The following is a 72,089-nucleotide window of genomic DNA, read 5'->3' on the forward strand; positions in this document are numbered from 1 at the left end:
GAATTTCTATGCTGCAGGTTATGGGTCAGACACATTTGTTTGACTGTCAGCGCATATAGCCCATCAGCATTCTTGTAGCAACTTCCTCCTTTTGAATGAGACCAAAGTCCATTTCATTCTTCCTTAGTGGTGTGGTAACATCCAGTGTCCCTGAAGACCAAAATAACAACAGAAGTTTTTTTCTACCAAATGAATGGGATTTTTAAGAATTTTGCTGACATATAAAATGATACCAGTACCAGGAATAATTTCTTTTTGTCTTTGTCACTGTCTATTTATGTTGAAAGTAAATGCGTTTTGGAAAATTTAAAATTTTGGAAAAAATATTCCAAACATCAAAAGTTTTTCCCGCATAACAGTCACCTTTATTTCTGTATGCATCTTTATTTCACTGTTTCCAACAAGAGTTCAGACCAAGAGTTTTCAATATTTAGAGAGGTATCTATTCTACTACATGGGCATGGCTTTTTCTTTGTCTCCTGTAAACATACTGGGATGCACCTTGTAAGCTACCTTCATGTTAATTTATAAGAATTTCTCTGATTTCAGTGTTTTCCCCAAAATTATTACTCATTTTATTAATTTGGCAGGATTATTCACATAATTAAAATTACATGTGCACTTATTCAGGTTATGAATCCAGATACAGTTATTTGGTCTAATTTCCATACAGTTAATAGAAATTTTCTAGTTGTTTTAACTGAGAGTTGATTTCATCTTCCTGAAGAGCATTGATTGTCTTCCTCATTGTTATGTGAAATTTGTTGTCTTTGTTCTACTTACAGTTAGCCTGAAGTTCCTGACCTGTTAGTGTCAAAAAGCACAGGTGCATCTATGTCATTATAGCCATTGACCCATGTTGAATAGCTTCTTATTGGTAAAAAGCAGTTTTTAGGCTTGCCAGTAGTATAACATTTTCAACTGCGTTTATAAAGTAAACATTCTGGGGATAATCATGGTTCCTCAATATGTGGCCATCTGGCTGTAAAATTAGAGAAAGAAAGCTTCAGTATTGCTTAGTATAATCCATTTTCCAAAACTGCTAACATTTATATTGACATTTAGAGCTAAGGATAGTAAAGATTTTGAGGAGGCTAAATGATTTACACAATTATTCTAGTGTAAATTTTAAATAACCAGGAAGAAATATTGTTATTGTATAAATATAAATATCTTCTTTAAATAAGGGTTCATTTCTGCATACTACATGCAACCTGAAAACCAGTCAATTAAAATATTTCTGTATTTATGTACCCAGCAGTTTTTGATATGTGTTATCACTATACAAGTGATTAAATAGTTCATTAAGTCATTAAACAGGTTATTTTATTGGCAAGACCAATTCATACTTCATGTTTTATTGAAGATCTGAATGCAGGGTTTAATTTCTTTGCCTACTTTCTCCTGTATATTGTTTAATTCTTGATTTAGAGACTAATGCTTTGTATTAAAAATAAATGTGTATATACACACGTATGTGTGAGTGTGTGTGTAATTCCTTTGAGGTAAATATGCATCAAGTACAAAATCTCTATGAAGCCTTACTGACTGTCAGTTTGAAGGCAATTTCTTAGGAACCACAGTTCAGAAACTTTGCTTTCAAAAACTTTTGCAACAAATTTCCTTAGTGTTAAGGTTATTGAGTAATAGTAGAAAATAATTTACTGCAAAGCAACCTTCTTCCTAAATAATGGTGATTTTGCAAAATTAGAATGGTCTGCAGCAGTCCATTTAGTTTTGACAAAAGGTGTAATTCCTTGCCAAGACAGAAAGGACATTTAAGTTACTCTAACTTGTGACATTTTCTTTTGTCCAGCTATTACAAGCGAGTTCAATATACCTAGATCTACATTTTCCATTAAATCACTTCTCTCTTCTCAGGTGGCAGAGAACTTTTGTGACCTCAAAGGAGTTAAATTACAGCATATACATCAGAGGATTAGTATTTCCTCCACGAGGTATAGGATCCAGGAGTCAAAACAATTTCTCTGTGATTTCAGTCAAGAAAATCAACATCTCGCAAAAATGCAGTTCTTGGAATCAGTTATGTTAATCAGTTCAAACTAAATTTTAGCTTAGAAACAAAGGTCTGAATCAAAATATTGTTGAAAGTTTTGTTCTCAGAAAAAAGTTTTCAACTTTCTATATTAACTAAGGATAAGAGAACAATGTGGAAGTATTTTCATTTCCCTAAGGAATAGAAATTTTCATTTTATTTCAGCTCAAACAGATGGCTGAAAATCTTCAGGAAGAATAATAGTAGTTATAGCTTCATGGTCCCACAGTGATCTAGGTGCTTTGGAAAAGGAAATACATATTTTGTGTACAAAATGTGTTGTATAGGGCATAAGCAAGGAATAAACAGTATTGAAAGTCTTCTATTGTGCATTCCGGAATCCAATAACATAGTCTCCATTCTGTTTTATACATGTAATTTCCTTCAGTCTAAGGTTTACCTGCACACAAACACGAGGATATATCATTTATTTCTCCATGCACAGGAAAATAATACACAGAGAAACTGCAGCTGAGCAGCATATATGGCAGAAAACAAGACCCAGTTCCACAGAGGTGCAGAGAAGCCACATACCCACACACACAAAATATCTCAGGAGTCCCAAAGAGCAGAAACAGCTCCTTGAAAAATGTGGTTCAGATGACTAAAACCTCTCCCTTAAAAAGCTACTGTAACCACCAGAGCTCTAAGGCTCCCCGTTAATGTTCAGTCTATGTCTTTTAACATTATTTCACAACCTGTGAAGTAGGTTTTTAGCGCAAAAGTATAGCATTCTGCCCAGTGGCTTTTAACCTTTGTCTTTTCCATCTATGCATTTGTGCCCCAGAATTCACCATATTATCTGAATATCATCTACCTCTATATAAAGATTCTGAAAATAAGCCTTTCAACTTTATCCCTTGAAAAATGGCAAATTATTTGAAAAAAAAATTTTAAAGCATCTCTGAACTTCCTAACCCTCAACAAAAAGGGAAGGACAGCTTTTATTCCTTAATATTTTTTCCAAATTTTTCAGTTTTAACACAGAATAATCATGATAACTGTTGCCTTGTGAAGACCTTGGGACGAAGACAAGAGAAATTGTGCACTACATAACATCATTTCACATTAATATTTTGAGCCTGGTGGGAGCTCTGCATTCCCTCACTTTAAAAAGGCAAAAACATCAGATTCATACAGCTTCTAAGAGTCCTAGAATCTTAAAAAGACAAATAATCAACTCTGTATAATCAGAAATCAGGCAAGACAAGTGTTGAGGAAATGTTAGCAGGCGTTGGTTTGTTGCTGTCTTTGGCAGGCCCAGGCTTTTCCTTTATCCACGTCATAAAATACAACACAGACCTAGACAGCACAGCATAGACCACTATGTTGGTTGTCAGCATATAAGCTATTATTTCATGTCTATCCTACAGCTTTGGCAGGGACATCTGAGCAAAGTAGCTCAGTAAAAAACAAAAATAAAATACAAGCTGCTCCTGAGAGAATACCACTGGCCACAGGTGATAGTTGGTCTGGAGCACAGGTTACCAATAACCATCTCCACCTCCCAACTCAACAGTTCCCATACAAGACTGCAGTTCAGACTGTCACAGGAAAATTAATTCATACCAAAATCAGTTACAAAGGCAAAGATATAAAAAAAAAACCCAGGTGTTGGACTTTAACTAGCACTACTTAACTTCGAATAAGTAATTGCCTTTTATTTAACTATGAGCAACAGGGACTTAAATTTCAGCTAGTACCTTGACTTTTCATGTTGATCTTTGTTCGAAACTATGACTCTAAAAACTCACTGGCAGTGTCAGTTACAAATATATGCAATACAGAGAGGAACCTGGGAATACTCTGTAGGTACAGTTTATGGTATACTTAGTGGATTGGTTCACACTTCGCAATATACATACCCTCAAGAACTCAATAAACAGGTGTACTAAATCTAAATTTAAGGTTTGGAAACAGCTCTTTTGGAAATGTTTGTAATGACAGTATGCTTTATATTTCTTAAAAAAAATTGCCTGTTCACAGACCCTCCATACATGATTCATGTTCATATTCTCAGGCAGGTTTAGAAAAAGGACACACCCTTTTTATTGACAACCTTGTCTGGAAGATTCAAGAAAAAGCCTTTTAGTCAATAAATTAAGAAATAAGGGCACTCATTAACCCTTTAAGAACTTCCTTCAAAAAGGGAAACTTTTCCAGTGCTTGTAATTCCCCACTCAAATTAAAGAAAAGGTGACTGTCGTGTCCCAGATTAAAATAGTAACAACTGCTTCCTTTACTAGGAAGTAAACTACTGTCTAACTCTAGGTTTTGGAATTTGATACCAATATGAGGCAATGCTTAAGAGCTCTTAAAGAGGTGGTGTATTATCCCCTTTGGACTGTGTTGGTAGTGTTTCTATAGTTACTAATACAAAATAGAGAACATATTTCACCGCTTGTGCAGCAGCGAGAACTTCTAAAGTCTCTGCATGAAGCACAAGAGCATAAGAAAACATTTCAAGCTCTTAGACAGCAACTGGGGCTTTAGATTATAATGTTTGTGGGAGCGGTTGTTTTATAACAATCCTGCATCTCCTTCTCTTCTCATCGTATTCCCACTTTGGATATGGTATTTCTTTCAACTTCATTTTATGCTTCTTAGTCTTCATAGATAGCCTGCATTCTTGTGTTTGCATCTTCTTTTCCACCACACAGAATGTAAGTTGTCAAGGTGAACAGGCCAGCATATAATACTGCATTGCTTTTTTGATCTATGTTGATTTTTTTTAACAATGTGTACTCTCAGCTGTCTTGTGTATCCTATTTTGTATGCAACTGAACAATGACCCTCTGAGAACTCATCATTATCCAGCCTGGTCATCAAAGGTTTTGCGGGTGCAGCAATTTGTGGTTTTTTCTTTGTAATTCACATGATGCATAGGAGGTCAATGTAAATTACCAATGGCCTGTAATTTAAACATTTGCTGGCTTTCTGCTTCACAAGTTTGATGGACATCTTAATGATATGACTAAGATTATTGAGGAACATAAAGATCACCCTTTATAAAGAGCTCACAGCTGCAAATACTCTCACAATAAGCTTCAAACTACATTTGTATTTTCTGTCAGATATACTTAATACCTGCAGAATGCTTCTGCCACATGTGCCATTAACTTCACTTGAAACGTAACGATCCATCCCTTGTAAAATTAAGTGGAATGGGCTGACACTTTTCTGCAATGATTTCCAGATATTGCAATGGTTGTCCTTTATTAAAGCTTTTCTTTAGGATTTCTACAAACAAAACTGAGAGAAACTATTGATCTTTTAATATGAAATGAATTGCACAAACAATGACAAATTTTTGATTAAACAATCTGGCAACCAAATTTATCAAATTGAGAGGCTATTAAGTTATATGGAATTACCTTGCTCTAGCACTCAGGCTGCAATCTACATTTAATAGTTGCTAAGCATTCTACTAATGTCTAAACTATTTCTAGACAGAAACAAAATGGATTTTGTAATAAAAGTAGAATTAAAGAAAATAAACTAATAGGAATCTATTAATTTTTATTCACTTTATTTTTTACCATCTGTATGCTACAGGGTTTGCAAATAGTATAGTAAACAAGTACACATATGGACAGGAATATGTGCCAAAATATCTCCAACAAACTGAGCAGTTAAAGTAAAATGATAGGTAGGTATCTTGCTGCTGTGAGCATGTGGCAGGGATTCCATTACTGCTGCATTTACTATTTTTTTTAGGGTTGGGGGCAGGGTGGTGGTGGTGGTGTTTTTAAATTAATACCATCCTTTATTTCATCCGCTTAGTAAGACTTCAGTTCTGTCCCAAGATTGCAAAGAGAGCAGGAAAGAGTATCAAAAAACTGCCACCTCAGGAAAGGACTCTTCCTTTCAAGATTGTTAGCTGCATTATTAATTCTATTGTACCATGCTTTGCAAAGTTGTGAATTACATTGATAGGCACTCTATCTATACTCTGCTAGCACTGCTTTCTGTGGTGTCTAAATGATCCTAGCTTTATTTGGCACACATATGACAGGAGGCTTTTACTTAATCTTATCATACTGTATGGTGCAGCCAGGTTTACATAACACAGTAGCCTTTTTTACCCCTCAGGTAAGAACTAGAGACACCAAGGCATTAGCAATTTCAAGGAGCTGTTGGGCTAACATCAATAAGTCATGCCCAAAGGAGGAGATAAAGTTACCTTTCCTTCCAGCATTACCTTATGCTGAAGTTTCTCTCAAGGGATGAAGTCCCTCAAGGAAAAGTGCTGAACCATGAGGGAGATCAGAGTGTCTGGTGATAAATGGTGGCAAAAGTACAAAAACCCTCCTGTCACTGCTGCTTGAAAGTCAAAATGCGCATGCCCTAATGGCTTACTAGCATTACGATCTTCTATCAGTACTATCAAACATTCCAATGCAAGTATCTGCTTGTGAGGGGCATGTCAGTTTGACCTCTGATGTCTGGGTTGGGAAATGTTAAGTCTTACTTGCAGGCAATATTCAAGCTAAACCTACTGGAAGCCACTTTAGCTTGGGCAAAGGCATTGTATAGGCCCTCTGTCTACCTCAGAGCATAGGAGATCCAAGGTAATACAAAGCTTTCCCTCCTTGATTTTGCTGAGAGCCCTGTGGAGTCTGTTCAGCCGTCCCTGAAAGTTTCTTCCAGTCCCACCACTAGAAATACTCCTCTGCCTGCATGTGAACCTTAGATGGGGGGTGCATGCTGGTAACAATAGAAATAAAAAGTTAAATTAAAATTTACTGCAGTTTTTTTCACTGTTCGATATGACTATCCAGTAAAATGTGGAGTGGAAAATCTGGACTGTACAGGTGAAAGCCCTGCCCCTGATCTTTCCTCTGCCAATACTGCTTGTGCCAGAGCATGAGTGCAAGCTGCAGGATGATCATTTATAGCCCTGAAAGACACTTCTATTAGAAGTCAAAACACTCTCGGTAATTCCTGTGGAGCTATAAATAAGTTCAAGGGGCATCTACAGAGTGATAACAATACATTTAGGCTCAAGGAAATATTGATAGCTGCAGACTATTTCTGAGTCCCGCGAGGCAGTACTCAGGCCCTCAATCCACTCCACAAAGCTATCACAGTAACATTAAGCACTGTTGCTGTGATGGCAGTGAGCCATAAAATCAATGCTCTCTACTACCAGAAACAATCCTCCCCACCTTTCGCTTGTGCAGCTGCTCCTTCCCCTCCGGATTTTGCAAGCAGGGAACGGGCGTGTTGAAGCAAGTACTAGCAAACCTTGACCCAGACTACAGCTTGTTAGACAGAGGCACTAAGGCAGAACTAGGGAGCTATTTTGCAGCTAGTAAAAGAACAGGCATATGCATTTTCTCTTCCTCTCTTACACGTGTCAGAAAAAAATGGCAAACCAACAAGCTTGATGCATCTCTGCTGTAATTTAGTAATTCCCCAGGTTGCTCCTGAGGAAGTACAGCGACGTACTGCTTTTTCTTCAGGGGAAAGGGAAACTCATAGCATAGCCCTTGCTTAAATGGCATTTCACAAACACTTTTTCTGTTGGTGTAGCTCCTAGCAGAAAATACCGTCTTCTTATTTCAAGAGAAAGAACCCTAATGAATTCAGTCCAAGAAACACATGTTAAACAGTGTAAGCTAAGCCCAAGCAAAATAAAAAGGAAAAAAAACACATAGCATGGTTAGTAAGTTAAATTTGTATCCTAGTATAACCACAAACTACAACCTTCTTCCAGTGCTGCTGGTAGCATTAGCTCAGATAGGCACTAGACAGGTTGATGAATCTCTGCTACTGAAACTATATCATGCCTGTTTGTGTATATGTTACTCAAGAATTTATTGTCTTTAGGACAGTACAGCAAAATGCAATCCAGAAACTATGAGGGCAATAAGGCTAACATTTAAAGAGCAAATATCTGATTATATTGAGGCAGATATATTGTTGTGTATATCAAAAAGAAGAAACCCACTGATTTTTCCCACAACTCTCACCTGTTTGCAAAGAAAATAATAAAGATAGAAGAAACTCATACATTGTTTGCTTTGTTTTTCCTTAGAACCCAGGTGAAGCATTGGCAGAAGACAAAGTTATCCAAGAAAGGAGTGATGAAACAGCTTGACTCTATTACCTTCATTATTAGGTATCCCTCACCCTGCCTTGCTAAATGCTTTGTCTTTGCCTCCTAATATGTCATTTGGCAGCATTCTTTCTTCCTGCCATTAGCAAACACAACTTTCTTGTAGCCTTCCTCCAAACTGACTGTCTGATGATAACTTTGTATGGGGTCTTTCTAGCCAGAAGATTCCTGCACGACTAAAACACCATTTCATAGAGCTGAGACTAAACTCCTAGGAGATATTAACAAAATGGATTCTATTCATTGAAGTTAAATTGTTCATGCTCCAACATATCTAGAAATCTCAGTAACGGACCCTAGAAAATTTTGTTTTCAGATGACACTCAGTACATTTTACCAAGAAGTGACATTTAAGATATATCATCCAGCTGCCCTATACTAAATGTTTCTCCCCTTCTATTAATTTTCAATGTTATTCCCCAAATCTGCGCAATCATAAGTATCACTTAGCAGCAAAGTGTCCCATACCCTATTTGCCATGACCTATTCATAGACCACGTGATGTTAAGCCTTTACTCACCCAGGCAGCTTTTCTACCTAAAGCTCTTGAGCTGATAACCTAGAGGACAGCCTTGCTCTACAGAATCAGTTACAAAGGATTTCAGAAACAACACTTCCATAAGATGGAATAAGAAAATCCAGTAGCTGAAGTATGCTTTATACTGTGACATTCCATTTTTTAAGAGTCAACAAGATCATGACACTGAGAAAAATATGTATGGCAATTTAGCTCCTGGGCATTTTATAATATTGTTTAACTTATCAGCAAATCTCAGTGCAAATTAGGACACAGCCCTTCCTAAATCACCATGAAAGAAAAATTTCAAGTGTTACAAGAGAGGGTAGAGTCTTGGCCTACCTGTCAACCTGTGTCTTGACTGCAGTGAGATTATCATTCTAAATTTCATGTTAATGCCAAAGTAGGACTGTAATTACCCAAATAGAAAGGTGAAAGAGAGAAGAAAGGACAAGAACATGAGAGGCCAATAAAATAATTGGGTTAAGAAAGGTATGGCTTAATTAAGGATTCAACTTTCATGAGTCAAAACGCACTGCTTAAACACATATATAAAGCCCAATCTACATCTCACTGAAGTCTACAGAAGAAAAATCCTCTTCAACTTTAAAGGACTTTGTATTAGCCCCATAAATGTTAATGTTGCATTATACAAGTCTGTAGACTAAGGTTTCCTTCCTTTCAAAGGAAAGCTGATCAATGTCTGGCAACTTTGAGATGGTGTGGGTTTCTGCATGTGCCTGTTTGCCCCAGGCCAATTTTATGTTTATATGCCTTCTCCTGAAATGCCCCACTGTCTCACAGGAGTTGCCAAAAAGATGCACAGCATGCCTCCACCCTCATTTATGAAAAGCTTCTCTTTCTAAATGGCATTAATCATCATTCATAACAGTCTCTTGTCTGGCCAGGCACGTGTAGTGCATTACAGGAGATAAAAATCTAGTCAGTGGTGTGGGGACACAGGAAATACAAGAGCATGAGCAATCTAAATATCTCCCTGGGAAGGCTGCTGTAGTATCTCCAATCCAAACCATTTGCTAAAGACATAGAACAGCAATGATCCGATACAGAAGGAATTTAATCTTTTCATGTCATACTTAATCAAAAAGCTTGAATGAAATATAGCAAACAAATCCTCTCTCAGTAAAGAAGGGTTGCAATTACATTATCTTCCTTCTCCTATGATCCTTGCTTCTCTAGTGGCTGATAGGACTTTCCCAAGAGAGAGAAGCAGGGGAAGGGAATTCAAATTTGATGAAAATATGAAACACCTATTTCCAAGCAGCCCAGGGCTTATTGTTTTTCACATTATTTAAATTCCTCCCACTCTTCCACAAAATGCCAAAACATGAATCATGGAATACTGTCCCTATTTGAAGGTACGTATGTATATATATATCAGACATTTTCTCACAGTCCTGTTTCTACCCAATTCTGCCTAATTCTTCCCATAAGCTTTGCTTTAAATTCCTTCTGCCCTCATTCTCCTGCACAGGACTCACTCCTCAGGTGTAACAGAAAATGAGCAGTTCTCAGACTCAGCTCATCCTTCGCTTTGCTAAGAAAGAGTTTACATGATAAAAGCCTCCTGAAGGAGTTAAGCAAGCTCAGATGGTCAAAGTTCAATTTTCAACTGAAAGAAATAAATATTTTTCCCTCATCTCATATTCTACAGAAGAGCTGCATAATCTAACTTGTTCTCTGATCTGTAACAAAAACAAAAGTAATGAAACATTGGATTTTTCTCATATTCTCAGATTCTTCAACCGATCAGCTCTAGATCTCTGGTTCCTCTTCATTTGTCCTCCAGAAAAACAAACTTTCTCTCAAACTATTTTTCTCCTTGACAAAAGCATGGTGACTTTCCCATCAGTTTTCTGCTACTTTTGACTTCTCCAGCAAACAAAGACCTTAAGTCCTGGGTAGGATGACAGCTGCAGAGGAGTCACTTTTGCAAATGCCTGCAGATCTGAGCCAAAGAGGATTTTATCTTTACAGTTTAACTCAACTTCTTTTCCAGTCTTCAGGACAACCTTTTTCATAACTGTTGATAGTCTTCAGGTAATAGCTATACAAATATACCACGGCAGCAAGCAAGCTTTGCATTTCAGTTTCTACTTTGCTGTAATTATGCCACATGCATTCGTTCGTAAAGTCTAATACTTGATGAGAACTGCTGAAAGCTCTGCATTTCCACTGCCACAAAGGTTTCTAACATGCATTGTCAGATGGACTACAGAGACTAAAATGTCCAAAACCATACATCAGCAAGCTTCTAAAAAATGAAAAATTTCAGTACTTTTATTTTGCATACATACACTAATCTTTTTAATGTTGCATCTTACTAAGCAAGATCTCACCTTTGACCTTACAGTATTTTCCTTTCTTAAAAAAGTAATAATAACCCAAATAACTGGTGACCGTCACACCAAATATTCTGACTAGCTATTATATGTATAGCTAAGGAGATGAAAAATTCCCCCCAACATCGTATTTCCTTGCCCCTAACTAATACCTTTACATTTGGAAAGAAGCAAATAATGGCAAGTTTATGATCCCATTCTGTGCTACTCAGCACAGCTGGCTGGGTATGCATCATGGACCAGTCTGCATCCTCCACCGTGGTGAGCTAATGATCCAGAGCAGGCTCCCTCCTAGCTGATCAGATTTCCTCTTGCATATGCCAAAAATACTTTCAGCATCCTGAATTCCACCTAGCATAACTGAGGGAACCCAGGCAGAATTAGAATTACTTCAAAATGAAATGTATCTTATACCTTTTTAAGTGACATGAAAACATGACACAAAGGGACTTCTAATCAGATTCAGGGGGAAAGTGATGAAGTCAAACTCATGATTCACCCATTAAAGTTTCTCACTATACGTAATAAATAAGGTATTTCTAAAGCAACTGAATCATTTGTACAGTTTCACAATAGATCAGACTCATATAGCAGAAGCTGGTTTTCTAATTGTGACACACTGAGGGAAGTTCAGTGACAGTATTCAGTGATTTTCATTTCCACCTCAGTGGTAACCTGTTGGAACACAGGCAGGCAAATCTTATAATACAAGCCATGTAGAAACATTTGTTACCTAAAGGTTTTTATTTTCTTACACTATCTGTGATTCTTTAGCTATATTTCTTGTGCAAACCTGAATCTCATAACAATTAACACAGGAATTTTTATTAGTTTTAAAAACTTAGATTAACTTTGTACGCAAAGTCACTTTGATCAGTGATATATACCTATGCCAGTAAAGCAGTGAAAGAAAGAATTCAGCACTATCTTTTTCTAAGCAGAAAAACTCCACAACCTTTGAATTAGAATAATAAATATCAGTATTAATTTATATAGACTATTACCCAAGGAAGGATAATGCAAATATATTGATAATGTAGTAAAAGAGGTTAATTGCTTTACTCCTTTCTGCACACCAAAACAAAGAAGGATATGGCTGACCAAATTACTCAAAGCCATTATAGTCAACAAAGTTATGCTCAGTTGATACCACTATAGTTAAGAATCTGATGCTGTATGCCTGTGGCTTTTAAGCTTCTAATTAATATTACTTTCAATAATTTGCAAACGCACTCATTTTACATAACTCCTATAATGAGAGTAAGAGTTAAATTGACAGGTATAACAGTACAGAGGTTTTCTCTTGCTGCACTTTCCCCAGTTTCTTTGCCTTTTTTCTTTTACTGTATCTATCTAATTTTAGAAACAGAAAGTGAAGTATACTTTTAAACAGGTTGTGTTTGCCCTTTTCAGAAAATTTTTCCTTCATTTGCATGAACTCTCCAGATTATATAGCCTCTTGATCTTTTCCAGTCACTTGAACAGCAGGTAGGAAAAACAGATAATTGTAGAAACATATTTTAGAAACCACACATCGATAAATATGTTCTTTTGGCATGCTTATTTTATGCAATCAGAGCAATGATACATACAAGGTCTTATTAAAAAATACTATCATAAAAAGCTGCACACACATATACATACAGAGGGAGGGGTTTAGTCCACAAATGCAACAGGAGAATTATTTTAATGAAGGCACAAAAGATTTATGAATTAAACCCTACATATTCTTAAGATTTCTATAATAAAATTAGTTCTTCGCTTGTCACATAGCAAACTATTTAATAAAATCTCATTTAGGAGACATCCCCAGCTGGCCCTGTTCTGCCATACAAGAATCTTTTAATGGTTTTCATATTAAAACATTTGAATCATTCTTGGAGTTAAGCCTACGGGTCTATTATGAAATAATTACTCCTGGGAAAGTTAGTGGGGCTGGTTCCAAATACTTAAGACCTTTTTAAAAAATTCCCCTTACAGATAACTTGATTTCAGTCCTATAGCTTCTTGTTCATGAAGGAATGCAGTTGATATTCAATATATTGTGAGTCTGGATAGTTCCTGAAGCAAGGAAAATGCGGACATCATAAAAGCTGACTGAAAACAGTTTTGAAAAAATAATTGACTTGAGCCAGTTAGACTGAAAGATCCCTCAGAGAGAGATGTGTCCCTTACTTTAGGGCTCGTAAATCTGAGATGCTGCATTCATTAAGTGCCTCATAAGAATAGGACTAAAAGTTTTCTTTGGATGTTTGCACTTCCTGTTGGATCATACAGGTACAGGCAAAAACCAGCTGTGTGACATCCAGCTCTGAAAGCCTCGTGTCTGTGTTATTCCAGATAAATGCACACTAACTCTATTTAACAAAGCCAGCCACATGCCTTCCACATAAAAGTCAGCTGTTACATCAAGTGTCACATTCAGCTGATACCAACGTGTGGTATGTCAGATTCAACATACACCTGTCTCTCCCTGCACATGTAGACTTACCCCTTGACTTAAAGTAAGTAAATACATAAATAAATTTAAAAGTTAGACCCTGATAGATCCTTGTGCTAGGTTTTTTGTTGGCTTTTTTTAATCCTTTCTAGATAAAAAAAAGCTTGGTTCTCAGTTCTCCATAGTGAAAGCAATCTGTACAGCTTGGGTGTTAAGCCTAATGTAATGTTCACCTGAAGTAAGCTGTAAATGAATAGAGAGGTTCTCCAGCAATGCAAGGAACATCCCATTCTACACCAATACTATAGAATTAATGGAATAAGGAGAATACAGTTTCTCTACACCTAAACTAAATTCAAATATATTGAGTAGCCTCATAACCAACATGCAGCAGCAACCTACACTGGTGACTTGCAATACAGTCAGAATTTCAGTCTGCAGCTCTGCCTGAGAAATCAGAAACAAAATCTAATACCAGATTTCCTCAGAAATCTCATGCCAATACTAAGCATTGGGATTCTGAAATATTCTGTTGAATTTGATCTGATGATTGACCAGAAATGTGCATATGGTGATTGGCTTTGATGTTTGAAGCATCTTGAGGTAAACTGAGTTTGCCCAAGCATCCCATTTTAGCTCTGTGCCAGTGCACCTCTTCTGTGATAGTCTGAAGGAAGAACTTATAAGGGAAACAAAGCATCACCAGCTGAAAGAAAAATAAAAATGGAAAAAAAAGAAATAAGACATTTACCAAATTTCTTAGGGATTGTGAAAGTCTTACAGAGATAAAACTTTAATTCAATCTTATTTTAGAGTGTTATCATGTAGTTATGCTACAAAATACACTTTCCACTACTGCTACATCATACTGTGGTTGTAGAAAATGAAGTCCTGGTTTGATAGTGTTTCAAGCTCTGTATATGCAGAAAAACACTTAGCTAAAGAAAGCTTAAAGTGCTGTTATACCTCAAATATTAAATTATTTTTACTTTCTTCCCTGCTGCATCACTGATATCAGAGATACTATTCCATAGGTCCCATCCACCTGATACTGTGCAGAACCTGGAATTTTACTGAGGTATCTAAAATATTGTTATTGCTTAAGCTGCACTCTTTCTCTTGAAATAGGATACTTTCAATTTGTGGGTACCATTAAAGCACTTAACTGTAAATAAGTGATCTCTGTTAGTATTTTGAAACTTTATTCTGAGTTGTTTTCATGGAAATTATAAATCCCTTTGCTCCCCAGACTGTGAGAATAACTGCCTTCAGAACCGGCACAAGTTAAACACCTCCGAAGGGCTGGCACTTATTTCAGAAACCTGGTGCGGGATTCTGGCATTTCAAAGAGCTTTCCTCCAGCTGAATTATTTTGCTATTCAGGCAACCCAAAATAAGCCATTTTCAAAGTCTGCACAATTACTGTTTTTATTGAAACACGTTACTTTGAGACATTTTTGAGATCTAAAATACATAATGATCATAATTTATTTTAAACACTGCAGTTATATGAGTCCCAAGCAGTTCAACCAAGTTGAACTTGACCTTGCTTTCACTTTGTAGCTTGGGCCTTCAGCATGATAATTTGTACACTTGACATTATAAAAAAGGCAATATCTAGAGTCATAGTAGTATTTTGGAAAATGTTTCCAAGAGCATTTTTCGTAATTAGCATCCTTCAAATTACTTGCAAATATAGCTCTTAGCCAATCTCAACTAACCAGCAGAGTTTAGCCTCCTTTTTTGCTTCAGCTTTGGGGTCTTCTCTTTTAGTTATTCAGCTTTTTTAAAAATTAAAGATATACTCAAGTTCCTCTTTGCTATTTTTATGTTAATATGGTTTTACTATTAGGTTAAAAGAAAGCAAAGATACATCTACTGATTGTGAAGGAGAGAGATCTGGAGGGCCACAAGAATCTGAGTACTACCCCATGGGAAGAAAGTAAAATGAAACACAACGCTATTCACTATATTATAATCAAAGACATTTTCAATATTATGCCCCTTTCAGGATGCAAGTTATCTTCTTTTTAATATGCATAATTGTTAGAGGCTTAATCAATATACTCTGATTATAGAGACTGCTTAAAATGTAGTATTTTGAAATAATGTAATTCTGTCCTTTCTTACACATTTCAATAAATATCTTTTTCTGAGAATGTCTCCAGAAAAAGAACCATCTCTGCAATAATCACCCAGTGAAACAAGTTGGAGAACTTGTCCTTTGCCTTAAACCCAAGTGGACACACAATCATTTAAATTCTCCTAAGAAATTAGTATAGTTAAAGGACACTTTCAGAAATATACAACATTTTGTGTAATACCTCAGTAAGTATGGGGAGCTTATGAATTCTGAGAATACCAATTATACAGGTATGTGCATTTCTAGCCACCTAAATACTGTTAGAAAGTTGGCTCTTCTCTGTATAACAGTATAAAAACATCCAGCTAAATCAGGTTGTAGCAAACTAATCAGTGGACAAAACTTTGAAGCTGAAAAAAAACTTAAGCAATTATGAAGTCACTAGCCTTCCCAAGCACTTGCAATTTTTTTTTTTTTTTTTTTTTAATGAGAAGATTGTCTGGAAGATAAAGACAATTATAAAAAGCAATTTTGTGGCAGCTTTGGGGCTGCCTGATATAGGTACGCTCATGCCTGGTGCATACTATGGGATGGTACACCAGGTGCTAAAAGATGTTGTGTATATCCACGCACCTTTCTGAAAGCGTTATGTATCTGTCAGTTCAGCAGACCTACAGTAGCGACCTGGTTTACATTTTTTTTTTTTTTTAGATAATTCAAGCTCCTCCAATGTATTGGTCTGTAATTTCTTCTACAAAAGCTTTGTTCCCTTCCCTCGTTATGGAGGAATGCTACTTATCTCACATTACAGTGTGACTACAGTTGCATTCCTGCAGTATTGAGGGCAATGGACACAAAGGTATGTACATTTCTCTGTTTGCTTATTTATTTTTTTAGCTATTTCTACCAAAATCAGGTTTCTGCCACTTTGTTAAAGGTCAGGTTTCAATACAAGGGTTCTACCATTTACTGTCCATCACAGTTAATAATAAAGCAGAAAAATAAGTCAAAAATGCCTGCAGTGTAATTGTACAAACATTTATCTACCTTCTGTTGGCCTCTACTTTCTGTTGGCCTAAACGCACACTTATCTTCTTTTGATCCTTTGCTGCATTGTCCCATTGCATGTGTTATGTTACATCGCTTACCCTCATGGACAGCAACCCATCAAGAATCCAAAGTTTTTAGTCAATCAGTCAGCTACTCTACATAACTTTGATCTCTCTATTATAAAACATAATTTGTCACGTAAATGATACACTAACATTTTCAATAATTCAGACTGAAAAATATGCTTTTAAAGAAACTGTTTTAGAATGAGAGATTTTTCTCTACCTAAACCTGTTTAACACCATAAACTTTATTCAACCTAGGATGAAAGAAAGATCGTATTGTAGGCATTTTCTTTTTTAAGATATCTTACCATGTTCCTTTTTTGTAGGTATCTAAGTATTGCTGCAAAGATCATGCATAGTATGTTAATGGACAAGCCCTCCTGGTCTTGGTGGCTTAGGATGTCAAATACGTAAAAACCTACCTCCCCACTCCCCCCGGAAAAAGCTCTCTTTGACTAAGACACAGTAAGCATTTCTGTCTTCTGAAAGATCAGAATTAAACTTCTGACCACACAGAAATGGATGTGCAATCTTAGCTTTTTTTTTGCACAAACCAACAGAGGTTTTTCTAAGTCCTACAGTAATACGTACCAAAGAATTTTTTTCCAAGTTTTGAAAACCTGCTCATATACTTTGTCAACTTGTACAGGAGACAGCATAAGAAAACACACACAAATAAGATCCGTTTCTTGCTGAAACTCCAGTCTAACAAATGTCATGGCTCTACATATTTCAAGAAAATGCTGAGATGGTTAAAAACAACTTGTGCCATCTAAACTAAATATGTCTTTCAACAACTAGAGAAGCATACACCTACCATATTAGATAATGCCCAAGGAAAGAGGCAATTCTTACTATGCAAAACCAAGGTGTATCTCTTATTTTAGACAGCAAAGCTAACTGTTTGTCTGCCAGAGAGGCTGATGTTCAGAAGTGATGAGTAAATTATGTACACCATGGACATCCAGTGTCTAGCAGTCACTAAGGAGGCTGAATGATACATGAGTATCATGCAAACATCTACTGAATGTCAAAATCAGGCAGAAAAAATGAAAAAAAAAAAACCACCAAAAAACCTTGTTTAAATGGTTTGCTTAAACACTTTCAATGTGTCTGGAAAAAACTTTAAAGCCAGTCTTTCATACAGTGTTTCAGCATTTCTCTTTTCATCAGGAAAAGGATTATTACAAGACTTTTTTAAAATGAAGAGGAATTAATCTACTAACCCTGGAGCTCCATATTTCTATGGAGATTCTAATGGAAATCTGGAGCTGTCTGACCCAAAATAAAGACCACTATGATGGGGGGGGTCTAGGAAGAAGGAAACTGTTTGCTTAAATGTATTTTACCTTCCACCCTGGTGTAGTAGTTGTGTCACTTGACTAGTAATTGCTCACAGATTGGAGTAAACTAATTAACTAATATGTGGACTCTTCCAGGCAACGGAGGCAAACAGTACAAATTTTTTTAAAAAATGCAAAGGCAAGACCAATACTTTTTGCTACTAATTTCCTCTACTTCTGCAAAACTTGGTTTTGCAGAAACCGGAATGTTGCATATAGACTGACCTGACCTTCGGAACAATTGGCAGCTTAGGTTCTTCAGCTGTAACAGGTATCTATCTCAACATGCGGAAGAAAATGACATAGTTGCAACATGACTGAGAATTAACAGGATATAATTAGGTAACTTACAGGCTGAGTATGGAGATTTTTACTTCATGCCAACCAACCCTAGATCCAGCTGAACTCGTAATGGTCTTCAGAAAGCACTACATTAAACATCTGATTTTCCTTTCTCAAGTACCTCAGAAATCTTTGTTTCTATGAGGTATATAAATTTTGTAACACTGCGTAAACAGAGCAGTGCTTATTCTGCTGCCTATGATGGAATATTGGTCACCCATCTAGGCCCTTCCTTTAATGGACAGTTTATTACCCTTTGAAAAAAGATGAGAGTATCATAAAGTCTGCATAGTAGGAATATCTGTTTGCACTCCAAACCAGCTTTAGAAGCCCACTAGACAGTTCCTCCCCAATAATAACTAGGACTTTCCTATCAGCTGATCACTTTGAAGGTAAATCTGATCAATGAATGAAGCAGGTGGCCTTTGGCCCTTAAAAAGAAAAGTCATTATGTGACAAGTAGGAAAAACTTGCTTTAGAAGATACTGTTGTAATCTGGGGGAGAAAGCATTCATTGTAAATTGAAGTAATCCTTAAATTGAAGTAATCCTAACCTTCCCTCTTCCCTTTGCCATGCCACATTTACCTTCTCTCTGGAAAAAAAATTGCTGTTGGTTTAAAAAAAAAAGACTTTAAAACATGAAAAAAGGCAGGGACCACAAGGAGAACAGTATTTGTCAGCAGAGATAGTAACTTTTACACAGATGCATCAGCCCATTAATTCCTAACAATCCACGAATATCCTAATTTCCACCTGTGGGTGTTGGCAAGGCAGGTTCTGACTGATTTTGTATAGCTTTAGGACAGCAACAAAATTATGCTGTTATGTATCTATATATTTCAGAGCTTATTTTGAACATATGGCAGTCCACACACCATAATTAACACATGAAGTATTGAAAAACAGGAAACCCAGACTCCTTGGTGGTATACAGTTTGATGGTTTCATGTGTTAAGAGTGTTTTCTTTACTTGTGTTGGTTCCTTAAGCATCAGAACATTGTTGAGTTGTCTTCAGACAGTTTAAGCCAAAGTTCATTTCACTCAGTGTACCTCAGAAAAATTTTTAATGTTGTTTTGTTTTTACTACTTAGAACCTTTGTATTTCCGGTGCTGTTTTGAGACACCCTTGTGATTCCTGAGACTTTGTTATAAACAACATATTGAGTTTTAAGTGCATATTGAAAGCAGAACAAATAAAGAAAGGAAATAATTTTGAAAGTTCCTCTTTTAGGAGTCAACAATTGCTGTTGATATCAGCAACTTAATGATCTTTGAATGAAAGGGAAAATTGCTGGAAAACAACCCCTACTAGTAAGCTGTTTGCACAACGTGTTTGTATTGCCACCACTGAAATGAAGTGAATGATACTAAAAGCTGTGACTGATACAGCATCAGAGTTCATCCCCTTTGCTTTCAACCATACGTAGTACTTAAGCACAAGAGCAGGAAGAAATAATAGTGAAGGTCTAAATGACCTGAAAAGAATTTAATTGGAAGTTCTCTACAGTTGAGCTAGTTGTCAGAGATACAGTACTTCTCTTGTTATTACTTTACAAACTCTCATGGGACCACAGAGTGAGAGAAGATAGTAAGCTGAAAAACACAGGAGTTCTATTACAGATCTCAGGAAATACAAGCAAGTACCTCCACTGGCTGTATTCTAGACATCTCCCACTTAAAGTAGGGAGTCCTATCGTATACATGATCCATAATTTGTACTGTCGGTTCTCCTTTGTAGTAGCTCTTTAATCTAGAATGGATGCTAATAGACAAATTAAAATAGCAGTTTCTGTAGGAAAACATGTAAAACATTTAAATACAAAATCATCAATTTTGACCTGAAAAGAGAGGTTTTGGAATAGCAAGAGATACTATTCAAAATCAAAAAGTATTAAAAATCTTCAGAAATATGATAGCATGGATTTTCCAGCTTCTCACACAAAAGAGTTGGATAAGCGTCAACCAGTTCCTAAACCAATCATAAAATCACAGAATCACTTAGGTTGGAAAAGACCTTTAAGATCATCGAGTCCAACTGTAAGCATAACATTGTCAAGTCCCACTAAACCCTGTCCCTACATGCCATGTCTACAAGTCTTTTAAATACTTCCAGGGATGGTGACTCAACCGCCTCACTGGGCAGCCCGTTCCAATGTTTTACAACCTTTTTGGTGAAGAAATTTTTCCAAATATCCAACCTAAACCTCCCCTGGAGCAACCTTAAGCTGTTTCCTCTCATCCTATCGCTTGTTACTCGGGAGAAAAGACCAACACCCACCTCACTACAACCTCCTTTCAGGTAGTTGTAGAGAGTGGTGAGGTCTCCCTTGAGCCTCCTTTTCTCCAGATTAAACAACCCCAGTTCCCTCAGCCACTTCTCCAAAGACTGGTTCTCTAGACCCTTCACGAGCTTCGTTGCTGTTCTTTGGATGCACTCCAGCACCTCAATGTCTTTCTTGTAGTGAAGGGCCAAAGCTGAACACAGTATTCCAGGTGCGGCCTCACCAGCGCTGAGTACAGGGGCACGATCACCTCCCTACTCCTGCTGGACACACTATTTCTGATACAGGCCAGGATGCCGTTGGCCTTCTTGGCCACCTGGGCACACTGCTGGCTCATCTTCAGCCAGCTGTCAATCAACACCCCCAGGTCCTTTTCTGCTGGGCAGCTTTCCAGCCACTCGTCCCCAAGCCTGGAGCATTGCACGGGGTTGTTGTGACCCAAGAGCAGGACTCGACACTTGGCCTTGTTGAACCTCATACAATTGGCCTCAGCCCATTGATCCAGCCTGTCCAGATCCCTCTGCAGAACCTTCTTACCTTCAAGCAGATCAACACTCCTGCCCAGCTTGGTGTCATCTGCAAAATGCTGAGGGTGCACTCAATACCCTCTGAATCCAATACAAACTGAATAATTAAAATACCCCTATCACTTCATTATAATATTCCTCAGACAGGTTAGTGATAAGGTTAAGTATAACAACATTCTGAGTCTATTTTTCTTGTGATTCTTTTTATTTTGTTGTATATAGTGCAAAAGAAATTAATATTATACAGGATATCACACTAACTGATGCCACAGTAGATGCAAATCTGCTTGGGCAGCTGCCAGTACCAGCAAGAATCATTCAGTGGAGCAGGGCAAAAGCCCATCAACTGCACACAAGGTGAAGGGTTTATGTTTTCAGTATATTTCAAAATCAATTTCAGTGAGCTAATTATCAGACTGTGCTTTGAGGTTTGCTGTTGAAAAATGCAAATTCCTCGTAGGACTTAATAAGTAACAAATAGTACAATACTTACTTTATATATATAGTGTAGGAACATTAACAGTGCAGACTGCAATAAAATCAGGGATCTTGAATTTTATTAGCTATTTTAATGCAAGTACAATGTAGAGATTATTTAAGGTTCAACTAATGCAGTAACATTTTATTGTTGATGTTATTCTTGTTGTTGTTATTCTTGTTGTTGTTGTTGTTATTACTACTATGTTAACATTGTGACCTCTTCACCCACTGAGGTTTTGTTGTTTTTGTTACTGTCACTATAATAAATGAATCATGGTCCCAAGCCAAGAACTGTGTTGATCACAGATTTATCTGCCAATTCTAACCTTTTGATAAGAACATATGCATCTGAACTACAAGTTTTCAAGGTATATTTTTTTGATAATAGATGTATACATATTCATGTTCTGTCATTTTTTGCCATTCATAATCTAAAGAACAGTGTCCATCAGGCAGCTGAGAATTTGAAAGTACAATTTTAGCAGCAGTTAGACAACTAGAATCAAGATAATCCTAAAAGCTTTGCTCAGCTGCAGACTTTTCCTACCTAACTCCAACACTGTCTTACTTTTCAACTTTGAAATCTCCACAGTGTATGTATCAAATCCGTAAGTCTGCCTAGAACCGTATCTTACAGGTGTGGACAGTTCTGAATTTATTTCTCATTCAAGAATGGTCCATATTCATAAATGAGATGTGCTGCTCAAAAGTCTGCATTCACTGCACCCCTCGCATGTCAGGGACAAAACCCCTTACCAGCCAGCTATGTCTTCCTTTAGAAACAGGTCAGTGTAGGGTAGGAATGGAAAGCTTTGATGCTGCTCAATTTTTAATAGTGATGAGCACAACTTTTAAAGGCAATAAATAGAAAATTGATTGTGAAACAGTGACAGGATACAAACACATAAATTTCATCGTGCATGAAAAACCAGCTCCTCCCTTCACAAAAAGTCCCCCTTTTGAACCTTGAATACAGTTGCACATCTTCAGCAGGTGATGTGGACAGCATTCATGGCTATGGCACTGTGTAAGGAGGCTTTAAATCCCTTATCTGGGGAATAACTTATTTTCTGAGCTCTGTAATACAAGACTATCATATAAGAGAAAAGAGCATGTTCCCTCTTTTCTGCATCTGTGTGTTTTTGAAAGAAAGGTTGCATGTGGAAAGGATTTCAGGTCCTTGATATGGAGTAGACAAAGGACCAGATCACTCCCTTGCTCTTCACTTTTCCTGTTGGCTGTCTCCAGGCAAAAATATGTCAACAGCACTGGTTTTGCTTAGCATGTTATTTTGAAACCTGTTAGAGGGTGCCTAACATACTTGGTATCACTTTACAGAGAGTTTTAGCACTTCATTCCAGACTTTCACAATGGGAACAAGATACTAAGAAATTCTACATCTGCTGCTTCTGCAGCTTACTGTGCAACTTGATCAAGATTACAAGAGAAATATAAGGCTAAATATGAAATCTAAATTCTGATTCTCAATCCAGTCCTTTACGCATAGCCCTGTTCTTCCCATGTAAAGATATAGACTGAAAAATACAAAGATGGAACTACTGTCCAGAGGTTCGCAAAGAGAAGTACCCAGTTAAAATTTTTTAACTGTTAGAGATGGTATTGGACTAACATCTGTCAGTTTGTCTTTGAGCACAGGTAAAATCAATGATTTTCGCAATGTAGCTATCATTCACCTATTTAAAAATAACAACATGCAGAAGAAAAATCTTAAAGCACTGCAATCATTCTTTTAAAGAAAACTAAATAAAAATCTGTCTAGTTTCACAGACAGATACTAAGGACCAGGAGTTAGTGTGTAGAGCTCCCAGATGGCAGCTGGAGTTGTACAGGCACAAGAGAAAAACAGAATTACAGTAAAGACTACTGACTGGTGAGCTAGAACAGCGCTTCTCGCACTGCGGTCCAGGGATCACCATCAGCAGTCTGTAAAGCCAGTTCTGTCATACCAGGGAGGCATCTGTCAATCTCCAAGCAGAGATAATGTTCCGCAGCTGTAGCCAGCCCACAGGCCTTTCATTCAACCCAGAGGATTTTTTTAATTAGCTGAACAGCATCAGGCAGTCACAAGCACTGCACTGAACCCTGCATGGCTGCCTCCTTACCCTCAGGCTCACTTCACTACTTGTTCTGCTGGATGCAGGGTTCAGCAATTAAAATGAGAGTCATAGATGGGGTTCAGGAGGACAAAAGGCTCTTCAATTGCCCAACATTTACCATAGGGCAAGCTGGAAGAGCACACACTGCAGCTCCAGCCACATACAACAGACCAGCTGGAGCATGAGGAGCACAAGGCAGTGCTCCTTCCCCTCCATAGACAACTGGTACAGCTAAACATGGTGTCAGGTCAGGAGGGTCCGTCAGTCTTGTACAGGGAATGGGCAAGGAAGAAGGCAGTACATGAAGCAAGACCTTCTCCTCCAAGCCTGTGTTGTTGCAGGGAGGCCCTGTGCCACCCAGGATTGCAGTCTCTATCAGTGAGTGAAAGGACTGGCATCAAGTTTCCAGGGAAGCAGGAAAGCCACGTGAGGAAAAGTTTATCTGCCGTAAGTCCTCTCACAGGTCGTCTGACTCACTGGTATTTCCCAGCCTAATGCCCACTCAGACACACCAGCGTGTTTTGAAGCTCCCTACCTCACCACTGGCCTTTTCTGGCACAGAATAATGTAAACTGGATCCTACTCTGACCATGAAGGTAAATTAAGTACATCATCAGTCACTTTTTTGATGCTAGCTATGATCAAGAGTTTGTAAAGCATCCAACTGCTGCAGTTCACCATTGCAGTCACACAGAAACCAAGAGTAAGCTGACAACCTGAAAGCAGTTGGAGACATAAGCAGATTTACTGTTATTCTAAGGATACAAAACAAGCTCCCAGATCTCAATACACAAGGAATTTTCCAGAGTTTGGATCTACAGCCCATTTATTATGAGTTGTGCTCAGCTCCAACATTAAAAATGTAAGTTTTCTCCATAAAATTGTGCGGGAAAAGGAAGACAGTTACTTAAAAGCAAGAAGATGGTGCAATAACCTTCTTTTCTTTAACAGAAGTTCATCTTTAAACTATTACCAAAACTGAAAGTGACTCTAACAGCCCACTTCACCTTAAATTTAGGTGTGAACTTTGAAACTAATATTTAAAGATTTGCTTTTCAGCTCATCTAGTCAAGAGTTGTTTTTCCCATAAAACAAGTGGTAAACATATGCTTGTGTGTGTCTGTGTACAAAATGCTGATGTATGTATATGTGTACACAAATGCATACTTACAGTGAGAGAGACTTGCTGAATGTGCATGGGGCTTGGAGGTCTGCATGTGTGTGCTCGTGCATGTGTGAAAGGCCGGTGTTTGAGATCAAGCACTGGGAACAAAGGATGGGTTACAAAAGAATCCATGTCCAGAGCACATCACCAGTCTTGAGGGATCTGACTACCCAGCTCGGTTCCCCACCTCCTGTCTGAGATAAATAGAGCGAACCTACTGCATGAGAGCAGCTCCAGTATTTCTAGTTAAACTTCTCCAAGTCTTTACAGAGTAGGCCCAAATTTTACAAAAGCCTTTATGAAGGCTGTTACTGCAGAGTTATAGCTTTTAATTAATGGCAGGAAGCTCTATCTTTATCATATAACTAGCCGGATTTTAATGTTTTTACTTGTGTTGATTATTTCATCCATTTTTCTCCTTGCCATACAATAAAACTTTCTTACTAGTTCTTTTCTTGCCGCTCTCTCTGATCTTTGGATTTCACTGGTTATCTTGTTGATTGATAGAAAATTGTGACAGCCCAACCTTCACATGTTTCTTGGTCACTCTTGAGGACCTGTCCTTCAGGTAGAATCTCTGGAAGAGTGTTTTTTGAAAAGATATCCAAAGAAGCTCAGCCTAATAGAGTACTTATTTAAAATGAAAACAGTCTTGAATACATTTCCGTGTGCTGCAGTACTCTTCACTAGATAAGTGACCAAAGCAAAGGACGATCTTTTCTTTGCTGCTTTTTGAAATTTATGAAGGAAAAAAGTAGACAGATTAAGGTCATCTGCAGCTTTCAGGGAGAACAGAAACGAAAACTGCACTTTTAAGAAAAAACACTTAAAAGGTTTTCATTACTTTGTGTGCAGATGTACATCTTTGGTTAAATCTGTTTCTAAATTCATAGTTTTATGTTTTCGTTCTATCTGGATCAAAGATCAGTTTTAGTAACTTCCAGAATCTTGTTCTTAGATCACTTAGGACTCCATATACAAAGAAAGAAAGTTAATTTCTTAAGCTGAAGATCTCTTCTTAGCATTAGGATTGCTGAGTGTCTCATCTGTATGGGCACAGCATTCCCCCTATTAATTAATGTGGTTAAGGATGACTTGTCAAGGTGATTACAATCTCCCTATCTCATTAGTTAGGAGCCCCATTGTCTAAAGAATAACAGTTATGTCCCATTTACTATATATTTTACAATTGCTGGCCATGGTTTTCAAATAGGACATTAAAAAAACCATTATTTTCAGCTTATATCTTGTAAACAAATGATCAAAAATTCTGAAGCTGCTTAACCTGTCAAAGTCAAAACAGCAAGAAAGGTTTGCCAGTCCCTGATCTGAAATGGAATAACTTAGCATGTCAGCAACAAATCATGTGGGATTGGTTGATTTCCGTTAAGAATTATGCTCCTGCCAAGATCAAAAAAAGGCTTATGTTTTCCTTTTCTATAAGGCAACCACCCTTCTTATTAGCTTCTGATATTTTATTCCCTGCAATCTTCCTTTGAGAACACTATGTAAACAATTCTTTTTTTTCCTATTCCCACTAAGACAAATCCAAACTCATTTTCTTTTGTTGACATACCGTGTTTGAATAGGAAAATATGGAAATGGGGCAAATGACATGCAACATCTGACTGCTACATTGGGCCCCACTGACTTTTTTATGGCTGCAAATGGCAGTGAACGGATTTTTGTCAGCTGAAACATTTAATAAGTAACATACTTGTGAAGAACTCTGATTTAAACAGAGTTTAGCACCCTCCCTCCCTTTCTCACAGAGTCTATACTTAAGATATCTGGCCTGAAAAAATATTTTATTTCTGCCCTATAGATTTTAGTAAATGACAGAAAATCCCTCAGTAAAATGAATGTTAGAATGGCAAGAGAATGTATGAATAAGCACAAACCCAGTTAATCAATGTAGAATCACACACACAGAATCACACAGAATCACTAAGGTTGGAAAAGACCTGTAAGATCATAAAGTCCAACCATTATAAAAAAAAAAAAAAAAAAACAACAAAAAAAAACCCCACCAAGCATCACCTTACTTGGATGCACATTTTGTCCCTTAAATATGACTAATTAGTTTTGTGTATGATTTTTACTTCTTACAATTCTGCCAGCTCAGAAACAAGACTCTACCTGGGTTAGCCTTCCTGCAGAGGAAAATGATGCTAAATTAGCACTTAGCATTGAAATGCTTTGCTGTTTCTAATGCAATGCTGAAGGTGAGTTTGCAAATAGTATAAGCAGACATAAATCATGTCCAACATGATGCCAGCTGGTTTCCTCAAATTCATTTTCTGAATTTCAAATTTCAGCCCTAAGTTCTCTAGACTTGTTTTTTGGTTACTTTTATGACAACTTCTGTTTAAACACATATGCCTATAAACACCCCTAAGGTGAAAACTGGCAAACTGGTAACAATGGACAAGGAGAATGCTGAGGTACTCAATAACTTTTTTGCCCTAGTGTTAACTGGCAACCTCTCTTTCCAAGCCTCTCAAGTGCATGGACCACAACAGAGTGACTGGGAGAGCAAAGTCCCTCTCACTGTAAGAGAAGATCAGGTTTGTGACCACCTGAGGCCTGTGGGACCCGATGAGATGCATCCCAGAGTCCTGAAGGAACTGGCTGATGTAGTTGCCAAGCCACTGTCCATGATAATTGAAAAGTCATAGCAGTCAAGTGAAGTCCCTAGTGACTGGAAAGAGGGAAACATTGCACCCATTTTTAGAAAGGGGAGAAAGGAGGACTGTGGGAACTATCGACCTCTCAGCCTCCCTTCTGTGCCTGGGAAGATCACAGAACAGATCCTCCTAGAAGCTATGCTAAGGCACATGGAGGACAGGGAGGTGATTTGAGACAGCCAGCATGGCTTCACCAAGGGCAAGTCTTGCCTGACCAACGTATTGGCCTTCCATGTTGAAGTGACTACATCAATGGACAAGGGAAGAGCTACGAATGTCATCTATCTGGACTTCTCTAAGACCTTTGACACAGTCCCCCACAACATCCTTCACCCTAAATTGAAGAGATATGGATTTGATGGGTGAACTGTTCTATGGATGAGGAATTGGTGGATGGTCATATCCACAGGGTAGTGGTCAACAGCTCAGTGTCTGGATGGAGATCAGCAGCGAGTGGTGGCCCTCAGAGGTCCTTATTGGGACCAGTAATGTTTAATATCTTCATCAATGACATAATAGGATCGAGTACCCCCTCAGCAAGTCTGCAGACGACACCAAGCTGAGTGGTGCGGTTGACACGCCTGAGGGATGGGATGCTGTCCAGAGGGACATGGACAAGCTTGAGAAGTGGGCCCATGTGAACATCATGAGGTTCAACAAGGCAAAGTGCAAGGTCCTGCACCTGGGTCAGGGCAACCCTCAGTATCAATACAGGCTGGGGGATGAAGGGATTGAGAGCAGCCCTGTGTTGAAGGACTTGGTACTGGTGGATGAAAAACCGGACAGGAGCTGGCAATGTGCACTCCCAGCCCAGAAAGCCAACAGCATCCTGGGCTGCATCAAAAGAAGCGTGGCCAGCAGGTCGAGGGAGGTGGTTCTGGCTCTCTACTCCACTCTGGTGAGACCCCACCTGGAGTTCTGTGTCGAGCTCTGGAGTCCTCAGCACAGGAAAGACACGGATGTGTTGGAGCAGGTCCATCGGAGGGCCACATAAATGGTGAGAGGGATGGAACACCTCTCCTATGAAGAAAGGCTGAGAGAGTTGGGGTTATTCAGCCTGGAGAAGGCTCCAGGGAGACCTTGTTGCAGCCTTTCAATACTTAAAGGGGGCTTATAAGAAAGATGGGGACAAACTTTATAGTAGGGCCTGTTGCAATACCAAAATGGTTAATGGTTTTAAACCAAAGGAGATAGATTTAGACTAGGTATAAGGAAGACATTTTTTACAATGAGGGTAGTGAAACACTGGAACATGTTGCCATGAGAGGTAGTAGATGCCTCATCCCTGGAAACGTTCAAGGCCAGGTTGGACGGGGCTCTAAGCAACCTGATCTGGTTGAAGATGTCCCTGCTCATTGCAGAGGGGTTGGACTAGATGACCTTTAAAGGTCCCTTCCAACCCGAACTCTTCTATGATTCTATGATTCTGTGATTCTGTGATTCAGTTTCAGTGCCTGAAAAATTAATTTTCTAAGATTAATTCCATTATCCTGCACTTTCTTTGCACCCAGACATGACCAACACTTTCTATTCAAAACCATATTTAAACATGCATTTCGTGCAGAACTCATGCAAGTGTTGCTCATACCACACCATCTCACTGAGAGTGGTGAATTCCTACACATAAAGTTATGGTAAATGTTATGTTAGCTGACATAACACATTAAGGTTCTTTTGTCACAAGAGCAAGCAAGCTCTTGGCAGATATTCCCCTTATAAATTTCACCTTTACCCTATCATACTCTCCAGATAAGAGTTACAGGAATTTATCTTTCCCCTACAGAAAAAAGCATTTCCCTTAATCTCCTGGCAGATAAATATGGCTGAACAGCTTTTCCCAGAAATTTGCTTGAAAGCTGAGAGGATGCCCAGAAACATTTTGCTCCCAAAGGTGAAAGTTTAACAAGGTCATAGTTGTCTGAAATACACAGTATTAGAATAAAAGCAATTATGTAATCCTAACTCTAGCTGATGATGAACATTTTGCTCTAAAACTGCACATCTGTATAACATTATTCATAGAAAGCAGTAGAAACTAAATTATAAAAAAATACTTTCACAGGATGATAGCTCTCTTTTGACTGGAAGGATGTATCAGCTAAAATTACCAAGGTCTCATTTCTATGGTTTTCTGTTCTCAGCCCTGATTAGGACTCTGGAATGAACTTTCTGATTCCAAAACAGCTCTCAGCACTGTAGCTAACAAGTAATTCCTCCCATGCCCTCCCTTGCAGCAGTCTGCTTGCATTCTCCACTGCTTCTCACAAACTGAATGTCAAGCCTCCAAAAGACCTTCATCCATCAATGTCCTCACTCTCCAGGTTTTACAAGCACTCTGAGGTTAAAGAAAATATTCTCTGCAGGTACTGGGAGTAGTTCACTACCACAGCAAGAACAAAAATGTATACAGCAATGAGCTTCTCTGCTGGAAAGAAGTCTGCAAGAGTGATGTTTCATTTCATTCTTTTAAACAGGAAAAGACACTTTCCTCATTAACTATATGTGTGAATTTTTGATTATTTTTTTCAGTAAAATCTTTCCTAGAGGTTACTTCACATGCAAAGATGCAGCAATAGAAAATACTTGAAATGCATACAGAACAGGTTCTGAGTTGTAGCATAGTAACTTCAACTAAGTGATGCCTTTCTTTGCCTGCAACATCTTTCTGAATTGGGAATTGCTTGCTACAGGCATCCCTTTAACATCCTAGGGGCTATTTTCAGAGCCAATTTGCAGTTCCACGGAAGTCATTGAGTCATTCAGCATTGTTCAGGTCAATGCTGAGTATGGTTCAGTACTTCCACAAAATATTGGCTACAATACATATATATATACATACACACTAACATTTTAATATTTGTCCAATTTAAATTACCACATGTTCAGACTGTATTCTTAGTGGTGACAATGATTTCCCTAGTGATACTTTATCACTTAATGACACAACAGCAGATTTAGAATTTCTTTGGGTGTTTTTCATTTTACTGTTTTATTGTACTAAGAGGAATTGGACAAAACCTTTTTTAAGCATCCTGAAACAGCTTCTACGTTTGCAGGTACTGGTTCTTCTGGGGAAATTTTAACAACCCTGAACCTCATTCTTAAACAAGGTAGAGCCAGCTGGGGGTCATGAATGCTGACAGAAGCCTTGGCTGCATTGACCAAGACGTGTGAGGGAGGGTGTGTAGGAAAATTATGACCTTAGATATATGGAGAGCAGCTTGTTCAGGGTAGGTGAGATGCTGTGGGAGGCTGCCCTGAAGTGTTACCTGTGAAGGGACCAAGGAGAGGTGGTTTATTTTAAAGACAAAATCTTGAAAACCACAACAGTGTTCCTTTCTGATAAACTGTATTTCTTATGTTTCTTACAGTTCATGTTTATTTTAAGGAAGCAGTGGTTTCATGCGTCTAACTTCAAATGAAAATTGTATAGAACAAGGTATATATTACGATTCTAAAATAATTTTAAAGTACTGTTTACTATGATTATGGGGTGTCAATTAAAAGAAAATACTAGTACAAACTTTGTTGTTGTACCAAGATCCAAAGTTATTTTTCATTAGAACTTAAAAATATAATATATTTGCTTTTTTTTCCAGCTTTGCTATGTATCAGTTCCAGAAATTTCAGAGATGGGATTCTTGCCAAATTCAAAACAATTCACACCTGCAATATAGGACTGTTCATGTGTTTCCCCCTCAGTACTGATGCATAAATAGACCCACCCCTTTTATCTCTGCAAAGATATTAATAGTCTAAAATTGTTTGAACTGAAATGGAGAAGTTTTTTCCCTGAGAAGTACACCAACACCATTTATAAACAAACACTTCAACCTGCCAAAACCTGTATGGGGGACATAATGCTAAACAAAGAGAGTAGTTCAACTGAAATTATAGCTGCAGAATACTGAAAAGGACACATGAACACGATTTATATGGTAAAAACAACATTTACACTGCATTTTTCTTAGTGAATCTGTGTATTAAAGATATTTAGTGGGATTTATAATCCCACTTTTACATAAAATGAAGGGCAAGAAGTCTAGAAATAGGGACACATTTATTTTCAAAAAAGAGAAAGACTTCTGCAAAGCATTTTGTTTAGAAAAATCTGGCCATATCAGTTTTATTTCTTCTTTCAATGTCTGTGCTATCTATCTGCTCCTTGTAGATGCTCCTTGTATTTTTTCCTACTATTGATGGTTCAGTCCCTTATCCTTTATTCTCTAGAAATCAAAATAGTTTAAGCACAGAAAGCTAAAGCTGCATAAAACATGACTGTTTCCAGCCCCTGAGGTTATTATATGATGAGAGGCTCATCTGAAAAGAAAGACCAGCAAACATTAGAATTTGCTCCAGGGTAAAGTAACATTTGCTACCAATTAGTAGCCTTTTGTTTGAAATGTTTGCGTGGTTTTGCCTACAACCCAAACTATGGGATCCTATAAGATGATGTAAGAGGACTATTTTTCCCTTCTAGGGCAATTCAGAGTTCTGCTAAAAAAGCCTAGTGCTATCTTCAGTGAAACAGCTGTCTCAAGTTACTCTCCTCCCAAAAAAGCTGTGGAGGAACAGCAGCTCCACTGGCCCATCTATTGATTGGGTGCTTCCCCATGACTAAATGGGGAGGGTCACACCATTTCCAGTGCTGGACAGTATTGCTTTCTGTTACTCTCTGGCCATTTACCATACTGTAATTTTAGGACACAGAGGTAATGAATAGCAAGTTACAAACCTTCTCACATGGTAAATACAGATATTGGTATAATTGTTTGCTTCCCTACAAAGAATGAAATTGGGAAAGCACCAGGTCATATCTCCAGACCTGAAAGTCCATCATGTTGGCATGGATGTATGCAGAACGATCTCAGATGATGAGATGGCTCAGTCAAAGAACAAAAGTCATGATACAGAATCAAATGTCGGCAAAAAAGTTACAGAGACTTCAGAGAATAAGGAGTTTGAATAAGATACCTTCAGATGTTTTACATAAAAATGTACATTCCTTTATGGTTTTTGCCTTGCTTATGACATAAAGTAACTTAAATGCAAATGAGAAAAAAACAAGGGAAATTGCATATAAAGATAGAAAAAGCAGTGTAAGAATTATATCAAGCAAACCCTTGAGCATCTCATACAAAACAATTTGTATAGAGTCTTAGATCCCAAGTGTTGTAGAACCAATAACTGCCAGCCTTTCCTTGTTTGCTTTGCTCTTCCCACCATTATAGCTATTTTTTTTTTCTTTCTTATTTAGTGTTAAATATAGAAGCAAAGCACATTGCTTGTCAAACTTTGGCCACCGCTAGGCATCTCCTTTATATTTCCTGCCATAATACTCTGAAGTTTGTCAGGTTGAGCCAGAATTAGCTGCTCGCTGAAACACTTCAGTGTTTTTTCAACATGAGACATTACAGCAATTTCTTCGAACTGTTAAGATAGGTTGTGCTAGCCCTTGGTATTTTGCCATTGCATTTAGCCATGTCATTATTCTATTCATAGGATTATGACAAGTTACCACACATGGAATTCCAAACAAGAATATAATGGTTTTATTTTATTTTCCCTTAAGTTTCTGTCCATCCTGTACATTCATGCACCAAAATATCTGCTTTGTAGAAGAGAGCAAGGCTGATTTCATCCAGAACCCATTTCACCTTAAATGCTGCTATGGCAAAAGCAGTTTTCCTTCTCATCCTCGCCTGATGAAACCCCAGTGACAAGATCTGCTGCTGCCTGAAGTCAGTGCTTGGACTAAAGATCTTGATTCATAGAAGTTAAACTAGCAGTAAGGAGCACATATTTAAACTGATCTAGTAAACACAGAGGTTACCCAGGGTTATGATGTATTCCCAGAGAGTGGCCTGAGGATGGAGTCAAAAGGAGTCAGCGTTTTCCAACATGAGTGCTCTGGAAGACTGGGAGTGGCAGGAGGTGGCTGCATCTCCAGGCAGGTGCCCATGGGGACATGGAGGTGGAAAGTGCATCTTAGCAGATGGCTAAGGGCAGCCGGAAGCAAATCATTGAATCATAGAATCGCAGAATAGTTTGGGTTGCCCATCTGCATCCAGGCTATCTCTTTCCAACCAACCATGTGGACAAGGCAGCTTGTAAAAGTATGACAGCCTGACTACACAAAGGAGCAGCAGATAGCACTGCTCATCCTCTCCTTGCTGGATTAACAGCAGCAGCTTCTTCATGGCAAAAGCAGAGGGCTGGGAGGGCTTGCCCCAGCTGGACTGCACCCAGGCCAGCTGTATCATCAAGCCAGAACCACTGAGCAAGAGGTGAAGGCTTACCATATGCAAGAGGTCAGAACAAGGTCCTAAGAAAACAGTGACTCAGAGACTGTGTCCTGTGATCCCACTAAAATCATCTACAGCCTTGCAGGCACAACTAACTCCACCACAGTTGGTCAGTGATACAATTTACCAAAAGAGAAGTTAGAGGAAGGAAAGTTAATTGCTTCCAGCACTACCATACTTCATCAACAGCTAGTCACATTTACCACTTAGAAGCTACTGAAATGCACATTAAAAACAATGTATACCCTAAATGTTGCTAAGTTTGCATACAGCAAAAATACAATATTGAAATCTTTCTCAAGCAGCATACTGACGCGCGGAAACAAACTTCACAAGTCACAAAGAGTTACAAAGCAGGTATGTTTACTTTGGCACCGGGGTACAAGGGGATTGTTCCTCAAAGCTTGCACACTCCTTCGGCTAGCAAGCAATTATTTTTTAGACAAAAGTATACATATTAAGGAGATTACATAAGACAAATAATGCATATTCATAAATGGGGTGGAGTAATTAAAATACCTATATTATCACTTCTAAAAATTCCACATTATCTTTGTGCATGCTCGGGCCTGGTTCCAGTGGTCGTTTATTTCCTCAGAGTGTCTCATCTTTTTCTTCCTCTCTTATCCTTTGAACGAACTTTTGGCCATTAATACATATTCTTTGACACTTGGCAAATTCTGCATTTTCTAAATAGCTTTAGCTGGTTTCAAGGTTAGTGTTCCTGCTATCATTTTCTTCAACTGACGTGCTAGTTCCTCAACAAGCATCAATCCAACTATAATTTTCTTTTAATTGACTCGTTAGTTCCTCAACAACCTTGGCCCTTAGTGAACATCACGAGCACGGGTTTTCCTAACGAGTCTCTTAAGGATTCTACAACAGATATGGTCACTATCTAAGGCTTAGACAAGGTACATATTGATTCAGCAAATATGAGCTAATTACAAGTGTCCTTCTATTTTTATATATCAATACAATGCACATTGCCTAAAACAAAAAGGAATTAACCTCAGCATTTAAATACAGTGACTAGCAGCCGCCAAAACCAGATATGTATCTAATTCTGCCATTGCAGATTGTACATCTACTAGTATTTTTGCATCTTAACAATCTAATTTTATACAATGACAGCTAAGAATGGATTTTCAGAATGGTAAGTACACAACTGCATGTCTAATCTGCATGCAAAGTTTTCACGGCACTTTGTGCAAATATAGTAAATAAGCATACAAATTTGAGTATAAATACACACTTATGGAATTCTGTCAAGCAGAGTGTCGTAATTATGTAAAATTTTTTGTTATCAGTCACTATTGCTGCAAGAAGTACATGGCATGAAATAAATAAGTAATTGGCTTTTTTTTTCAATGATCAAATTGCTTTTTTGATACTCTCATCATTCAGGATGAAAACATCCTATTTGCTCAAAACAAGTTACCTAGTTCAAGATTTTCTATGCAATGTGTTCAGTCTTCTACATATGCTGTGTGCATATGTAATTCAAAAGTTTCTTTTTCAGAAATGTGGGTTATGAATTCTAAACTTATTAAGACTGGTCAGGAAATAATTTACATAGTCCGTGATAATTCTTACAGATTTCAAAAACCTCAGCAATTATTCAGGAAAAATACTGTTTTGTCTGAATCAAAATGTTTTACCAATAGTGAGGATCATATACATGTTATTATAAACTGTCAAATTTCGACATGAAAAATCTTTTAAAAGCACTTTTTGTCCATTTTTTTCTTTTCAGAATTTTATTTTCTTATTAATGAATTCAGAATTTTCTATAACAAGACCTTAATTAAAATAAACTCAACTGCACCATTGAAAATGTTTGTGCATTGTAGACTGCAAAAAAAAAAAAATAAAATTCTGAGAGACCTTTAAAAAGCACATCTACTTCCCACATTCCATCTTTTACCTTCCACTCCTCCCCAAAAATCTTTACTTGTTGTGATATAAACAGAATTTATCCAGTTTCTTATCAAGCAGTTCCATTTTAATAACCAGGGTAGGATAGCTACAGATGCTAAGAATAGGAGATGACCATATAGAAATAGCTTTCACTCCGACTTTCATGAAGATTAGGTGAGTAATGTTCCTTTAGCTTCTACTCTTTAACCATTGTTTTAAATGGTTTCATTCCCATCATTCTTTTCTGAAATCTTAATGAAGCCGTCAATTTGGCTTACAAAATACCTAAAACACCTGAATAGAAAGCACCTGAAAGGTGCTGATTTAAAATCTTTAATCATATAAAAGAGATTGGAGGGGGAAGGTGTTTGGGTTTTTTCAATTGAGGTCAAAGAAGAGAATGAAAACACAGATTAAATGAAATACCTTTCAAAAAAACCATTCTCCTTTCATCTGAACCTCAACAAAATATACTCTGTGTGAGGCTAAAGAGCCGAAAAATAAGTTGCAGAAAAGAGCTTCAAAATATTCTATCTTTCTACAGACAATTTTTAGGTACTTGGCCCCTGGTGAAAATTGAATGTCCTGGATTTTTGATTTTTATCCTCCATCACCAATTCAATCCATGCTTCAGATGCAAGCCAGGACAGTATCTTTCAGTATACACACAAAGCAGGAGACGCAAATTCAATTCCCTTCTCTGCAATAAAGGTCATAGTTCCTAATAAAAGTGTCAGGCTGTAGGATATTGTACACAGGATGGAGAAGGGTCTTGGCAGTCTAAAGAATTGGACTGAATCAGAGAGCATGAGGCCACACCTCGAATACTATGTTCAGTTTTGGGCCCCTCACTACAAGAAGGACATTGAGGTGCTGGAGCGTGTCCAGAGAAGGGCAAAGAAGCTGGTGAGGGGTCTGGAGCATAAGTCTGTTGAGGAGCGGTTGAGGCAACTGGGGCTCTTTAGCCTGGAGAAGAGGAGGCTGAGGGGAGACCTTATCACTCTCTACAATTACCTGAAAGGAGGGTTGCAGAGAGGTGGGTGTTGGTCTCTTCTCCCAAGTGGCTAGGGACAGGACAAGAGGAAATGGCCTCAAGTTGCACCAGGGGAGATTTAGGCTGGATATTAGGAAAAATTTCTTTACTGAGAGAGTGGTGAAGCATTGGAACAGGCTGCCCAGGGAAGTGGAGGTGTTCAAAAACATATGGACGTGGCATTGTGGGACATGGTTTAGTGGGCATGGTGGTGTTGGGTTGATGGTTGGACTTGATGATCTTACAGGTCTTTTCCAACCTTAATGATTCTGTGATACTGTGAGTCTGTAATTGCACAGGGTAATTAAAGCATTCTTTTGAAGACACCGTATTTTATTCTATGTTTCTAAAACATTGGATTCTTCCTCATGACTAAGCTGGATGTATTAAATGCTAGACCTCATCACCATTATTAGCCATGCTTAAAATAGTGTGAGACAAAGCTGAATTTTATTAGGAGCGAATTACTTTGGGTCATGGTTTCAAGCCTCTGTAATGGGTCTGGCTGGAATGAAGTTTAAGAAAATTTATTCATAGCAGCCTGTATAGTGCTGTCCTTTGCATTTGTGTCTTTAACAGTGTTGATAACACACCAGTGTTTTGCCTGTTCCTGAAAAGGGCTTGCGTAGCATCAAGTCTTTCTCTCCTCACTTCCCCACAAAAGTCAGCAGGCTGGGGGTGGGCAAGAGGCTAGGAGGGGACACAGCTGACCCCAACTGACTAAAGAGGTATTCCATACCATATGTCGTTGTGGTCACCAATAAAATCTGAGGGAAAAGAGAAGGAAAGGAAAACATTCAGACTTACAGCATCTGTCTTCCCAAGCAATAGTTATATGTGTTGAGACCCCGCTTTCCAAGAAGTGGCTGGACGTCTGCCTGCTGGTGGGAAGTGGTGGATGAATTTCTCTTTTTGCATTGGTTGCACATGCAGCTTTTGTTTTTCTTATTAAACCATCATTCTCTTGACCCATGAGACTTTTCACCTTCGTTCTATTCTTCTCCCCATCCTCTGGGAGAGGGGAGTGAGGAAGAGGCTGGGTGGGTGTCTGGATGCTGGCTGGGGCCAACCCACCAGAGCACCAGTACCAGATTGGGCTCACATGAAGGTACTTGTGCTGGATGCTGTTTCTCTTTGTACAGACAAGACTATAGCAATTCCAGGCATGTCAAGAAGCTGAAATATGAGTGCCTCCAGTTTAAGGTCAAATATGGATTTAATGACCCTGGAATTCAGCAGCTGGATGAAGATGTCTAAGTTCTTTGTTTTGGGCTTAAGATATAATTTAAACATCAAAATGCAACACTCAGAGCTCACATTTCTTTTTGGAGCTAATTCTAACTGTGTGATTCTAGCGCATTTGCCCAACAAGGTACAAACTTCAGGGCATTTTAACAGTAAAGACAAGGTCAGCCTTATGTTGGTGGAGAACTAAGCAAGGCCTAGGGAGAATGATGAACCATTTGGGCTTTGCGCTTCCCTCAGCACTTCTTCAAGAGAAATGGAAGGATTCCGTCCTGGTTTATATTTGAACAAAATCTAATTGCCAACGGTTTGGAACATTGATGGGGTGTGGAAACATGGTAGAGTCAAAGTTATTCAAGCTGATAAAAAAGACAAAAGAGATGGTACAAAGATAAAAGTTAAGGAAGACAGAGAAACAGAAGCCTTGTAAAAAGAAAGGTAACTTGCTTTGGTTTGTTGGGTTTTTTCCCCACAACTTACCTTTTTTTCTCCTCTTCCCTAAGTCCTCTCTTTCTCTCTTTTTACTTTTACCTTTGAACTAATTTTCCCAATACCTCATTTATGTTCAGTTTTATAGCTTCCTTTTTTTTGTTGTTGTTTAAACCGGCAAATTCCAGTCATTTGGCTCTGGTTTTAGGTTGCATCCCACTATCAGAATCTGTATGAGTTACCTCTCTCTATGCTTTCTTATGGTCTCTATTTTGTTGATTTTTTTAAGATCTATTTCTTTTGCTTTTATGCGATGTAGTTACATCTTGCAAAGCATTTTTATCACCCCTTGTGGTCAAGCTTAACTACAGTGGAAGAGCTTTGTTCTCCAAATTAAACTCTTTCACATATGATTATTATTTGTTTGTTTCCTTGGTGAGGAAATCTACTACCATTCCAAGCTAAGTACTGCAAGAAAGCTATCTTTTTTCCTGGACTGGAGCCCGACATATTTCATATCAATTATTGGTTTAAAAGAACTGAATTGTATTGCCATGTATAGGTATGCAATTTATAGCTCTCAGAAGTAATTAAGTAATGAAGAATCCACGCACTTCTACCATAGTACTTGTCCAAAGGCTAAAAATCTTTTGTGGTGCAGGTATGCTATCATTTTGGTTTATTTTGATTGCTAACTTTGAACTATCTCCATGTTCCATCTTTGTAACATACAACCTTTTCATTATTGCATATGAGAGACATGCAGTGATTATTACAAATAAGTATATGAGGAGCAGTAGTTCCTTCAATTGTTTTATCAAAAATTAAAGGCTTCTTTTCAATATTATCTCTGTTTTTGTTGTAAGTAATTAGTCTTGTTCATGCCTTTGTATGGCTAATTATTTAGCATCATAATAGTTTTCAATCTGCTGCTTTTCCAGTTTGTGTTCAAAAGTGATAAAAAAAGCAAACTCTTCCATAAATGGTAAAACCTTAAGAAATATGTTTGAAAAACCTCTGTTTGTCTTAATATATACATATATGTTTAATTTTTTCCCTTCGTGTTTGCTAAATCATATTCTATAATGAAAGACTCCAGTGTCTGGAAACATTCAAGTATAATACCGTATAAGTCAATGAAAGGTCAAGTTGAACTTTTTCTTCCTCTTCAGCAAACCTCAGTCTGAAAAGTTTATGTCAAAATGCTTCTAGGATTTACTAGTTTCATGGTTATTATTCTATGTCATTGTGCTGTGAAAGCGTGGGCGGTGTATCATGTGAAGCGACAGCTGCTGTGTAAACTGTAAGGATTATTTTTCGGTTAAAAAGCTGCATTTCGGTTAATGCAATTTCAGATACTTAAGAAATGTAAATTTGGGAGGATTTTTGAAACAATAAATTTTTGTATTTTTTCCCCCTCAATGTAAAGAACTAAAATTTCCAACTACCAGAAAGGAAAATAAAGAATTATTTTTTTTTCTTGACTGTAAGTTTTCCCTCTTAATACTCTGCATACATTTCCCCTCCCCACCCCAAAATACACTTTTACAAAATTTATCAAGAAAGTTAAAGTTTCACATAATTTTCCTTCAAATATTTTTTTAATTTACCTATATACTTTTAAACTTTCATTCCTTTATATTTCTTTATATTCCTTTATATTACTTATGGCAATATTGTTTCCTGTTTTTAGGACAGAAGTTGTATGCTTTTAGACTTTTTTTTTTCTCAGAGATTTATAACTGATATTTGAAGTAATTTTCTCACGTCTACTTGCTGCCACAAAAAGAAGACAGGAAATATACCATGTCCTGGGTCTGACCTGGGGATTGAGCACAAATGGAAGGTAGCTCTGAAGAGCTGTCTAACAGCAGAAAAAACTTCTCAGCTATATCAAACAACTGATGTTTTGTGTTTGTGGGAAAATTATTCCTAGATAAGAGTTAACTAGCTTTACAGGCATATCCTAGTCATCCAGGTGGAAAAATGAACTTGCACAGATCCTTTGGATCCTCCTATGATCCAAGCATACCCAAATGCTTGCTGGTTTACTGCTCACCAAACACTACCTCTTGGATCTCAGGAATATCTCAGAAATAGAATGATCTGCATATGTTACTAAATGGATTAATATCCATACTCCACTCAGAAACATTCGGTCAAAACTAAATGAAGTTAATAAGTGTGAAACCACTTAAATTAAATTAAATTTTATAAATACTGAGCACTAAGATAGTGTTTACATTAAAAATAACGTGACATATTCCTGTTGTTTTGTAAAACATGCATGTAATATCTAGGGCAAAACTCTTGCTCGTTCTGCGTGTTATATTCTCCTATGACAGTATTACCAGTCAACTGTTCATATGTTGATGTAAAAACAAGTCTAAGAACATATAATGTCATATCAGCACATGCCAGCTTTAGACCAGTCCTAAGAACATACCACACTCATGTGGGAGTTAGGAATAAGCCCTCTTATTTGATTTCATAGCTAGTTATCAAGACACTGTATTATTTAGATCCTAATTTCAAATCCTGTTCTTCTTCAACAATAATTTTCACTGTACTAACCTAAAAATCATAGGTGATTAGCACCACGATATCAGGAACATTTGCTATGTTACATAGAAGGGGGCAACGCAAGCTTCATGCATTTCTGATTTATTAAAAATAAATCTTTTGTCACAGTTCATTGACATTTAAAGTTATTACCATTGCCATTATGCAGCATTGACCTCACTTATTCCTTTTTCACTTCCTCCAAGTCACAATCATGTTCTGTTGAATTTGTCTGAGCAGATAGTGAAACCCACTGTTTCTTATTTCTCTTCATTGCACACTCCAGAGTGTATTGGTTAATGAGCTTTCTGGTACAGAAAATTCTTCTTATCTGCCTTATGCTATCTAATTCTTTTGCTTTTCACAATCCTGATGCTAAATTTTCTTCCCTGCCCTTCCATCAAGCCATACTTCCCACCACACTATCCTCCTTGCCTAGTTTCTCAGCATGCTTACATAAACTGAAATAATCAGATGAGTATGATTTTCAAGGTCAGGACATGTAAATATGCAGAGAGTTAAAGCTATCCCAAACACTAAGTCAGCTTTACATTTCCAGGGAATCAAACTTTTGCCCATTTGTCATTTGGACTAGAAGCACAGTTATCACCGTCTTGGAGAACACACTGAGAATTTCCCTGAAAAGTTGTAGACCTAAAATGACAATCTGTTACAGCTGATAAACTTCACTACTTAAGATGTCTCATACTATTCATCAACAGGCCAAAGATAAGATGGAGTGTGCAATCAAAAAGATAGGAAACACTGAGTTTCAGCATGTTACGGAAGAAATTGCAGCAAGTTCTCCATGGCTCACTCTGAAGCTTTTAGTCTCGTAATGGGTTAAAAAATTTTGGGTACTTAGACACCATAAAAATTTCAGCAACAGTCTCACAACATAGTCTTTGTGGTATGCTTGTCCAAGTAACATTTAAAAAACATTTTCAGTACTGTGATACCAAATCTGTATAATGTATGCTTCCCCTTTATTCCCTACGTCCTTTGAGAATGCAAACTTTTTAGCTGTTTTCAGAAAACGTCTGAACAATGAAGAACATTCAGAATGTAAATATGTTTGTGACTTGGTCTTAGTGGAAAATAAGTTATAATGCCTTTTAAACAAAAGCTACTTTTAAAACTGGGGAGGAATATGCATGTGGGAACAAATGTGCTAGAAACTCTTATTGGAAATGAAAACAGCAAGTCAGTTTAGTTCTGTATTTAAGATTTGTGGGACAGTACTGATATCCACAGCCAAGAAGAGAGCTTAAACTATTTTTTATTGGATTGTGCTTGCAATTTGAAAATGTATATATGGTAGGGCTGAAGAGAAAGGGAGGCACAAGGTAATTTCTCCCAGTGTATCTCTTGCTAAACAGAAAAATACCCTATCAACCTCTGACCAAAGGACCATAGGAAATGTTCACACTTCGGCGAGGTAAAGAAGTTGAACAGGAGATAACAAGAAAGCAGGACTATGGGTCTTCAGTTTCCTTGCTAACTCTAACAGCCTCCACATTAAGATAAATTACTAGGACAGAAGATAAAGCAGGCTACCCTGGAAGGCACTGATTCTGAAGAAACGACTATTACATTGGGAGCTCAAGGCCAGGTGAACTGATAGTTGCTTCCAGGACAAAATTATTCTGAATTAGAAAGGGATACATTCTCAAATGAGAACAGTTATCTCAGTTCAAAGATTGTGTACCAGTATTTGCTTATCAATTACTTTCTGAATTGGGAAGATTATATATTCTGTTCATGTATCCAAGATCTGATGCAGCCTGAAGCTTTAGGCTTCACTTGGCCAAGGCTGTTCTGCATCATGTTGTAGGGTGTGTCTCCAGTGTAATGTCTCCAGCTCATGTAGATGTACCTCACCTACCTGTGGATATCACAGCATAGTGCTCAGCATAGGATGCAAAAATCTGCCCAAACACATGGGTGAAAAACCTGGCTGTAAGGCTGCCCATTGCTACAGGGAAACACTGCATTTAGCAGTACCCAAACTAGTTCAAAGTTGTCTGGGGGGACCTGCAGCCACTGCAACATGAATGTACCTTAGCTTCATCATCAAGCAAATAGGCCAAAGATACTGACACAGAAGTGGTATATCCTAGAAATGCTGCAAAGTTAGCTTGCATTTTGAACATGCATGCAAATGCCGAACATTATTATGATTGTCCCACAAGCATAATGAGGTCTGAGGAATTATTATCTTTCTCTGGCAGAGTGAAGTCTTACTTTGCCCTCATTGAAAGTCAGCACATAAGTTACAAAGACAGACTCTGGGGGCTGATGTTCAAAGATACAGAAGAATTCATTTGAAATTACCTCTCTTTCATTCGAACAGCACTTTTTATCTATTTCATTTTGTAACATATCCACCCCTTCCAAGAAATTTTCTTTGTTCATCCAGCTCCTGCTCAATAGTTAAAAACCATCTCTGAACACATTTCCAGCTGAAGGTTTGCTCCAGTAATGTAACTTGCACCTACTGTCGTTGTAGTGATTCCTCTAGGACTCTAACATATTAACAAAAGAAAGCAAAAAAGCCTACTGCCAACCATAACTAGCTCCCAGATCTTGAACACATGATGACGTTTCCATGAGAGAATGCAACTTCCTGCTGGGAATTCAAATATACAGCTGTATGTTTCACACGCACACACAGGCACCGGGATCCAGAGACGGTGCCACTAACCTTCCTGAACATTACAGCAAGGCTGATGCTTTCCAGAACGTTTTTCCATAAGACATGCCAAAAAAAGAAAAAGGCACAAGAATATTTTAGAGTTTACTTTCTCTACTTTATTGAGCCAGTCTGTGTGGCTCTCCAGTGCTCACAGGCAACAGATAGGCTGAATTTTAAAGTCCTCTATCCTTAACCTCTTCCCTCATTTTTCCTGAATGTCCTCAGGGTCTCTAAATGACTCTGGCAACATTGCATCTACTAATGTAGGAGTCTGGGGAATAAATTTTCTTATTTGTACAAGAGTTGAAGCAAACAAATGGGGCTCTTTATGTTGCACTTTTCTTTAAGATATAACAGGTGCATAACATGAACCCTAGCAGAACATCCATAATTAGTGAGACTGTACTTGTCTTTTAATAGTGCCCTTTTGACACTGAAATGTTTTAATTGGAAACAAGAAAAGAGAAGATCAGAATCATGTAGTTAGTGGAGCTGTACAAGGGACAAATTGCCCAAATCCTAATTTTCTGCTGAACAGGCATAATCTACATGCAGCTTGGATTTGTGTTTTAATGCATATTTATGACTCTGCTATGCCATACTAGAAACATTTTTTGGAAAAATATGGAAGCTGCAGACTTTTCCTTAAATGTAAGATGATCATAAGCACTGCATTCTCTCCCAATATATCAATACCTTTAAACATACCTTGTCTTAGAATGTGGTTATATGCAAAAAAAAATAATGGTATGAACCATTACTGACAACAATGGAACAGAAAATACACTTTGTAAGTGCTTCTTGAATGTGAGAAAGTTAAGGAGCTTCAGATTTATGTCACTATATGTAACGAACAGGCCAGAATAGAAACAAGCCTTTTAGAATGAATTAGTGTTCTGTGAACACAGTATTGTTTTACTGTCTCCAAAAGCCTTTAATATATCCTTCATCAACAGTTTTCAAAGCAGGGTAAAACATCACAGGCAGCTCTGCACACAGAGGCTCACAGGTATAAAAAAATTTTTTTAATTTACTTGAAAAGATGCACTGTGACAATTAGATACAGGGTAATCTTTTAGAAAGGGCGGGGGGGGATTTATCCTAGAGATGCTTTGAGATTGAAAATAACATACCTTTCTTATACATAGTGCTTTTGTGAACAAATTTGTACTCCTTGATAATTTAAATGTCTGGTACCCTACAATAAGATTGCAGACACACAGACTGTCCATTATTGAAAAACAAAAGACCTGACACCTTGTGCAGAATGAGATGACCTTCTAAATATGAAATTGCCAGTGGAAAAATATTTTTTTTAAAGTTATCCCATGAGTAAATGCCATATTTTATCATTTGATTTTAAAAAATCGTGGCAGAACCTGGGCCCACAGCTTAAAATCACGTAGACAACTGTGAACTGAGCAATTATTTAGGATTCTGGCAATGTTACTAATTCTCAAATTAAGATTACAGTTGAATCAAAATAACTCAGCCACTAAGTACCTCCTACATATGAACACCTCCCTGCCCTACCTCTCAGGTATTTTCCATTTCTAACAGTTCCTTCCAGTGGCCTATCAGATTCTCCTTGCCCTGTTTCATATTAGGTATTTTTAAAAGGTAGTTACCTTTTAAATTAGAAGTGCAACAATTTTACAGAAAAACAATTTTCCTTTCTTGCAAGAGACTTTATTTTTACCCATGACATGGATACAGACTGTTCAAGACATTCTCAAATCTCAATGATATAGCAGTTAACTGATTTGGGTGATATACTGTGGAAGAATGATTACCTATGATAGGATGTGGTATGAATTTGCCAAGGTAAAAAATATCTGCCTTTGCGTTTTCAAAGTTTATCAACTTCAGTGCTAAGTACAAAAATAAGAATTATTATTATAATAATATGGTAGTGTTACTAGAATGAAGGGAAGTGTCACACAAACATCGTGACTCCAGAACCAGTAAAGCCTTACTTACCAGTCAACAGAAGTTTTACTTTAATCTGGTGTTTAAGGTCAGGTGATGGATACCGATGACTTAACATACTTTTTTTCTGACTTGGAAAGGATTAATAACAACACTTGACTTGTAATTCTTTATTGTAAGGCACAGAGAAGTGATACTAGAAAGTGGATAGATCAAAGTAAAATATTGCCAAATTCAGCATCTGGAAGAGGTGGAGTAAAGCGGTTGGACCAAAATTCATTCATCTGGATGAAGACAGCAGACAGAGGCAACACCTCTAGGTATTATCAGGCATTTCTCCACTAGGAATATCACACCAAACATTGTGGCCTTTCAAACTTCTTACAGTTCTTGACAAGCTTGCCAAAATGTGAATGCCCTGATCATTTTACATATTAAGCTATATGCCCCGCGTTATCACCCGTACACGTACTGCTCACAGAGTCTCACAGAATTCCGCCCCATAAAAAGGAGATGAAAATATGTATCATGCAAACCTTCTGCAAGTACATAAACAAATTGGGGGTCACAACTTCAAAGCCTTCACACTTGTTCAAAAAGGGATTAAACAAGTAAAACAAACTGCTGAATACTTTCTATTCGAAGTTGCAAATAAGACTTAAGACTCAAATTGACACCAAAACCAAGGTGTGATTCAATATGAATTTGAGCAGCTTACAAGAAACCTTTAAGAATCAAATTAGGAGGAGCTGCAAGTCAGTCTTAGTTCTAGAAAACAGTGCTTGGTGTTTATATTTGCCTCTCTTCCTCTCGTATCCTTTGCATGGATGGCACAAAACTCCTTCTGTTTCATGGGGTTCTGCAAATATTACATCCAGCTTCCATTCCCTCCTTTATTAAATTGAAGTGGTTTTCAGGCTACTCAGGTAATTCTCTCTCTAATAATCTTACTGATATCCCCTTTCTCTATTTCTCCTACATAGTCTACCCCAGATTAAAAATCTTCTTTTATACAGATGAAAATCTGGGTTTCTAGCTCTCTTCAAGTCTAGGATCAAGGTTAACTCAGCGTGGAACATGGAGTTATAAACTAAGTTTGTTTCTCACTGCTTTTAATGTCAATACCCAAAGCTATGGTTTTTTAAGAAAGGCTTCAACAGGGAGGATTTAAAATCAATAAATAAATGACTCAGGCAATGCAATGAGTTCACTAGATAACAATCATATAGTGTTAGGGGAGGCAGCCTGGCATAGCTTTAAGGGAAAAAATAACAAGTTCTAGGCTAGTTAAAGGGTAAGTCAGTCACAATTTATTTTGTGAAGGCATACACAAAGTGGAAAAGTCTGCATTTAATCTCCTGTATATTTTTTGTTTGCTCACCTTTGGTCAGTATCCATAAGTAATGTACATACAATAATAAACACCTCTTAAAATCTTCATTTTCGATATGTCTTAATGATTATCACATTCTGTGGTGCAAGCAGATCTGTCATGATCACAGATTACAATATGCCTTCTTCGTATGCCCTGCAACATTTTATGAGTAATTTCTTTTCTCCATCTACTCCAAACCCACTCCCTCACAAATTCTTCTCTCTCTGACTTCATGAATCTATTACATTATTCTTTGCTCTGTTTGCCCCTGTGTTAGACTACAAGCTTTTATGGCCATAGGCTTTGTAAAGTGCTGTATATGTTCATAATATAATAATTTACTATATATTTTTGCATACAGTTATCGGTATTCTAACTGAACAAGATTATTGATTTTGATCTCTCTCACAAGACAGATCTGACCCAGACAAGGAGACAATATTTCCCATAATTAGTACACACAATTTGGATGTTTAAATATCGCAGCACAGATGAAGTTGCAGTAAGTGCACACAGTAAACTGGCAGGAGAAAAATTCCATAACATGGCACCATATCTCTACTTACCAAACCAGAAAGATAAATCTGAAAAGCTAAACAATAAGAAAAGCATCCTACTAAGAAAGTTGTGAAACTATTATCAACATTTCTTAAAGTGCTAAATAAATTTTCAAATACACATTACCCTTTTTTAGGCTGAGATTACTTCTTTTAGTCTAGCAACACCACCAACAGAAACAGACTGAATAAAATTTTATTTTTCAAACATAATGTTATCTTTTAAACATATTATGTAAAATATGAAGATAATTTTATCTGAAACAGGTGCAAGACTATAGTATATATCACTGCAGTCTGTTCATTAGTATTCATATTAACTCCTTCAAGACACATTGCAAACACAGTCTCAGAGTTTAACATCTTGCACCATGTCCCTTGTGTAACTGCAAAATCCATTACATTTAAACAGGTCTATCATCACCTACATAACTGGCATGTCTCAAAGGTATATTTTAAGACAAGAGAGGGAAAAATCAACAGCTAATAATCCAGATCCTTTAAAAGGGAGCAGCAAGGAAAGAACTGGCTTCTTAGTAGATTGGGATTGCCTTACTCCATTATTTCGGAGTCCATGTAATCATGAACATGAAAAAGAATCACAGAATCACAGAATGACAGGGGTTGGAAGGGACGTCTGGAGATCATCTAGTCCAACCCCCCCACTAGAGCAGGTTCACCTAGAGCAGGTTGCACAGGAATGCATCCAGGCAAGTTTTGAATATCTCCAAAAAAGGAGACTCCACAACCTCTCTGGGCAGCCTGTTCCAGTGCTCTGCCACCCTCAAAGTAAAGAAGTTCCTCCTCATGTTTAGATGGAACTTCCTATGACCAAGTTTGTGCCCGTTACCTCTTGTCCTGTCACTGGGCACCACTGAAAAAAGACTGGCCCCATCCTCCTGGCACCCACCCCTTAAGTATTTAGAAGCATTCATAAGGTCCCCCCTCAGTTTTCTCTCCTCCAGACTAAAAAGACCCAAGTCCCTCAGCCTTTCCTCATAAGAAAGATGTTCCAGTCCCCTAATCATCTTTGTAGCCCTTTGCTGTACCCTTTCCAGCAGTTCCCTGTCCTTCTTGAACCGGGGAACCCAGAACTGGACACAGTACTCCAGATACACCATCACCAGGGCAGAGTAGAGGGGGAGGATAACCTCCCTCAACCTGCTTGCCACAGTCTTCTTGATGCACCCCAGGATGTCATTGGCCTTCTTGGCCACCAGGGCACATTGCTGGCTCATGGCCATCCTGTTGGCCACCAGGGCTCCCAGGTCCCTTTCCACAGAGCTGCTCTCCAGCAGTTCAGCCCCTAACCTGTGCTGATGCATGGGGCTATTCCTCCCCAGGTGCAGTACCCTACACTTACCTCTGTTGAATTTCATAGGGTTCCTCTCTGCCCAAATCTCCAGCCTGTCCAGGTCACACTGAATGGCAGCGCAGCCTTCCGGTGTGTCAGACACTCCTCCCAGTTTTGTGTCATCAGCAAACTTGCTGAGGGCACACTCTATCCCCTCATCCAGGTCACTGATGAATATATTGAGCAGGAATATTGAAGAGGAAATGGACAGCAGTTAGATTGTGAGCCTTGGCTTTGACTTCAACGGCTAAGACAGGTCCCCCATAAACTGCAAACTCAGCTCAAGGGTTAATCTAAGGAATACTAGAACTTCTCACCCAATTCACTTTCTGCACATCTAGGGAGAGAGTCTGTGCATGCTCTTTTTTTTTCCTTTTTCAGTTCTCTTCTGTGCAGTATCCTGCTTTGGATGCGAAATAACTGTGTCACTCTCTGTTTGCACACACTTGGGTGCTGAGTCGTGTTTGTGGGGCCCTGTTCTTAGAGTTTTTTCTTCCAGCATAATCAAGTAAAAACCCAGTGTATTTTTAAAATACGCAAATATGTATCAGTCTCTAATTCTTTACCAGCCTTTCTGTCACCGAAATCATATTTTACTCCTTTTTAATGTGTCTTCATCCAGGCGGAAAAAAGATTAAGTGGCTTTAAAAGAAGGACATCTTATACTATAATATGTCCTAACTCCTACCGACAGCTCAGGGTCAGCATTCAGCACTATGTTATAGAGAAATGCTGATTAATAAGCCTTTGCAAGACTGCTTTAGGTACCTTAGGATAATGACAAATGCCCAGGTTCTAGAACAAATGGTTCAAGACCTTTACAGCAGCTCAAAACTGCATTTTCAAAAGTTGAATAAAATTTCCAAATAAGTAAAAGCCGCTACTGTCTTTAGCATTTCAGACTTCTATACAACCCCCCTAGGGTTTTCAGTTCACTGGATTTATTCTGTTAAAGGGACTAATTAGTCCTTTCTGTTAAAGGGAACTAGTTTCACACTCTCACACAAAAAAAGTTTGGACATGGCACGGTCTTTAATATATAGAAGTGTAGACGGAAGATTTAAAAAAAAAAAAACCTTCATAAACTATATGAGGGGAAATTAATGTAATTAAATAGGCTTAGAAAGGCAATTCTATAAAAAAATAGATAAAATCTATAAAAAATAAAAAATGTAAAATATATAAAAAATATTTAAAATTCTATATATCAATTCCCATACAATGAGAACTTTAACTAAACTTGCATGAGATCTTTTGAAAATCTTTGCACATGAAATCTAAAGTTATTCTTATGTTTCAGCTGGCAAAGGCAAGCCCAATGAGATGTGAGCATTAAAATTAAATCAGATGCCTTATATCATTATAAAAATACAACAGCACCATTCTGAAAGAAGTACTCTTAAAAAGGGAAATGCCTTGTTTAAAGCAGCCCCCTCGGAGAGGATCAGCATTCCAAGAAACAAAAAGACCATCTCAAGAGACATATTAAATTATGTTTATTTACCTGTATGCTTAGCAAGTCATATCATAAATCTCAGTTCAAGTACTATCCCATGCACTTAAAGGTTTCTGCTTACACAATGGTATTGTGTGAGCACACAGTAATTAATCAATACAGCCAGTGACATTCAGATTTGACCATCTACACTGCTCTTTTTATGTTTCTCCAGTACAAATGCATTTGGTATTTATTTCAATTGAAAGGCACAGAATGGGCTTATTACAGGCAAAGTGTGAGGTTACCTACTGTTTTAAAACAGGCACATCCAAAAAAAAAACTTACAATTTTTTTTAAATTAAAATATATAATGATATGCAATTGCAAATTATGCATGTTTTGATAGCAGATTAAATCATTGTCTTAAAACTGAAAGAAGTATGTCAGGCCAAATCAAAATGTATCATTTCACCTAAGAGGCTATTTCTTACTTTAAAACAAAAGTGAGGTAAATTTCTCAAAGACAGCTTATTTTTAATAGTAAAAGTGCAAATTTTTAATTTGAAAATTCTCTAAATGAAATTTTCTAACAGGTCAGAATTTGGGGAAAGAGGGTGAGCATTCACATGAGACAGTCTGATAAATCTGATATGCAGTTGTAAATTATTCTAGCTAACCAGCACCTGCATTTTTCAGCCTTTCCAAGAAAATTTAACTTTGTACTGTTGTACAGCCAAAGTAAGATATCAGCCTTTAATTTCTGCCAGCAATAACCTAGTCTTAAACACTTCTTTCCTTCTGTTAACTCTTCTCACCCATTGCACAGCTGAGTTTTTGACTTCCACATCTTCATCTGTGACCTTCTAGTCTTTCCCACAGGGACCACATCTGGCTTGGAGAACTTCACAGTGACAAATACATGGGACATATCAAGCTGTTGCTGCTTCCTGCCAAAAGCAAGAGAATCTCTGTCTCCTCCTCCTATAATAACCAACCAGGTTCACGAGATGGGAAAAGGATGTCGTTGAGATCCTTGCTTGCCCAAAGAAATTCACAAACAAAGAACAGAGAAACTACTCCAAAAATTTTGTAGCAATGCATCAGATGTCAACCAGTCTTGGCAGGAGGTGGAGTCATGGTTTTTTTTCCTCCATTGCAACACACAGTCCTAGTGTCAACCAGCTCCATGCACATTCCTAAAAGAATTGCTATATTAGAATGCCCTTTATACTTTTTGCTCTCATTGTTTTTTCTTCTGAGTTGTACCCAAATGTCTCAATCAATCAAGCCCATGAACGAGAAAAAGTTTTCCTATACATTCCACCAGATTTCTAAATTGTTCTGTTCCTTTATGTTATGTTTTCTTAGAAGCAACAGGAAGAAATCCATCGGGACTAAACAGCCAATGTGATTAATTTCTTGCAATTACAAGAAGTGAACATTGTTTCTTCTTATTTTCTCTCTTGCATGAAAGCACTGGAAATAGACTTTTGTTCACTGAATGTCTCTTTTTTCTGTGATGTACTGGGGAACAGAGCTTTTATCTCTTAGTAGCACAGAAAATTTTGTGGCTATTTACCATGTGGTTTTCCTATCCTGGCAGATGCTAACATTTGCGTTACTATATGTCTTTGCCAGTCTGCTGCACTGGCCCATTATCTTCCTAGCAATCAGTCTACCCATCTTAATATTATGACACCTTTGGAGTTCTAAGGTCAAAAAATACACATGCTCAGCAAACTTTCATTTCTCCCTACAAAATGTGAGGAAGACAGAATACTTAGATTTGCTTATGGGTTAGAAAACTGTCCCTATTTCAGATCCTTCACAATCTTTCAAATGTGTAAGAAAATTCTGAAGGAAAAAGAGGAAACCTAAAAATAGTCAAGAGCCACTTTTCAGCATACTGCAGATACAATTTGTCCCTACAGACATTCAGGATTTGTCCTTACACCCAATACCATCAATACAAAAGTAAAGCCAGGTATGTTCAGAAGTGCCATGCAATGATACACTCTAGATTTGAAGGAAATATTTTAACAGTTATCCAAACAAGCAAAGGACTCTTACATTTTTCTAATGAGCTGTCTTGAACAACACTAGTTTTCTTATAAATAAAGACATTAGCACTCAATGAAGCAGGGGGACTTCTGCTGCCATCCTTGCCAACTCAGTCTGTACAGAGGCAAACAAATTAATTCCCTTGCAAAATTCTTCAAAAATACTTTAAATATAAGGATTCTATATAATTACATTCTCTTCCATATGACTGTTTTCAGTAGCTCAAATTAGCCTAGAATGAAGCAGTTTGCCATCTTAACTAGTGATCTGCACAGCCAGCTTTGTCTGGCAATTGAGTCTGTAAAAAGTAGTACACATAATATGATTCAAGAGACCTGCTGGCAATTAGTTTACATTTAGTTAGACCTGTCCTAATTAGTGTTCTCAAGCTGTACTATTCAAAACATTGTCAATCATTTGTTATCTGCCTAGTCATATCTATACTTAAAAAGAACCAAGTTGGTATACTCATCTATAGTAATTCTTTTACCCTTTTACATGCATGGAAAACCAATTCTGTTGACTTATAGAAGTTGTGTAGAAGAAAAAATCTATTAAATTCAGTGGACAAAAATTACTTTTATTAAATTAATTGTCTATGAAATCCAATCTGATTTCCGTTTTGCATACAACATAGCATATGCACTGCAATACCAACTTTATTGTTAAAACACTCGAGATATCTGAAACAGTTCATTTTCTCATGAACCTATCCTTATGATGGACCATCCATACAGTTTGATGAATTCGGCATGATAGACTACTCATAGCTTTCACTATATACTGCAGATCTCTATAACCAAAGCCAGATAACACTTCTCCTTTGACAGCATCCATGTAAATGACTTCTTAAGTCAGTAATTACGCTGATATTTTGCAGTTTTAGTTTCTATGACAGATATTTTGCCTTAGAATCACAACATAATTGGTGCATTCCAAGAGAGAGAAGAAAAGGAAAATACTGGCTTGCATTTCTTGTCAGTTACAAAACCAACTTGGACTTATTTATTAAAATTAATCTAGCATCTAAACCAGCCAAACAGGTGAAAAACACATAATTTAACTTTCCACAGTGAATGGGATCTTGACCTAGATTACTTGGGATGCATGGACCTTTCTGGGAATCTGCTATAAATTTCATGGGAGTCCTAAGCACTGCCTTAGAAGTGTCTCACTGCCACATTGTTTCATTGGACATGAAGTGAAGCAACACGATCCATCTGTGCAGCAAATGATTGTTTTTACTTCTTCGGGGTTCATAAGATTCATAAGCTAATCCATTTTGTCTTTGTAATTGACTTCAAAAAAGGTGAAGACCCTCCTGTGTATCAGCTGGGTCAGTAAATAACAAGGGAATGAGAAGAAGCATTTCTTCAGACTTTCATTCTAAACCCGTTTCCATTCTACAAGAACAAAAATAGTAAAGTCACAAATTAACACTCCAGGGATATAGGATGATAGGCCAGTCCCAGAATATATCCTTTTTGTAAATAAGTATCTATATTTCACCCAAAATGTAAAGACTTAAAAAGAAATGCTTTACTTGAGGTCCTTAGCATCAACAAAGGTGCTAACCTTTCTTATGCTTGTATCTTATTTTCACATGAAACTTCCTTACATAAAATAGAAATGGTTTGTACAATTTTTTTCCTCATTTGCTTTAAGTGAAGCAAAACCCAATAAAGCAAGCTTTGCTGGCCAGCTAATGTTATAATGTCTTCATCTTCATCTTCCCTCAACAAGGTAGCTGAAGAAAACATACGCTATGCCCTATTTAAGGCACATTAGGGCACATTAGAAGAAAAAAATATAATTGGGAGGTGTCATTACAAGCACGTTTCATTGTTTTTAAATCATAACTATGATATAGATGCTCATTCTGTTTGGAGATTAAGTGAGAGCATTTCTTTAAGATGGTGGTAATACTTATAAAAAAGAATGAGCGTTGATTACATCAATTCATTATTTAAAATAGGAGACAAAGAAGCTACAGTGATCTGCACTGTCATCCTTTTGATCAGGACACGATTTTCTTGTGAATATGTGATTTCAAGGTTGCTTAATGAATAACATCAGCTGACTATTTGCTGAAAATTCTAATTAGGTTTACAATGGCCAAGGAACAATACAGGAATCCAGAAATCACAGGAGAATTACAATCTTCTTCTGGAAAGCTTCTGCAATAATCTAAAGAGCAAGCTGTATACAACAGCTGAACAGCAAAATATGACCTACATTAAAAAAATCAGTGCTGTAAAAGAACCAGAATTAAGTCAGAATTCAGTAAAACCCATGACAGAACTGGTAGGGTTAGAAGTATCAGGAAACTTTCAAAAACATACAGCAAAAATAATATTGCAGTTTATTGGCACTACTTTGATTCAGGTAATTATACCTGATAAGTCCAATACCAACCTGCTGTTGACTTCCTCTTAGTCCTTAGACAAGGCATTTTGATAAAACTGATACTTGATCAGACATACTCATCTTTGCTTTAATATGCCCTCTGCACAAGAGGCTTCTTGTTTCTCTTCTAAAGGTATTCAGAGACCATCTGAGAAAAATACACTACAAAAAAAACCTGAAACAATGGGTTTGGGAATTTAATAAGATTTTATACTATTTATAAGCTGAAACCCCATTTATAAAAGAGCTGTAGGAGTAACAAAAGAGCTGAAGGGCAAACAGACCGTTATTTTGTTTCCTAGATATGGGTAGTTTGGTGCTTATTTAACATCATTTGGGTGGTTTAGGACCTCAAACCCACATCTCCAAGCCATATTTATTAGATTTTATAGACCTTCTGGATTAAGACATTCTTTGCCCTTTTTTCTCTTTGCCACCCCGCAAAATTTTTTATTCCTTTCATAAATTTTTTCTTTCATAACGACTTTTCATAAACTTTTTCTTTCATAACTTCTTTTCATAAACTTTTCATATTTCATACAAATAAGCTTCTTTGTGTGATTCTGCACCTCAGTAGATATAGTAACACTCCAGATTTATGTGCAGAACATTGAGCATGTACAGGCATTCAGTCTTCTTTGTGTCGTACATGCTACAGCTTGTGACTATGAGGCCTAATGGCATCTCTGTTCACAATAGAGTTTGCTGTGTGTCATACTGGAGGAAGGACTTTCAAACATCATATAGCATTCCCCCTACACACCATCCCATGCACACTGCAACAAAGTTCAAAATCAGGGTCTTTTATGCAGTCCCCAAAAATCATTGCCATTAACCACAATAAATTAACACTTCTGGCCTGAAAAGAACAACATGTTAGCTAATTGAATTAACAAGGAGTACTTTGACATTTTTTTGTTTATTGGCAGGGTTTATATGAAAATAAAATATGCATTTTTCTTGCTCCATTAACATGTCATTAATAAGGAAGAAGGAAACAGTAATTACTCTCCATTGTTCTGCAGATGAAACCGAGATCCAAATCTTAAAGTATTCATTTAAAATTCAGCCAAAATTTTGTATCTGTGATTAGTAAAAAAACCCAGAAAATACAAAAAACTACTTTGCAAAGTACCTAGGACATTAACAGATCAGTACTCTAAATGACAAACAAAAAGGAAGACGTTTCATAACTGAAGGATGCTGGTGAAGAATTCTTCATAAGCTTTTCCCTTTCTCCAGTTTAAACACTTCCACATGCAGAAAGTTGGATAGGTATTTTTAAGAAGGTACATTCTACATGCCATGCACAATGTAAATATCAAGCTGATACCTTGAATTTCATCCAGAAACTCACAAATCACTTCTGAAATTCATGAAATCTCTAGTATTATGCATTTCAGAATGGGTTTCTACTTAAAACTAGAACGGAGTAGTCAGTGACTGAGAGGGCCTCTGTTATAACCCCAGGGCAGAAGGTGAATCTTTGATTAATATGAGTATGAACTTGGACGTGGAATGAATTATTGCAGGAAAAAGGAAGATAGTGCTGGTGAGTTGCGCAATCCAGTCTGAGAAACAGACGTATTCAGATCAGTGTTTTTAAGAGTTGTTGCTATTTGTAAACAGATGGACTGCTTTATGGGACCACAGGCTGTTTTGGGTATCCAGGTAGCATAGATACATACACAGTCAAATAGGATATTATTTTTTCCTCTAACATTTTTAATAAAGGTCCATGACACAAATGGAAAAACTGCTATGTAATGGAATTTATTGCACATCCTCATGAGAAAATATTGAGCTTTTCCTTCTGATGCAGAGCCTGCCAAAGATATCTGTGCCTTTTTGTTTATAAAACAATTTGTCCTATATACATTTCATATGGGACTGAGTTATGGAATCACTCAGGCTAAGCTGGGAAGGCCACTACAGATTGTTTATTGAGTAGAATTACACACTGGTTGCACATAAGCTACTATATTAAGTCTTCCATTAGATATAGGGAGCAAGATTTAATACAAGTACAAGCTCCTGCGGGAGCAAGATCAGTCTAAATGCTTTAAGGGCAGACCAATAAAAGATTCACTTTCTTCCCCTGTCACACTGACCCATCGGAAACAGCCAAGCGCTCTGCCCTAGAAGAGCACCTGGCTTTACCACAAAGAAGGGTGTTGTACACCAACAAGATGTTCCCGGTGGGAGGTTCTGAGATTTGGAAATAGATTCTCTGCACTTGAAACTTCAGCTGCCACCAAGACAGTTCCTTTTCTTCCCCTTGTTTCTCTCCAGACTTAGGGCAAGCAGATGGGCTGAGAGCAGGTACCTTTTAAGACACTACCAGCTTCTTGCATTGTACTTTCTATTTTACAAGGTATAAGAATAAAAAATGGTAATTCTCATACCAGAATAAAATTAGCAAGTACATGTGTGGTGGGAGCACACTAATGAATCTGATGAGATGCAGCTGAAAATAAGTGCCCCTGGCTATCCGTCCTTATGAATGCTTGCAGCCATGCCAGAGTCTCGTAGCACCCCAGATCAGAGGACTTTTCCTACTACCTTTACAACATACCAGAGTGCAGTCATGTACATACATACTCTGTTGTACGACTAATCCAATTTGCTACAGTAAAGAGAGGGTTTTTTAAAAGGATTTTGATCTTCAATGAGATTTGCAGACTGTTTTCACTGAGGGCAGGTAATGACACTGAGAAACCAATTAGAGGATATCACAAGATGGGAAGTGCTGGCAATTCTGTAAGAAAATATACAAGAAGAAAAAAAAAGGAAAAAAATCAAAACATAGGGAGTATGTCCCAATGTGCTACAATAGCAAGAAGATTTTTTCACAGCATGGCCAGCAGGATCATGAAGTTCAGTAGCAACAGATTTTCTCCTTCAGTCATAGCTTCTTAAGTCCACTGAGAACAAATTCGAAGTGTACATTCACCTCCCAACAAATGCTACTTATGTTATCATAGATAATTGTCTGCAGCCTCAATACCAGCAGCAAACTTCATTGCAGAGTATTAAAACATAGAACTTGTTTTTCACCTCATGACAGATGGGTGCATGGTGCTGAAGGATGAATACTTCCTTTAGCTATTTTCTTGCCAAGGGTTTTTGTTCTAATTAAAACAGCCTTTCTTGACAAGTCCTCTGTAACTCATCATGAGGTTATGAACAGTATTAGTATTATATTGACAAATTTTTTAAAGCAGTGAACCTTAGCCTAGCCAAATGTTCTGTGTTTCTGTAAGACAATACTTCAGTGATGCATGCAGCACGATGCTGCTCTTTAAAAGACCATTTGATTATTGAACAGACCATGCCTATCATTTGCTTCCTCTTCCCTAATAAGGAAAATGGAACAACACTCCTAAACACTCCAGCATTTTGAGAAGAAACACAACAGATTTGTTTATCAATGTTTCTAAGGTCAGTGTGAGAAAGGGAAAAAATCTCTCAAGATGTCACTGGCATTTTATCAAAATCAGTGCAATTTTGAAATTTAGTATTGGTAAGATTACGTGATAGAAGTACTTTAAACTGCCTAAAAACTCAGGATGGATTTGCAGTCTGTATTCCTATAAATTTGGCAAGCGTAAAAATAACATGTGGTGTTGTTAAAGGCTATTAAAAAGGATTCTTGCTGCCTTTGTTAAATAAGTCAAGCAATGAAAATAGGGAATGAGGAAAAGGATAGCAATATACTCCTTACATACGAGGGTCATAGGAAGCGTCAAACTTCCTTGTGAAAAAACCATAATCAACCACAGATAACTTAAGCACTGGAGTTTGCAAAATATTCTTATTTTTGAAGAAAATCTCTGAAAAACATGAATGTGACCATTATAATCCTTCGGATGCCTTCCTCAAAAAGCAAATTTAGTCATGAAGTGAAACTTGTTTGCACAGGATAGAAAAGAACCCTGACATTTGAGTGGGGAATGCGTCTTCTCTCTGCCAAAGGGAAAAACTACTTCAACTCATCATCCCTCTCCAGTCTACAGGGATTAATTCAGAGCCCTTTTCTAGGTATTACAGTTACCTTAAGTAGTAATGGATTTAAATTATGAAGTATGAGTTTGTATAAAAATGAAGTCTTGAATCTACAAAAGTTTGAAAACCTTTGAATGTGCAAGGCTGGCTTTTCCCACTACAAAAGTCCAGCCGTTGCCTGTTGTGAAGTTCAGATCCTGATCAAAATATTCTCAGAGTTCAAAGGGATTCTGATCTTTAGTTTTTTCTCAGAATCTCTCACATGCTGAAGACACACTTCGAAAAATACCACTCTTCTGCTTAATTAGATTTTAGATAAAAATCCAAGTAATCTATTTCTTACACATTTTTCTTTCTCACTTTCAGTCTCTCCAACCCATGATGCAAAACATCTGCAAAAAAATAACGGTAAGAAAAATATCCCAAGTCTTTAGAGGAAGTAAATTGTTTAAGAGCTACAAGGTTAACTCTTTTAAACTAAATGAGACATCTCTTTTATGGATGCAAGACCTCTGTGTGTGACTTGGCCCCACCACCAAATCCTGCATCAACAACGGCCACTAGAATAATACCGAAGTGTGCATAGTTGAACACTTTTAATTTCCTTTCCTCTTGTCAGTGTAAACCAGAGGTAAGCCAGCTGAAGTCAGGCTAAGTTAAGTCCCTGAGCATGCAAGATGAGAACCAAGCCACTGGTATCTGAAGACAGATAAAGAAAGATACATAGTAACAAATCTTTTGAGTGAAATCAATGTTCCTGCAGGGCCAAATGACCAAGAATCTCATTAATTTCCAAGTAAGAGGAGTCAGTTACCATGGTAACACAGCTAGCACTGGCTTCTATGCTTGAAGAAATTAATTTTTTTCAAAACTGTTATAAATACCTCTGAAAATGAAAGGAGAGGATTGGCAAAAGTGGGGTCAAATCTGAAAGCATCAGGGACCAAGCTTTTAAGCAGAAGAAAATTAAGATTTTGCAAAATAATGTGACTGGATCACAAAAAAGGTAGCAAATCTTAAAATATTGTAGAAGAAATAATGTATGAGCCAGTAAACAGAAACTGGGTGCAAGATGTTAAAACTGATTAAAAGTGTCAATGTGGGGTTAGGGGAGAAGCACATTCAGGACAACATCAACTCCATTTTTAACTCAACAGAGCATTGGAGAATATGCTTGGAAGAAAACAATCACTGAGGCTTCACCTCATATTTCTCACCTGACAGAAGCCTCCTTATGTGCAGCACAACATGTGTTTAAGATCTCTAAATTCATTCCTCTGGGAGAAGGGCCCAGTGCAGAGCAAAGAGCAGCCACACTGGCAAGGGGTCAAGATCTGGCTCAATGTTTTTCCCATAACTGGGATGAATTCCTCAGCGGATTAAAACTTAACCTATTAATTCCTGTCTTACATTTTATGTTACGCTTTAGGATAAGGTAAATGAATCCAACTGAAAAGTGAGGTAGGACGTTCTAAAATCCAGAACAATAGGGTGCTCTCTGAACACTGTATAAGTGATCATGTGTCCTCATTTAGTTGTTCCTTTCTCTTGTTTTGTTTTTGGAATAAAACTAGATGAAGCTCAAGCATCTGGTTTTATGGACAGAAGAGAGGCTTTGCCACCTTCTCTATCATCAGAACCAGTTAGTGAATGATCCTATATCACATGAAAAGGTCATTTCAATGCTCAGATACTGTCTTTGCCTCTGCACTGCAAAGTTAAACCTTTAAACAACACATCAATGCACTCAAAAGCATTACTTCCCTACTCTGCTTTATAACTGAAGTCAAAGTCAAATAATGAAACAAATAATGTTTCTGTTCATATTTAGACTTCATGTAATCTACTCAGAATAGGACGAGGAACAAAAAGACTCTGCAGGAAATAAACTCAATATTAAAAGCTAAAGTTAACGCATTTGTGAGGGTAAATGCATCTAAACCTCCACAACGTTTTAAAGTTTGAAATCTGATTGGGCTAATAAGATGCTGTGCAATTAGCAACAAAGTATTGAAAGGCAGCCCTCCTTTTTTCACATTTTCTGTAGCAGTTATTTGCACAAACAATTCAGGACCTTGTAAACAACAAAAGGTGTAAACAGAACATGCAAGCAAAGAAATGGGAGTAAGGTACAGACTGGCCTGGATTTTTTTTTCAAAAGCAATTAAGTTGTAGAAATATATGTACCAAGATGTTTTCCTAATGTGGCTAAATGCCAGTTTGTATCCTTTGTGAATTAAAAAGAAATGTAACTTAAATGCAGAACAAGTCAATAAACACATAAAAGTAAGAGAGCCATTAAAAATGTATTTGAGAAACAAGCTCAGCAAATAAATCCATCATCAATAACTCAATAAGCTTGACAGAGAAGTTACTCTGTTTCACTGATTAATAAATTCCTGGAAAAGAATACAGATACTAGGTATAAGCAAATTCTTCGGGAAAGGCTAGCTGGCTCACATAGGTCTCAGCAGAAAAACAGACACATAGATTCTCTACAGTTTGCTTTTCAACAGACTGCTCCAAATCCCACAGAGATCATCAAGTGATTCTTTCTGTGATTCTGTTCACTTTTAATTGACTCCTTCAGTTCTTTTCCTGCCTTCTTACCCATCTCTGCTTGGAATCCACTGAAAAATAAGAAAAACAAAACCCTATTTAAATGAGCTTTTAAGTTCATCTCAGAATCACAGAATCCTTAAGGTTGGAAAAGGCCTGTAAGATCATCAAGTCCAACCATCAACCCAACACCACCATGGCCACTAAACCATGTCCTGCAGTGCCACTTCTACATGTTTTTTGAACACCTCCAGTGATGGTGACTCCACCACCTCCCTGGGCAGTTTATTCCAGTGTCTCACCACTCTCTCAGCAAAGAAATTTTTCCTAATATCCAGTCTAAACCTCCCCTGGCACAACTTGAGGCCATTTCCTCTTGTCCTGTCACTCGTCACTTGGGAGAAAAGACCAACACCCACCTCTCTGCAACCTCCTTTCAGGTAGTTGTAGAGAGCGATGAGGTCTCCCCTCAGCCTCTTCTTCTCCAGGCTGAACAACCCCAGCTCCCTCAGCCGCTCCTCATCAGACTTGTGCTCCAGACCCCTCACCAGCTTCATTGCCCTTCTCTGGACACACTCCAGCACCTCAATGTCCTTCTTGTAGTGAGGGGCCCAAAACTGAACATAGTATTCGAGGTGCGGCCTCACCAGCACCGAGTACAGAGGCACAATCACCTCCCTACTCCTGCTGCCCACACTATTTCTGATACAGGCCAGCATCCTGGCCTGTATCACATCATCACAACATCACATGATGTTAATGATGGAAAGTTGCCCAAGCATACCTGTCACACTATCCATTTCCCTTTGCATGCCACAGTTTAACAGTTTTGGCTCAGAAATTAGGTTTTTGTTTGATATGGAAATGTCTCATTTGCCTTCCTGCTGAACTGATAATCTTTGGGATGATATATATGCTAGCTTCTGAATTTAAACAGAATTTTAAAAATGGTCAACATTTTAGTTGCAATTGATTTCAAAGTGATCTTAAATAATGGGAAGGGCATAACTCAAATTTCGTAAGATGCATGGTTAAACTAGGTAATCAGCTCTTACAAGACATAAAAAGCCTGCTACTCCAGGGATCAAACATTTCCTAATTTCCAAAAAATATTGTTCCCTTATTAATTTAACATGTCATTGTGTGAAGGTGTGAGCCAAATAATACAATTATTGTAACAGATAAAATAAACCACTATTTGCCAATGTGCATCTACAGATACTGACAACTACACTGTCAATATTTTTCTACCAACACTTTAATGCTGCAAAAGCACAGAAAAGCACTGAGCACAGATTCAGAAGTCTGGAAATCCCCACAGAAAGGCTTAATGTTCAAGTTTGGTAATTCCATTCCTTCTTGCATGTCCATTACAGTAGTTACTAAATACCTGACTGCTTGCTTTTTTTTTTAAAATGTATCATTTTTGCTCAGCCTGAGAAATTCTAATGCAGTATGTACACGAAATAATAAGAGATACTACAGTCCTCCAGGAGTACCATATTATTCTCACCTCAGTCCATCATCAGTCTTGTCCCATTCCTCCTCTGTCTTCACTGCCTTTTCTCTGTCTCCCCTTTACGGAGCATCTCTATTCTTCATTCTGATTCAGATATAGCTACAAAGGCGTGTGTATAGCATATGCTTGTACATATATATAATGTCTGTTGTTTTTTCTGTTCCCCCTGCAGCAAATATTTAATTCACTAAACAATCCACATTCCTTTCATTTGGTGTACAATTTTATTTCAATTTCAGTTACAGTACTGTGTCACGCAAGTTCTTCAAAAAGACTGTACATGGTATTGATGCTTCAATAGTTTTCTGGTATTCTGTGTATTTAGATGTATAACTTTCTTCAGCTACACATTTACATGGCAAGTAATTTACTACAACTAATCACACATCTTAAAAAATTGACCACACTGCTAGAAGAATACTGAAAACAACATGGAGCTGTACCAATACTTTGAACCTAACCCTGCTTATCTCAGATACACAAATCGTTTTAGGGAAGTCAGTAGAATGATTTGTGTAACTGACCCAGTGAATCTGAGACCACTTACAATCTCTGTGAAATGTAATTGAGCTGTTATTGGCATGAAAAGGCTGGACTTGATGATCTTACAGGTCTTTTCCAACCTTAGTGATTCTGTGATTCTGTGAAAAGACAGAACTGCTGCTTCAGCAGAAATGGCCGGAAGTTTGCTTTGGAGGCTGCAGTCACCTCTCCCCTTTTGTGCATGTTTTTTTACCATGTTCCACTAGAAGATGGAGCACAATCGCAATGCTTGTGTTAACAACAGACCCTGCAGATGCAAGAAAAGTGATTAGAAATGGCACCCTTACAAATGCAAGGATAATCACTGGACTGATTCCATGTTTAGGCAACCTGGACTTTGACAAATGTGCTTATGCCAGCCAAAAACTGACTGTTTTGCATTTGTAGCTCTTTTCATTCTTACAAACCATCTGAACATCAAAATAATCATTTAGATTCCTTAATCATCTCCTCAGGAATCCTAGTTTCCATTTCCAATAAGTTGTTTGTCCAGCATTAGATGCCAGGGTGAGTCTCCAACAGTTGTCATTATGTACTTTAAATTTTTTTAAGTGCATTTTTCCTTCTCACCTTTAGTGAATTTATTGTTCACAGGCTAATCTATACATAACCATTGCTCAGGGATTCTTATTCTGGTCAAAATATGAAATGAAGAACAAATGGGGCCTTGTTTGTTATTCCTTGCATCTCTTTGCAAAATGTGTTATACATTAAGAATAATACATTTACAAAATTTAGAAGTTGAAGACAAGAAGAATTAAAACTATCCCCTAATCAAGCAGATCTGTAAAGGCTGTGGTGCTTATTTCTTTTACCAAGCAAAGGAGTTCATTAGTAACCTGCAGCGTTATAGTAGTAGAAGAGGACCAGATTAAATCCCAGCTGTAAAGCACCTCACTGGAAAATGGACCAGCTGAAGGTAGGAGATTAAGTCAATGAGAAGCAAAAGACACCCTTATTTGCACTTCCACTTGGCATGCAAAACAGGCTATGTTACCAAAGGTTAGGATGAATCAGAAGACAGCCTGCTGCCCTAATGACACTTTTCCACAACAGTGCTAGTCCCACCCACAGTTTCACCTCCTTTTTAAAAAGAGAATTCGTCTGTCTTTCATCATACAATCTTTTACCAACAGACATTTTTATTTCAAGGCTTTATCAGATAATATGCCATCTTCTTTTACTTTTTTCACCCCTAAACCTCACTTTAGGATGGTTGCAGTAACTGCTGTTATCTGTGTCCTTTTTGGGTCTCCTCCAAGTTGCCCTTGGCTCTACCGTTCCAATGAAATGCTCTCAGCAAATTCACACTTCATTTTAAGGATAGGATCACTTAATCACTATTAAGTACTACATTTTCCACAGCCCAAAGAGAGATATCAATCTGGCACTCAGAGGATTTTTATAGTGTCTAAAGTCTGGAAAATCAAGTTCCACTGCAAAAGCCAAATTTAGGACATTTAGGAAAGCACAGCCCAGTTGATTTCAGCAAGTATTTTACCAAGCTAGATCTACAGTGATCAGTTCCTTATTTTTAAGTAGCTTATTAAAAAATGAAGGATTATGATTTTTTGGTGAATGATGTGTCTCATCTGTAACTAGTACCTAATTTTGGCTCTTGCATAGAATGTAGCATGAAGAGAAAAAAGAAGTCTTCTCCCATTGTGTGATCTTCCCAAAGACAGGTTGCTAAAATGAAGCTAATCAGCTCTACCAAAAAATGTATTCAGAGCTCTTCACAGGAGAATCACAGAATCACTAAGGTTGGAAAAGACCTGTAAGATCATCAAGTCCAACCGGGGGGAAAAAAAAAAAAAACAAAAAACACAAACCACACCCACCCACCAAAAAAAAAAAAAAAAAAAAAACAAAACCACCAAAACCACCCACAAACCACAAAATACACTCTTCCTACATCCAGGGCCCATGTTATCCCAGGTCACAGTTCAAAACGCTACCTTTCCCACAAGCAAGAAATTCCAAGTTAGAGTCAGCTGCAGCCATGATCTGGGCGTTCTCGCTCAGCATTTTCAAAGGTTTTTTAACACCTCCGGCTGGTGAACACAAGAGAACAATGAAATGCTGTCACACTGGTTGCAGCAGAACTCTTGACTGTGTATAAGGAAGTTGTTGGGTAGGAGAAGGGGATGTGTGTTCCATCTGCAACATTTCCACAGACCTTTCAAGGAAAGTTATTGTAACTGTGACAAGTACCTAGGAATCTCTTCACACAAGTGCAAACTGCAACAAAATTTAAAAGACGAGGAGAACAAGGTGAACAGTCAATGGACCATGCAAGAGTTGCTCTCCGTAACACACAGTTCAACAAGAACATTGCCATATTGAGCTGATGAATCTGACAGCGGCATTTTTCTTAGCAAACATTCCTCTTCATACCCTGGATCATCCAGCCATGAAAAAGCATACACAGACTGCAATTTAAAGAATATTGGCCTAGCCGATGTAGTTCACCAGCTGAGAAAAATGCAACCTGCCTGTCCTTTCTGAAGTATAAAAAAGGAAGAAAAAACAAGGACAGAGCACCTGTGCCCTGCAATGTCTGGTAACAAGATTACTGAGGAAGGGGATTGGAACCCCATGCTCTGAACACTCTTGCTCTGCTCTGTTAGAAGCATGACAGCAGCCTGGGAACATGCTCACCGAAAGCCGTCACAACAGGCTGTGTGGTCTTTGAAAACAGTAACTTCAAGGAATCCCATAACTAGAGGACTGGCAGACAGATCTATGTTAGTAATACATAGAAAAGGCAAACTAGCAATAATTCAGTGTCACCTGCAGACCTATACTGTACCTTTCTAAGACTATATGAAGCTGCTTTACTGTTTTCTGGGAAAGAATCCACTGTTAGAGATACTTTTGAGGAAAAAAAGAATCAGAGGAATACTTGGCACAGTGAATGTTGTCCATCAGATCTCTAGTAGCTCATAAATACCATCAGCAATACTTTGACCCTCCATGAGAAAGGCAAACAGAAGTTTATTACAATGCCAAGGACAGTGATTGTGCCAATAGCAAAGCTTGAAGCTATCTCCAGATCTCTCATCCTCCCATCCTGTGCTACATCATAAAGTTATTCATTTTCTAGAGTCTATCATTGCCAAAGATATTGTCTTTGGCAGTTTTTCTGTCAGAATCATCTTTTGAAATTATTTGACCTTTACCAAAGTTAGAAATCTAAAAATAAATAAAAAAATATGGGAACGCAATATATACACAGAAATTATACTCTGGACTGTATACCAAAATCCCCAAGCAACAGACAATTTTTCCTCAGTTACTCATTATATTAAAGCTATGATGAATTAAAGGATCTTCCCACTTAGATCCCTGCAGTGCAGAGCTGAATGAAATACCACATTCATTTTGCAAGCACATGCTAGGAGGAGCAACTCACCATGGGTCATAATTCACCATATGTTTGAATATTTTGAGTAGCCAATGTTTTTATTACATTATAAACCAGTAACTGTTCTTGTGACAACATCGTTGGCATATAACCATATCAGAGCAAGTAGATAAGAAAACCCAAGTGTTACAGATCTGTAATAGAAAAACTCATATAGACAATGTATGTAGGTGAGCAGGCACTTCTTTATTGCAGTGGTGGACGCACAGGGGATCACTACACCTAGTGTGCGTGCTTAGTTTCTCTGCTACAAAAGTTATATACAATCAAAGTATACATATTCATCATATTTCCAAGAAACAATTAACATATTAATGCGATTTCTGAGAACTCATTAATATATGTAAATGCTGGTGACACATGTGCCTCCATGTACACAGGTGGTCGTCTAAGGTCCTCTGGTGGTCATCCATAGTCTTCCTCATGGTGTCTGCTAGTTGAAGCCAATCTTTGCACATGCTCAGCTTAGTTGCAAAATTCCGTTCTTGGAATCTTCCTAAGTTTTCCTCGGTTTACTGACCAGGGCTACCACTTATCATTCTCTTGACAAGCAAATCCTACCTATTCACAATGCTACATTTTTCAATTGTTAGTTTAGTTTACGATTAAATCACAGATTAATCATACCTAGTTACCATTACACAAAATACATAATTTAATTTTTCATTAATCGCTCTCATGATTATACCATTCTATCAATATCCATACTTAAAATAATCAATGGTTATTTCTATCAATATCTATTGATTGGCATTCTTGATATTCAAATCAAGATGGGAAAGGTAAGGAACTTTCCAAACAGCATCACTAGTGCATATCAGGTCATATTGTTACGGGACTCGAACAAAACTTCTCTATTCAATTCTTCATTGTTCCTTCTCGTTACAGTTAGTTTTTTAATATGGAACAGTGACTACCTGGTGAGGTTCCTGTGGTTATTGTTTCAAACTTAACAATCCTAACTTATACATTTGTATTTTATTGTTTTATTTATTAATCAAACTTAACCTTTTTGTATGATCAAATCTCGATTATTTAAAAATTAAGAGTACTTGCAACACAAGGAAAAGTAAACAAGGAAAAAAAAATTTGGGGGAGAGGGGTCAGGTTGCGGGGTTTTTTTCCTTTTTCTTTTCTTGGTTTTGAAATGGAACCAGGGACTTGCAAAATCAGCTGGAATTTACACACACTGCAGACCCCATAGAGTTCTGGCAGCACTTAACAGTTGGCTTTAGGACTTTTATCAGTATCAGTGCACTGTATGTCTCTATGTGTGAACAGTATCTCTGAGCAATGTTCACTAATAATGTACAACTGTTTTCTGACAAATTGAAAGATCCATCAAGAAGCATGTGTAATGATAATTATAAACAGGGTGAACTGGACTACAGCTTTAACAGAAATAAATTTTTATGTGACTGGCTTTGACATCCTACAGATCTGAGACACAAAAGTTATCCAGAATGGATAAGCTTCAGCATGTTTGATTACAAAAATTAAACAAACAGTGTTATTTCATTTACAGTCTCAAACATTGAAGGTTTTATATGACGTTCATTATAAGCTTTTCAATCTACAGCAGTTTATGCATAAATAATGCAGGATTTTGCCGAATGCGGGATGTGGGAAAATAAGATAGTATAACAACTGTAGAGTCATAAGAACAATAGCCACAATAATCTCTCCATTGGTAGCCAGTCATAGAGCACTGTTTTCAAACAGGTGAGCACTAAGAGCAGGTGAGCTTTCTGAACCTCTCCCATTAGCAGGTGACAAGACTTAGCATCTGACCCTGTCCAAAACCTGCTGACTCATTGAGCAGATGCAACTCATTCCATCTTTGAAATACACCACAGGGAAGGGGCTTTCTGGGCAAAATGACACACAGCCTGAGATGCAGACCAGTCTGTAACTCAGAAGAAATGCAGGTTACATGGCTGTTGTTAAAGCCAAACTCCAAAAGGAAAAGGGAAGACATACACATATTGATCAGACACACCCTATTTAGGACAGGATGATAGATCACCCTGATTTCCAACTCAGCCCTAATTTGATTACATCATTTCTGATTGATTTGGAAAGGTGTGGCTGCTTTTTAAGGTTCATGGAGTGCAGAAATATTAATAGAAAGACTTGTATCTGGGCAGGCTTCATAACTTTGTAAATACCATTTGCTCTGCAAGAAACCCTTCCCTTACATCATACACTCACTTCTGCTGGACCACTGTGCCAAACACTTTAGTGCGCCCCAAAACTCCTTTAAAAAAATCCCCCAGAAAGAAAAGCAATCAAGCAAAAGCCATTCTGATCTCATTTATGTAACACAAAGAGAGAATGAGCCTGTCTGGGAAATGCACAAAGATAGTGTGAAAGGTCAATACACAGTATTTAGATATTTTCTTGAATGATCTCTGTGGCAACCAGCAGCACTGCTCTGTACAACCCAGTCAAATGCAAAGCTCTGCACTTTATTAGATGAGTAAAAAAGAGTGAAGTAGTGGTGCAAAAGGCCATCAAACCTTTTTAACACTTTGCCTGAACATCTTGCTCTGAGGGTGGCTCCTGCTGAGAAACACTAACCCTGAAACACAGTTTGCTACTTGTTAATACCTGTGAGGCAGAACATAGGATTGCCATATTAACCATCGGGACTTTAAAAAAAAAAAATCAGAAGTCCATTGTATGCACTTGAGCAAAGCTGATGGAGGAATCTGAAGACAGACCAAACAGAATGTACTTTCGGGTTTTCAGGTGGTTCAGATAATCCTGCTCAATTTCAGCATCTCGTTTTCTGTCAATGTAATTGTCTCTAAATGGTAGCTACTCACTAGCTCATTTTCCTTTCTCTCCAAATTCATATTAGTCATGATTTTGTAGAAATCCAGTCCACAGGTTATAGGGGTAAATAATTCCCTTTACCACAGCTGTAAGGAAACAAAACACAGGTGGTTTTTCAGCATTGAGGCAATATACTCCAGGGGAATTCAGCAGCTACATTATTCCTGGATCAGTTTTGCTATTACCGGAAGACGTTGTCACTGCATACTGTACTGTAGTAACAAACCTTTAAATGATATTCCACTTGCTCTTATCTAAAACACATTAATACATAAAGGGATTTAGGCACAAAGGTGCCATAGAGAAATCACCAATCAGAACTGATTATTTATACCATCTACACAACATACAGCAGCAGCAGATTTGTCAGCCTACAGTATAGCGTGAACTGGCTATTCACAATAGTACGTCAGGCAGGAACCACATAAACTAGCCATCATAAAAAAGCCATCTATTTGGGGATTGAAATACCTTATTTTGGTTTGCAGGGAAGTTTTTCATTCAGTTCATCATTAGCAAGCCTCTTAATAGCATCTGCTGGTAGGTAACCATACCTTTTTTTCCTTGAAACACAAAGGTCAGTCCTTTCCCTCGTAGGACTGGCAGAGAAGAGTAAGCTCTTTTCCTTGCTCCTTTTCATCTGATAGGCTTGTGATTACAGCATTTGGAGGGAGTGTGTTCGGTCTGTAAGTAGTAAAGGTTTTTAAATCATGCTGGATCAAACTTCAAAACTCTACATTTTCAATGCATTGCAGAACCCTGTTTCAAGCAGAATAACCTGAACTAATAATGTGACAGAATGCCATTTTGAAAGATTAATTGGCACAATAAATTTTTGGGGATCAATGACCATCTGGAACCTTTCATCCAAACTTTTCAAGCTTTTGGTATTAAAATAATCTCTCATTTAAAGCAAGATATATAATGGTTTTTCTTTTTTTTCAAGAAAAAATCTGAACTATAGGAAGTTTCACTGATCATACAGTAATGAAGATAGATATGAAAAGATTAAAGTTGTTTTTTTTTTTAAAGTGTCAGTGTACATAATAAGAAATACCTTTATTTTTATTTCTCCAGTTTAGGTCTTACAAGTTAAGGCTTTCATATATTCCAACGTTTGAACTTAAAATAGACTGCACGTAGAACTCTAAATAAATATACCATAATAATTTTCTCCCTCATAGACATAGTTATAAACCTGCAGTCTTGGGAAAGAAACTCACAAAGATGAGTTGAAACCCATCTTTCCTAGCCTATGAATAGTGTTTACTGCATCACAGGCTGTTATACAGTATGAGCCGCTACCACATGCACAAAAGAGCACACACTCACCAAAGACTGAAATAGGCCAAAGGACATTTACAAAATGTTAACACATCTGTTCACTGAAAGCTATCATGTATACCCATAAAAATCATGAGCAGCTGAAATGCTACCAAGTCGCCATATCCATTTCTAGTAACAAAAAAATGCACTGTATAACTTGCTTGTAGATATTCTTGAGCGAATCACTCACTTCAACACCTTAAAACATTTAGAATCAGATTTGAGCTGTCAAGAGCAACGCGTTTTCTTCTTAAAACTTCTGACATTTTTTGTTGTGGCTATCTAAAACAAGCTGAAAAAGGAGGGTTACGTATTTGGGATTATTTTGGTCTCCCGATTTTTGTTTGCAGCTTTGTTGTGTTATAAATTCAAGTATAGTTTCTTGAGTAGGAACATTGAACTTTCCTGCAGTAGGCTGTGTTTATATCCTCTGACCAAAAGAGCTCTAATCCCATTCAAGAAACTATCCTAGTTTGGTTTTCCAAAGCAAGGCTGCATTTCAGTATCATCTTCTCTAATCCAGCTTTGGGAAAAGAAACTAATAATAGTATTATTCTACCTTTGTATCTGTGCCATGTAGTTGTTTCCTTTGGAGATCACCAGAACCTTTTGTCAGATAAGACATAGACCATCTGTAACAGAGTCATGAAGGAATGAGCAAGTAACTCTTGCTTCACAGTACTGAAGTCTTGAAACCACAGATAACTTATTTACCTTTGCCCATGACGTATGTGGAAAAAAAATTGCTTTATATGGCTTTTCCATAGCTTGTCTAAGAACTATACCTCTTTAATTTTTCACAAAATAGCTCTCCTGATATTAACCACTGAAGAGGAGATATTCCATCACTGAAAATTGTGGATCCCCTTTGACAAATGGTTACACTAATACCATTCCTTTGGAAAAAAATATATATACATATA

Source organism: Gavia stellata, chromosome Z (genome assembly GCF_030936135.1).
Source record: "Gavia stellata isolate bGavSte3 chromosome Z, bGavSte3.hap2, whole genome shotgun sequence".
In the NCBI taxonomy this organism is placed as follows: Eukaryota; Metazoa; Chordata; class Aves; order Gaviiformes; family Gaviidae; genus Gavia; species Gavia stellata.